Source organism: Anas acuta, chromosome 1 (assembly GCF_963932015.1).
Source record: "Anas acuta chromosome 1, bAnaAcu1.1, whole genome shotgun sequence".
Lineage (NCBI taxonomy): Eukaryota > Metazoa > Chordata > Aves > Anseriformes > Anatidae > Anas > Anas acuta.
Genome location: NC_088979.1, coordinates 106,712,994 through 106,785,082, shown reverse-complemented (window position 1 = coordinate 106,785,082; position 72,089 = coordinate 106,712,994). Strand labels below are relative to the sequence as shown.

At 34.5% G+C, this 72,089-nt stretch overlaps 1 long non-coding RNA gene across 1 annotated transcript; it reads left to right on the top strand.

The window, feature by feature from the left end:
* Nucleotides 1–26,850: 26,850 nt before the first annotated feature.
* Nucleotides 26,851–69,205, top strand: LOC137860717 (uncharacterized). Its single transcript, XR_011099149.1, has 6 exons — nt 26,851–26,956; nt 27,244–27,317; nt 59,154–59,264; nt 66,057–66,221; nt 66,329–67,483; nt 68,475–69,205. It is a non-coding gene; the product is annotated as an uncharacterized lncRNA (long non-coding RNA).
* The last annotated feature ends 2,884 nt before the right edge of the window (nt 69,206–72,089 follow it).

Below are 72,089 nucleotides of genomic sequence, written 5' to 3'. Positions count from 1 at the left end.
AAATAAATAAATCTTGAATATGTATGTGGCAGGATTTCTCTCTTCAAAAAGGAAAAGTTGATGTGAACATCTCATGATCCAACAAATGCATGTAAAACTAAATTCTCATTTTACTGGAGATCTGTAGAAGCATTGCTAAAGAAAGGTACTTTCATGGTATCAAGGAAAAATTAAATATTGGTAGCTATATTACAACCCTGTGAGCAGCTTAGCCAAAAGGTTCTTGAACATACCTTACTATCTTTAAATGTACATTATATTTATGTGTTTAATTTTTGTCAGTCAAGAAGAAAGTATATTATTAATTGGAATTCAGTTTCTAAATAATACTTATTTAATCCTGAATCTCCCTTATTGTAATTTTGAATTAGTTTACTTTTTAGACTTCACATTTCTCTAACTTACTTGCAAGTATCTTGGACCAAAATGGAGTGAGTTCAATGTAGGCCTTCAGAGTCTTTACTTTTGGAAAAAAATCTCCTTAAATAATCCTGGCAAATATTTGCTAGTAATTTAACAGTGACCATACAGCTTACAATTTGTTTCTGTCATCTGGCAAGGGAACTGTTTGAGGAAAAGCAATTAAAATATCACTGCCCTCAAACTGCTCATAAATGTAAACAGTTGCACTGTGCAATATCTCGACCTCTATTAAGTGCCAACTTTAAATTATTACTAATATGAAGATACCATCACTAGGTGCTTACTGACCCATACAGAGCAGGGCTGCAGCTTCGTTATCATCCACAAGACCAGACTGGACTTATAATTGCATGCTAGGACCTGACTTAGACTTAAACAGACTAAAAGAGAAAATATCTATGGATTGAGTTACTGATTTTTCAGGAAATGTTACTGGGATGTATAATCAGTGCTGTTTTATTGATTGTCTTGTTCCCCACCTCCATACTGATTCACCCGATTTTATAAACCCGTAGTTCTCTGATTAACACTTTTTACACCTGTGTATGTATTGTTTTAATTAAAACTATTTTCTTGAATGCCAAAATGCAAAGTGCTTTTACATATTTGTGTAGAAGAGATGTATGAAAGATGAAGGAAAGGGAAGAGTAAAAATTGTCTCAGAACTTTTAGATTAGGCAGTGGGTTTTTTGTTTGTTTTGTTTTGTTTTGAGAATCCAATTTCTGATTGTTAGGAGTGGTAGTATTTACTATTGATTCAGGGACCTGTGCTTTGAGATATTTATTCTGTTAATATCAAGAACAGAAAACATGTTGTAGCATAAATATAGAATACAGAATGAGAATAGGAGAGGAAGCAAGAGAGTTAAAAACAGAGGAAAGAGAGGAAAGCCGAGGTAAGGTCATCCAAGAGAAAATCAGCATTTAAAATATAAAGACAGAGTTAAAACCAGGTCCTCCAGCTCCCAGTCCACTGTATCACAGATGCCAAAATCCCTGTTTTAACTCTTGTTGAGTTTATCAGTAATCAGAAGAAAAAGGGTTTTTAGAGGGAAGGCAGCCCATTAATAACTGACAAGGTGGTAAGATCAGCTATGTTTAAAAATTGGTGAATTACTAAACCTCTTCTAAATTTGATCATCTGAGTAGATAGATGAGAAGTTTTGAGCAGAGTCTAAATAATGAACTGGAAGGTATCTGTGCTGGCAAAATGCAATAACCAATAGTCTGAAAAAAAAAAAAAAAAAAGATTGTATATAATATACAGATCTATGACTTTGGACACAACTAAGCAGGGAAATAGGTAACATACTTAACAATAGTAACTAATTTTGAAAAAGAAGAGAAATGAGTGTTAAGACTATCAGAAGACTTTCCCTTCCCAGGAGATAACGTGCTGAGAAATTAAAGAAATTCTCATTTACCACTTTCAGTGTTTAATCCCTGTAGAAATGGAGAAGAAAAAATCCTACAATGAGAAAAAAGATGATAAAAAATACCATAAGTAATATATTATGCTGACAGTCATGAAGAAAAGATGATAAAATATAGTCTAAATTGATAAGAAATCCTATTCTATAATATCCTTAAAACTTATATATAGGAAAATTTACTCATACTTGCCCCTTCCTTCCTGTTGCCCTGTGGCATGGGTGGCTGCCCCAGGCAGCCAAGGACACGATGCTTTCTCTGTGGGAAGGGGTGGGTGTCCTTTGGGGAGCTCTCCTCTGGCCCGGGGCTTGAAGGGCCGTGGTGTGGATGCAGACCTGCATGGCAGTCCAGTAGGAAGCCGATGACCTGCTGCCACCAGCGACAGAAAATGCTTAGTCTGGGCTGAAATGGGAATGTAAACTCTGTCTTCAACTATCTTGTCCATCATCTCAGATAATAAAATACAGAGAATGGTTCTTCTGAGCCAACGTGGAAGTTGGTCTGGGTGCCTGGAAAGCAGATTTCCCCCAGCTAATGTAAGTGTTTTGCCTGTAATGCATTGGTACTGAGCTTTAGAAGTGTGGAGAGGCAGCTCCTTGTCCCCTAAAACAATCGGTAATACTGAGGCAAAAATAGTAAGAGGTTTTCGTTATGCTCAGTGAAACAGGTTTCAGCATAGCATGCCACTTCAGCATTTATTATTTATGTGATTTTTATCTTGTCAGGCTTAATCTGCAGAGTGGTTAATCTTTAATGGATTTAGTGCTGCCTGTGAGGTACTGAGAATGCTACGTAAAAATGGTGCTGCTGTTGTTACTTCCCATAACAGCAACCTATCCACAGGATGACATGTAACTATTCTAGTGAAGGCTATGGAGCTCAGGGAGGGAGTTAAAGTCAGGTGCAAGAGTGACTAGTTGAACTGTTCCTAATGTCAGTCTGCTGCCCTGGATGTGTGGCCAGTCTTCTATCCTTGTTTCTTCCTCTCCTCCCTCAAACCAAACTACACCTGATCTTACAGAGAAGAGGCACAGTTTTAGACCTTTGCTCATGTGCAGGGATTTCTCCACACTGTTGCCCTTTAAGTGGTCTCAGCAGAAGAAGAGACAGGTCAGGTCTACCTGGGCCTTTTCTGTCTGTCTGCTGGCAGCTTTGGCAATGGAATTGGCAAGCCAGAAGTCACGGGAGCACTGGAAATGCTTTGTTTGCATGTGATGGTGCATGAAAGCACGGACTCCAACTGTTAAGCTTTCCCCAAAGTAAAAAAAAAAAAAAAAAAAAAAAAAAAAAAAGTGGCTCGATTTTAAAAAGCTGAACATGTTTCTGTGCAGCTTTCTTATTTGGATAGAATTTACAAAGATTGAATAGATGTGTCTGCTGCATTTGGCCAGAAAGAAAAAAATAAACTGTTTTAATTGGTGCTAGAATACAAGCATGATTGAAAAAAATGCAGAAAAATCATTTGTCGTAAATATGCCAAGCTACAAACTATGCCTAAGTAAATATCCAGACCTTTTTATAATGTCTTCCAGTATTTTTGACGTGTGAGATATCTGCATATGAAACTGCACTTAATTTTACATTTATGTGACAAAATCTTTTGGAGAGGATTAAGAAGTTCTGGTCTAACTTCAAGTATTAACACGTGTATTCCATTACATTGTCCTCCACTGTCACTATCTCTGTTCTACTTTTATTTTTATCTGAAGCATAACAGGTTTTGCAAATCATCATTTAGCTTGAAATCACTTCACTTCATTTAGCTTGAAATCTTGTATGGAATTGTTATCTCTACTGTGTGCTTCTGGCATTTTTTTCTGACTGTGCAAGAGAGGAGGGGCTGGATATGTTCTCTAAAACTCTTAATTTGCATCTGTTTTGGAATATGGTCTGGTACTAAATGTTTTACTTGCAGGCAAGAGTTAAAACTACCCAGTGAAAGTTCATTATGTAAGTATTTAGGCTAAAGGAAATAAAATCTTTTTTCCTTCTACTTGGAAAATATCAACTGTTTTGCTAAGTAGCAATTGTTAACATAACTTCTGTAGATAGTAACTTGGGATTTACTTTTTTATAAATACAGTTTTTCTGTGGCCATTAGTTGCAATGATTATATGAGAGGATTTGTCAGAAATGGTTGATTTCAATTCAGACTTCACATTACTTGTCTGAGTTGCGTAATTTTAACCATTAAACTAACAATGCCTGACTTCACTAAGCCTGTACTCAAACAAGCAGCAAGATTTCTTGAATAATTTTGTTTACCTTTTTTTTTTTAACAACTAAATACATAATGCTGAAACGTAGACTACTGAGTGTCCTGACACTGTGCAGAGCAATCTTTCTCTCTAATTGGGACCATATTCCCACAGTTCAGGTTGATTTTTTTTTTTTAATGTTATGTTTTGTGTTATACTTTGGTTTCTATGAACTGCTTGTAACTTATTCTAAATACTTGCATTTTTCATGTGGGAACAATTTTCATGAGAGGAAAAAAAAAGAGAGAGAGACTTTAAATAATGAAAGTCTCTGAAATTTAATTGAGTCATATGTAGATACATTCCTTTTATTTAAGAAGTAATAAAGAATACGTAAACAGGGAGGAAGATAGCTACCTGCCTGATGCTTTATCTTACTTGATGGCTGAGGAATACAGATTTTTGTGTCTATAAGAGCTGAAGTATAACTTGCATCGTTTATGTACCAGCTTTGTTCTGCTTTTATCTTAAAGATAAATGTCTTTACATGCTATACTTAGAACCAGGGAGAAGGAAAGAGGGGAGAAGGATTGAATATGATTATGAACAGAAAACATTATTTAGAAAGTCATTATTCTGAAGCTTAGCCCTCAAATGCCTCACTGAAAATCACATCCTATATAAAATTTGTCTGATTGACTTGGTCATTCCTGTAACCCATTCTAAGAGCACCAAGTTAGCATTCAGATACCTGTAATATTGCTGCTTTTATTTTATTTTTTTTGTTTTGTTTTGTTTTATTTTATGTTTTTAAATCTGCTACTTGTTAGGTGCACTGCTATACTGCTACTAAGAAAAAGCCTTGTTAGCTGAAAAAAAAAACATTCTCTGCCAAGACCATATCCCAGAGAGAGTCAGACAGGTTATTCCCATAAAAATATTGTGTCTTAGTTTATGAACTAGCTACCCGATAAAAACTTGTACTGGATCAGTCCAAAAGTGCACTTAGCTCAGTATCATGCCTCCAGGAATGTTCCTAGGCAAATGCCAAGGCAAGAATACAAACTTGACAAGCAGTAAGTACTGCTTCCTGCATTTTTTTTCTCAAACGTATATTTTTAATGTCAGAAAAGCGTTTATAAGATATATACACTTCAGTCAATTAATAAATCTCAGAAGCATTTTCTTAGTTTATTGATTCCTTGAATTCATACATTCTTTAGTAGGCATAATATCAATCAAAATAGTTCTTCAAGTCTAAAGCGCTTTGCACAAGGGAAAAACAAACAAAATAACAAACAAACAAAAAACAACCTATCCCAGAAATACCTTTTTTGTTTATTTGTTTGTTTTTTTTGTTTGTTTGTATGGCTTCTTTCATTTATAATCTTGCTTGTATAAGCTTCAATTTGTATCTTTTCCTCTTTTGACTCTTGGTTTCTCGTTGAAGGCACAGTGAACACGGTCAGTCCATAGCTAGTGTATACTGTAGACCAGTTGTTACATATACTTTGCAGTAGCCTAATTTGATACCTTTATCAATGATGTCTGGAGGGTGAAATAGCATATTGTGCAAAAACCAACTTGCACTTCAAACTACCCAGCATTTTTGCTTAAGCAATTGGTAGATTATATACAGAAATGGAATGGAAACTTCAGGGTGAAAATCTGAGCTACTGAAATCAGTGGGGAAAAGTTTACCTCGTTAGAGCCAGGATTCCTTAGAGGATTAGGTGTGATACATAGATGTGTATGGATCAGATTGAAAGTGAGAGATCTTCCTTTGACAGTTTGTGAGATCAAGTACAAGAATAATCTGAACACATTTTTTTCTAACTGTTTTTGCAGTTAGAAGGTAGCAAATAGTACTTCTGCCTTACACTTCCTTGGCCACATTAATGTAATATAGGTGAATTAGCTAAACTGATTGATCTAATGAAGTGCTATACAATGCATAGAGGAACTTTTTTCTGTTTGCCTAATGAAGTGTCAATATGTCTCAAATGGTCCCTCAAATGTTTTGAAGAAATTGTCAGATTTAGCCAAAGACGCCTCTGATGATCTACACTAATAATAAAACTCTTAATCATTTAACCATAGGAGTGCTTCAAATCTCTCATAATTTTTTCATCTTCTTATCCTGATGCATATACTAATGACTAATTTGCTAGTTCAAGGAAGAAGATTGCAGTGCTTTGACAGAAAAGACCCAAAATAGATTTTGTCCGTAAAAGATGATACAGAGGTAACAAAGACTGTTGTAAAGAGGAAACAAGACATAAATCAGACAATTAGCTGCAAGTGGAAATTTACTATTAGTCATAATTTACTGTAAAAGATTAAAATGAATGCAGAACCATGGTAAATGTATGTAAATCTTTTTGAGGTATGAGGAAACTTTCTACAGCAGTTTTAATATGTCCCCATGTTAAATAATCCTCTTCAAAAATATCCTCATTATATAACATAATTTCTTAAGAAAAAATAATAAGAATTAATTCATTACTCATCACTTAAGAGAGAAGTGAAGGCCAGGACACCAGAGGAACTTTTAGTAAAGCAGAACTTAAAGAGAGACATATCTTAAGGAAAATGAAGAATCAGAGAAATAACTCATTAAATGGAGAACATGTGACTATATGAACTTTAAAAAACTTCACAAGCTATGAAAAACTTTCATAATTGTAGAAACAACCACAGTTTTTCTTTTGTCACATATTGTATGACCAAAAATAAAACTCATAGTGTAAACAGCATAGATAGAGACATAGATAAATTGCAGCTGCATTTTGAGAAAATAAGAAAGTATTAGTAACAGTAGTATTTGTTCTGTGAGATTAACTTCAAAATAAGTTCAAACATCCTAGTGTAATAAAACTTAATTTACAATGAATTACAATATAGATAGTATACCACATTAATTTTAATACATTAAAATTGTAATCAGAAATAATTGGACTTTCAATACTGAACTAAATGAAGTTGCTGAACCAAAAGGAAATTAACATTGATTGCAAGTTGAATACACTTTGCAGATTTGGAAAGCCCTGATTTATTGAGGTGGGAACTGCTTCTAAGCCCATTAACATAAAGATTTAATTAATGTGTCATGATTTTTACCAGCCAGTGAAAAGAAAATAAGCAACCATAAAAAAATATCATTTTACTTAGATAATGAAAATCAATATGAAAATTGCAAGAGAAGCAATCCCAAATTACAAGACTGGACACTAATAAATGTAGTTCATGAAATCAAGAAACTAAACAAAAGCTACTAATGGGCATCACAATTGTTACTATTTTAGAGATGTAAAACTTCCAAATGATCAAATCTCTGCCTCTTGGAGAAAGTAGCATATCAAAGAAATATTTTTCTTTTTTTTTTCTTTTTGTCTGAAAGCCATGTTTGTGTTTCTCTGCTTCCCAGTGAACAAACTCTTACACCTGTCCTTTGAGTAGAAACTGAAAACCTTTGAGACTATTATTTCCATGTTTGATCCTGTATCTGCACTCTATCCAGTTCATGCCATGATTCAGAGGGAGCTTAATAAACTTATTACATCTGTGCATAATATGATACTATTTTAAAAGGACACCAATGCTTTTGTGAAACTGACTATAGATGGATGATATATTGGGATGACTTTGTTATATTACTACACCAATAGGGAATAATGTTTGGTGTAGTAAGTGAGGATGGGAAAAGAGGTGCACTGGATAACATTTGTGAAATATAAGTTAATTCCTTGTTTGGCAAATCTCCTTACATTATAACTTAGTAAAAAGTGAGTATTTCCTGCTTTGGTTCAAGAGAGTAAAGATAAAACCTATTCATGATTCTGTAGCTTTCAAACTGTTTGTAAGCATCAAGATAAAATACGTAGAGATGGATTGATTTTCATCTACTTTCATTCAATAGACAAAAACTGAAAACATTCTTACCCTCCCTGCTTTCCTGTAGCCTTAGAAATGACAGACATTTTGTAAGCTATACTGTTGCTTGCTTTGAATGGGCAAGTTTGAGTTGCAAACTGATCACGTCCTAGTAAATTTTGCATGTTTTATTTACCATTTGTGCATCTTATGTAGGATAAATAAGTCCTGTAATATACCCCTTCTGTGGTAAGTAGCAATCTTTTAATTCTATCAATATAGAAAGCTAAAATATATGTGGCAGGACTCCCTCTTACTCATTATGCTTGTGTCCCAGGCATGTTAGCAGTCTCTTTTGTCTACCTTCACCAGTAGCACGGGAGAGTAGCTTTTCTGTGTGGGTTCAAGTGTAGGATTTAGAAGTTGGAGCACTCCATCCTGTTGTACACTGGATTGCCCATATATCTGAAAGGTGCACACATATTTGCAAATTTCTTTGTCAGGTCATAAGAAATTTTGTCTTAAGTATGCCTCTTTGCTTGGGTTCTCTACACTTCTAGGAGCTATCATTTTGGATTGTTCATTGTCATCATCATTGCTATTCAACAGACAATTCAAGACAGCTAAACAGAAAACCATGGCTCCTTAAGAGTACACAAATCACTATATTGTTAGATCCTCTTTTTGTGAATAATGTTATCAGGAAAAAGCTGCTGAGTATATTCAGGTCATTGCTAACAGTGAGGTCTTGTGGACATATTTTATCAGATGCTCTCAGTCTTAGGGTACAAAGAATATGTTAGGTTTACTGAAGATACTTCCTCTGACCCTTTCTCACCCAAACTAAGGAAATAAGTAAATAGACCAAGTGAATAAAAGATGCCCCTGATTTGCCAACCAGGCAAAAAACTTCTAGTATTCTTTCTCTACCAGTCAGTTTTCTGCACATAGATGGCTTCCACAAATCTTCAGACAATGCCTAAGCTAGTTAGATATCTCCTGTCTTCCTTTTTTTATTTTTATTTTTATTTTTATTTTTATTTTTATTTTTATTTTTATTTTTATTTTTATTTTTATTTTTATTTTTATTTTTATTTTTATTTTTATTTTTATTTTTATTTTTATTTTTATTTTTATTTTTTTATTAGCTAAAAGCAATTCTTCTAAAAAAAAAGCTACTTGAAAACAAGTTCAAATGTAAATCACAGAACTTAAAACTCACCTAATTTAAAAAAAAAAAAAAGTCTTTTGAATTGTGGTTTGCATTTATTTCCAAGTTTCATCTTTACTTTCTGCACTGTAAGGCCGTGATTGCACTCCTTTAGTATAATGAAATCCATGGTGAAATAGAGGAATAGTGGATTATGATATAATAAGTCTGAAATATGAACAATTTGAAACTGGTAGAATATATTTTCTTAATTAAATTAATAAATTTATCCTTAATTATAGGATTCTTAACGTAGCTTACTGAGTCTCAGGGAGAAAGTACAGTCTATTGTTAGTTTCCAATATAAAGGATCAAAATGTTAACAATTCACTATTGAATTCTGTAGGCTTTTCTCTAAGAGTAATATTAACTTATATAACTTACAAAAGTTATAATTAACTTTTGCCTCACAATCAGCCAGAGATGAGAGGAAGATCTATGAGAGATTTGAAGACAGCAATAAAAATGATAGAATACTTTGACCTGACATTTGTAGAAAGTGGAGCTTTACCTCTTAGAATGTGTCCTGTGGTTACAGAACTGGAAATGCACTAGGTCTGCTTTTACCAAGTTCTTTTACAGTGGGCCTGAATGGGTTACACGGGATATTTCAGGCAAAATTCATGCCTTTTTCCCCAGTGTATAGCTGAGGTGGAGACACCAATGTCTGAAGGTAATTGCTCAGCTACAGCAGCCAAATGCCACAGACATACAAAAATGTTGATTTATGTCACACAAAGGAAGCATGGAAAGCAAGCACCTGGGTCAAGTGTTCTTTTTCATTTTTTTCCTTTACTTTCTTTCTGGGTTCAGTCACAAGAAATGATACAGAGCCAGCCTGAAGAGTGGAACTGAATGTTTGTGGGAAGACTGTCAATTTTAAAGCAGACTCAGGTGTGGATCTAACAGTCTTGTCAGAAAAGGCTTTCACTCCCTTCACAGCTGAACCAGCTGTTGCTACTCCAAATATTCCTTGAGGCTGCATAAACACAAATGGCAAAAGCTTTAACTTTAATACCTGTGCACGGGAGGCTCTAGACTGGCATTTTCCTTCAATATGCACTTCCCTGATGAAAAGAATGAGAGAGAAAAAATGGAAGAGGGCATGTTGGACTCTTGTTCTGTATATACATTTTCTTTGTTTATAACATTGGAAATATAAAATTCATAACAGTTCCTTTCTCAGACTTCTTAAATAGTTTCCAGTGTGATATGGGTTTGGACTGGTTACATTCAATATGGTATATGACAAGATCCTGATATGTCAAAAAACTTGAAAACTGTAATAGAGACGTTTAATATTAAAAATATAGTATGCTCTGTTATCATGCTGAGAAGAAGAATGAGGAAAACCAAGTACGTAAGAATCTCAAAAAAAAAAAAAAAAAAAAAAAAGAAAAAAGAAAAATCACTGAGAGGGAAAAATATTACACCTTTCTAACTGGAAGGCTTTTCTTAGTCTTGTTTTATAATGAAGTTACGTATTCTGCATGCTCCTCCTTAGTCAATTTTAAACCAAAGGCCAAATTTAGCACATTTGCAGAAGAAGCAGAGGTCCTCAAAATAATTCAACTATTTATAAGTTTCATGAAAATCATCAATTAGTTGAGACAAATCTCTGTATATACTACAGTAAAAAGGAAAAATATGGTGAATATCAGACAATCACTGTAGGACAAAGTGTGAAATCAAGAATCTTGGGCTACTGAAGGACATGGAAGGACAATGTCATAGAAACTATATTTGATTTATTTTGGAGCAAACAGAACAATTTGTCCTTATAATTGTCTAGTTATTCCTCTTTTTTTTTTCCCCCCTCTTTGGTAATTTCATGTGACTTCCAAAATTTCTAACCAGTCAAAGGCTTCAAAATGTTGTACATAGAGAAGAAGACTAGAGGAAGATGAATCACGGTGAAATATTAGAAATATCCATATTGAAAGAGCATACCTCAGTGTTTCTCAACCTTTTTGTCCAGAAATTCTACGTGTTTCACCAAGTAACAGGAAGTTTTATAAATACCAAAGCCTTAGAAACTGAATCTGCAAGTAGTTCAGCATGCAGTCTTCTTCAGGTAAACTCTTATATTTGCCAAATGTAACAGACATCCCCCCCCCCCAAAAAAAATAAATAAAAAAAAAAGCAAATGAAGAAGATAAAAACAAACAAAAAATTAATTTCATAGAATTCCTATAAAGGACATTTTCCCATTAAATTGAGTATTTTCCAAATAGAACATGGTATAGAGTTATTTTACCAATTAAATTATAAATAGGACGCTGAAGGTTTGTGGAATATTGCATCATGGAAAACAGCTGTGTTGTATATAAAATATTACTTCGTAAATATTCTGTGGTCAGAATTAATGTACTTTAATTAACTAATGCAAACTAGATGCTCCTGTTTCTTCTAGTTCTATCTAAGTATCTCTACATCACTTGAAGGTCATAAAAGAATTACATCTCATTAAAAGTTCAGAATAGGTCTAAGAACTGAAATTATCTTTTGATTCTGGAGGGCTGAAAAACTACACATATTGGCAGCTGTCCTGAGTATCTGTATCCTCAAGCTGCAAGATGTTCTGTTGATAGTAGGGCACAGTCTCAAGAGGGGATGATTCTTCATTCCCTTCAACTAGTAGGAATGGCTTTTTCTAAAGTTTGCTTGTTTTTTTTTTCTCTGATCTCCCCTGGTCAATTCTGTACCTTTATTACTGTTCATATTTTCTATCTATTTCCCCAGTTTTCTTCTAGTTGTAGCCTCAAGAAAGCTGAAACGCTCCTGAAGTGTGTCAAAGCAACATTTTAGTCTCCGTAGCACTGCTATTGGATTCTGAAGAAATGAGAGCCACAAAAGAAATGACCAAACCATATAAAACAAATGTACCACCAAATGATGTATGGAAAATAAGTAGGTTAGTGCGTATGGTAGTGGATATGGTTTAGTGGGGACTGTTAGCATTAGGTCAGAGGTTGGACTCGATGATCTTGAGGTCTCTTCCAACCTAGAAATTCTGTGAAATTCTATATTTGAGTATCTATGACTTCATCAGGATTTTAGTTGCATATAGCCTCATCATAAAGCTTTTCTCATAAAGGTAGGAAAACAACATACACAGCAAGAGAAGGAATTACAAGTGACCATCTGGATATATGGGAAATCTTCTGGTGTAGTGTAGATTTGAATTGTGAATTATTAAGAGACATTGAGTTTGTGATGCTCATCACCAAGGTGTTTTCCATCAGATCACTTTGAAATGCCAATAAATTGTTAGAGTAGCTTGGTTGAAATCATTAGCAGAATATATCTTCCAGTCTGTAATAGATGTGTAATTACACTACCAAAAACTTAGAGAAACTGTAGGAAAAAAATACGTTAATTTCTTCAAAGGTAGTTGTTTTTATTAATATGTGTATGTGTGTGTTTGTGTCTCTCTCTCTCTCTCTCTCTCTCTCTCTCTCTATATATATATATATAAGCACAAAACCACCAAAGTGATGCCTAAAAGGGTAATTTGCATTGTGATCAAGTATGAGAACTAAATGAACTTTTTGGATAAATGGGATTCCCATCACCAGTGTCCATCACCTCCTCAGGAAATGTGTTTTATCCTTAGAAAAAGATCTAAGACATGGGATAAATCAGTTCTTTGATGTACCTATCTCTCTTCATTGATTAACACAGAAGCTCACATAACACTTTTAGAGTGTTTTTTTTTTTTATCAGCAAAAGTTAACTGAGATGATTCTTGCAATGACTAATATTTTAATAGCCAAAAGCTGAGAAAAGGCATTCTTGACCAATATCTCATGAACAATAACAAGACCTAACACAGTGTTCAGACTGGTTAATGTCACTGTCTGGAGTCTACTGCGAGTAGAAAAACAAGTGTAGATTATGGATAGTCATAAAACTGCATGCTAACAGTCTTTGCTGTCTCCACTTATTCCAGACGATACCTCTGGTCTGGATGATTATATTGACTGTACATTTCAGAATTTGTTGTTATTTTCCTGTAGTATATGCATTTAAAGACTTACTGTGTGCACCAACCGTATTGACAAATAGTATATATGCATCACCCATGCCATGGCTTCTATGCCTAGAAAAATGCTCTTTAAGGATTATTTCAACTGCAGTTTGCTGCATCCTAGTTTCCATTTTTTCCATTCAATGGAAAATTATATCCCAGTTATATAGGAATTTAATAATTTTATAATATTGACAGTATTTATACTGAGTTGTCAAGCAGGAAGTGAAGAAACCAAACGTAAAGGATGGAGGGTTTAAATGATGGTAATCTTTATTGAAATAAGCTTTCCACCTGTTTGTATGGTTGAGAATAATTGTATGTCATATTGGTTGAATGATAAGACTGACATTAGAAATTAAACGCATACTATGATCTGTTTAGCGCTTCTTAACGACACTGGTCAATTGAGAGTTTTAAGACTCCAGATATAAAATGAAGAGAGCCCTTTTAAAATGAAATAGTTTTGGTTTCAGTAACAGAACCTTATACATGTAGTTCCTGTGATTTGTGAGAGACATTTCTTGAATTTGAAGAAATATTCATGTTGCAGGATATATTCTAGGCCTTTTTAAGACTCTTTTTAAGATCTAGTATATATAGTCCAGGACAGATACTGCGATGGTTTTGGTGGAAATCTAAGAAATTAGAAGCAAAAGGCAAAAGTACTTAATGTATCTTTCTCCATAAAGATGGAAAAAAAAAAAAAACTAGCTATGTTACAAGCAAATCAGTGCCCGTGTCATTCTTTTGGAAGGTTGAGACATGGCCATTTAAACATTGACTTCCTTAGCATGTCCCAGGGAATGAGTTGATTACTAAATAAATCTAACAATGACTTGGTATTGGACTGTTCTGCTCATCAAAGCTGTTAAGGAAAGTTATCAAAGTTAAGTGTAAATAAAATTTGCTGGTTTTTTTTTTTTTTGTTTTTGTTTTTTTTTTTTTCTGAAGCATTCATTTATCAAAATCAGTATTTTAAAGTTGACCAAGTTGCAATTTTTCCTTTTTGTAAAATGTAATTTTCAATGTGTTAAAGATCTAAAAGGTAGATATCTGTAGTAGGTGCTTTGTATTTTGCTTATGTGTAAATGTTTTTGTTTGTTTGTTTGTTTTTCTACATGGTGAACATGGAGGTATATGTTTTAACTTTACCGTCAATTATTTTCTTACCATTCCCTAAGGACAGAGTACTCATCTGATTAATGTCTGTAGCACTGAAGAACATAAATACATGTTTCCAGCTTTCAGACAGTGTTGATGTCTTCCATTCATATATGGAATATTAACCACTCTACTTCCCAGTATTTCTTCGACTATGGGGTGCATAGTCTGAATGAGGTATTCTACTTCTAATTAAAACAACATATCTTGGATAAAACGGAGGGTATTTCACTCCGAATTAAAAACTTGAAATCATAAATCAAATATTACAAATCAGCAATGTTTAAGTTAAATATTAACAAATGTGTAATATGTGTGATGTTTCTAATTAGTTGTAATACTAAGATAGGTTGAGAAGTGTTTAAAATTCTAGTATAATTTAATAGATTTAATGAACTTCTTCCAGTGGTTTATTGCTCATTCTGAGCTTCAGCATTCTCTTTATTATTAATATTTGCATTATCATACACTTTAGAGAACGCCCATATGTAGGCTTCATTGTGGTAGCTATGGTGGGTACAACTTGTGCAGCTGTGGGGAAGGTCTCAACACCAGTGGGGTTCTGCTTGCTTGACAAAGCTGCTCTGTGTGATTCTCCATGAAAGAATGAAACTAATCTGACAAGTCAGACAAATGACAAGGAGCGGAGCACACTGTCCTCTCCACTGTGCCACTGATGCTCAAGGAGAATAAATGACTTAGCCAAGACTGGAAAGAAAAAAGATGGCAAAGTTGATTACTGGCATGATTCTGGTGCAGTACATCAACTGCAAAAACAGCTGTTCTGTAAGGTCTGTGGCCTTCACCTTTAACTGGAAACTATTTACCTCTCTTTTGTTAACGCTGAAAGATAGGATTCTTGCCTTCCAAAGAAATTAGTGTAAGCTGAATGCAGAGCAATGGCTGGCAATGCCTTCTGTCTGGGCTGTCAGAGCATTTGCTGGAGAACTGACTTATCACCACCATGAAAAACATTGCTGATCAAAACACTGTACAACTGAAGTCCTGTTTCAGAGTTTCGTGTTTGGTAGATAAAGAGCTGACACTATGCCACTAGCTTGACTGGGCGAGGACTCATTAAAGTGATTATTGTCATGTAATGACTAGGGTCAATTATGTATGCGGGCACTGTGAGATGTCTAGCTGAAGCTTGGATATAGAAAAAAATATATGTAAGGAAGAGTTATTTAATGAAAAAGAAGAGTTCAAAATACACAGAGTAGCAAAAAGGGCATTTATGCAAAAGCAAATAAATTAAAAGTGTGTAGAGTTGAAAAAGATTTGAAGATGGATGAAAATAAATATTTAAATTGCTGAGAAAATGTTAAGGTACAGTAGCACCTATATCAACTGTAACAACACAGCTTATCTTTTAAGAGTTTAATTTGTATTTATTTGCATCTAGCTTTATGTCATTTTATAGTATAAAATATTGCATGTTGTTTTCTCAGCTGTTACCTGTAACAAAGCTGTAACTTCCCTGAAAAAAAAAAGAGAAATACATCTGTGTTTTCAATGGTATTACTAGATGATAAAGATGATAATAATATTACTTGCCAATGTGTGTTTTTCACTCCTCTCTGTTTTCTGAATGGTTTTTTCTCCTTTAATATTTTTGACAGGTGGGTTGAGCTCAGAATACCAAATTTGCATAATTCAAATTAGAAGGTCATGTAGAGAGGGATTCTCTTGTTTGAAATGCATACAGATTTGAGAGATGTTTTTGTATTTTTTAAGTCCTGATACCATTTCACTCTCTTAAAGGTGAATCCTGATTGAGCTCTTTGAACTGAAAAATAGTCCCATCAAGTTGGTATATGAACTATAGGATTTGAACAAGAAACAGTCACTTTTTTTTTTCCTTCTCCTGTCCTGTAAGGAAAACTTTTGAACATAATACAACACAACAGCATGTTATGCTCTATTCATGGGTGTAGGGATGGCAAATTAGCAGAGGGAGGAGAAAGCCAAAGCTTGGATCTGAAAGAAATAGGAAAAATGTTGTTACCAAGTCTTCCTGACTATTTAAATGTGTTATTATTATGGGGAAAAAGTCATAACCATTTCCTTCATTTTATTTAGCTCTTCCAACTGTTGTAAATAGTTAATATGGTGGAGTTCATGACAGGCTGAGTCCTCATCACAAACAGGCCAACTACAACAACAGCATCAGATACAGCCAGGGCATATACACTACATATTGAGCTCAGGTTCATTCTCTAGCTTGCTTATATTTCACATTATTTATCTGCTATATCTGTGTTGTATTAGCTGTTTCTTAGGGTCTTGACACCCCCCATAGCTGCTGCTGGATGGGAAAAGCAAACATAAAATGTGGATGGCTTTGAAGAGGAATTGCTACTGTTACTGCTACTCTTAAATCCACCAGGTGTTTACATTGGATGTATGAATGCTTTCTTTTGTGTTCAAAGTCAGATAGGGCTTTCTACAATTCAAATAACTTGAGATCATTACAAGTTACTTTAAATAAGTGTTTGAAACCACTGACTTTCAATTGGGGGTCCAATTCAATGTTCAACTTGTTCAGCTGTTTTAATAGGGCAGGTTTACTCTGTTACCCTGAGCAGAGGAATTAAGACTGAGTTGCATTGTACAGGGAATAGTAAAATATTGGTAAGTTCAGGCAAAAAAGGTTTTTAAGATATTGTCTCTCTTTAAAGTCTACTTTTTTTTTTCCTACAAGAGTACTTTTTCACTTTGGAGCTTTTGGAATATAAGCATCACTAATTTATAAATTAGCAGGAGTTAACAAAAAAAAGTAAGTGTAAATGATGGATTTTGATGTAACCCAGAGGGTAAAAAGTGAGTCTATTCAAATCAATGGCAGAAGTCTAATAATGTCCAATAGAAACAGTTTCATACAGAGTATTTCATTATCTGAACTAAGCATTAAACTAACATTGAATTAAGATTCCTCTCACTGAATTGAGTTGGAATTAATATGAGTGGCAACAGGAAAAAAAAATACTGTTGAGAAAAAAGATTGCTTCAATGGGAAATTAATAATCTCACACATTTTATTGGTTATGCTTACATAACAAATTATTGCCTATAGAAATAAGGATGGCCACCAAAGTTACTAGGCTGTTACTAGCCTGCTTTATTACTATAAGTTGTTTGACTCCAAAATATCCAAAGTTAATGGGGCTGCTAGCGTAAGTAGAGAGAGCACGATTTAGTCCTTTAGGCATACATATTTATGTATTGTTATTTTGTAAAGCACTAGTTCAAGACGTGATTATTCTATTAAGCCCTTGCATTCATTCAAATTTTTCACATGCTGCTTCTATTTACAAAATCTTATTCAGGCCTTGTAAGACCTAATGAATTTTTAATTGTGAGCCAATGGTGTGGGTTTTCATGAACACTCAGAAGTCATCCATCATTAAATAAGTTTTACAAAATGTCATCTTTTCACTTGGCTTCCTAAAAATATAAGAAATAAGTTACTCAGCTTTTGAATGCCCTCTTTATTTTGAAAGTTTTGAGAGTGAACGATCATTTACATACAGTAAGAGCTTAACTGCATTGTTGTTTTTTTCTTACTCTGGGGAAAACCCTAGTACTTCTGAATCTTACTATTTGGAGATAATTTGTTTTGATATTATTTATTTGGAAAATATACATACATGTTCTGTGAATAAGTGGACTTGTTTTTTTGCATTGCCTGATTTATGGTGATAATTCAATCACGAGTGCATATATATATATGTATTATGTTTTGTTGTTGTTTGTTTGTTTTGTTTTGGGGGATGGGAATTGTTTGGTTGGTTTGTTTTTTGTCTTTGAAATAACTTTGTGTGAAGAAATATTTTTGTGAATTGTGAGTTGTTATAGAAATTACACTGTTTAATTCTATAGCTTTCTCTATTTATGCCCTTTTCAATTAGGGTAAAATTGTATTGCATTTTATACCCTAGATACTAGGCAATCAGTGTAAATATCAGAAGATCCTTCTTCTTTTTTGAAACTATAATTGAACTAGGCAAATTTAATGGTTGGAATTAGAAAGTCATTTATCATAACAGAGAAATTACTTTTGAAATTTTGGCAAAATATAATGACAATCTCTTGGGTAGTTAAGTAAATCTAGAGGGTAGTTCTGAATAGTTCAGTAAATCTAGCATTTTTGAGGGATCTAAGTATTTTTCTGATAGATAAATAAAATCAACAAGTTATCTCCATACATAGTGTGAGGATCCCTAGAGTAATCAAGAAATTATTGTTGATTACAATCTGAAGAATTGTATATTAAAAGCAGTTAAGAACAGCAAAAAGTATTAAAAAAAAAATAATTTTAAATGTTGTCTATTCTACAAAAATTCATAGTCATGTCATTCTAAACATGCGTTAGCAATTTGCGTTAACGGGTATAATTTTTCCAGTGCAGCTCCTTATCCCCAGAATCTTTAGTTGTAGTTTATATTTGGGCTTCATGTGTAGCTACTCATAAGTGCCAATATAACATTACAGGGAAAAAAACAAACAAACAAAAAACTGGGTAAGTTAAATAAAAGAAATAAAAGAAAAAATAAAAAGAAAAAAAATAAAGTTAAATAAAAGAAAAAAAATAAATGTTTTTGTTCACAATCCATGATGTAGTGAAAAGTGATACTATTACTGTGTAAGACAGAAGGGAGCTTTCGATTTCAGTGGAAAATTATAGCCTGTCTGTAGATGTAGTTGTAGTATGTGTATATGTAGCGAATCACAGAATTTCTAGGTTGGAAGAGATCTCAAGATCATCGAGTCCAACCTCTGACCTAACACTAACAGTCCTCACTAAACTATATTCCTAAACTCCACATCTAAATGTCTTTTAAAGACTTCCAGGGATGGTGACTCCACCACTTCCCTGGGCAGCCCATTCCAGTGTCTAACAACCCTTTCAGTAAAGAAGTTCTTCCTAACATCCAACCTAAAACTCCCCTGGCGCAACTTAAGCCCATTCCCCCTCATCCTGTCACCAGGCACGTGGGAGAACAGACCAACCCCCACCTCACTACAGCCTCCTTTAAGGTATCTGTAGAGAGCGATAAGGTCGCCCCTGAGCCTCCTTTTCTCCAGGCTGAACAAGCCCAGCTCCCTCAGCTGCTCCTCATAGGACTTGTTCTCTAGGCCCCTCACCAGCTTCGTCACCCTTCTCTGGACTCGCTCGAGCACCTTGATGTCCTTTTTGTAGCGAGGGGCCCAAAACTGACCATAGTACTCGAGGTGCAGCCTCACCAGAGCCGAGTACAGGGGGACGATCTAGCCCTGCTGGTCACACTACTTCTTATGCAAGCCAGGATGCTGTTGGCCTTCTTGGCCACCTGAGCACACTGCTGGCTCATATTCAGCCGACTATCAACCATCACTCCCAGGTCCTTCTCTGCCTGGCAGCTCTCCAACCACTCATCTCCCAGCCTGTAGCTCTGCTTGGGGTTATTGCACCCCAGGTGCACCTGGCACTTGGCCTTATTGAACTTCATATGTAGTATATGTATAGTATATGTGTAGTTTTTTTAACACATCTCAGAATCTGTGCTCAAATGTCTGTTGCATTCCTTAAGCCCTTTTTGAACGGGCAAGTTTGAGAAGATGAGTTAACTACGTTCATCAGCTTTTTCAAATATAAGTGTAAGCCTTCTTGGTGTTGACAGAACTCAAAACTTAGTAATTTTGTTTGTTCAAGATTACCAGAAACTTCCATAACTAAAGAAGCATTAGAATTAGTATCACTGTTGGGTTTTTGTTTGTTTTGTTTAAAACAAAAACAAACAAACAAACAAAAAAACCACTACTTGATATTTTAGAGTAAATTGGTATATACGAAGCATTATCTGATGAAGCCTATAATTCACATATTTTCAGAACAATTAAGTAAGGATAAAGGAACAAACTCCATTATTTCAGCTGCATTTTCTGCGTTATGGTATTGTTTCTAATCCATTGGTATGACAGTACAGTAGCCTCTTTACAAGCTAAAGTTGACAACCTAATGCTCGTAATATTGACTAACATCGCATAGTTCAAGGTACCTATAAAACATGTTAGCAGTTTTGATTTCTTTGATTTTTAAAAACGTGTGAAATAATTCATTGATATTTTGGGTAGTGAAGGTTAAGTTCTATGAGAATATGTTGTGGTACATAAACATTTGGGCAAATACTTTTTATAGCCCATAGGCCCCTTTCTGATATGTCTGATGCCTGACTACAACAAGCAGGTACAATCCCATTGCAATATAGTAGGGATATGCTGGAGAAAACAATAAGGTAGTTCAGCAAATAAATTGGACTGGACTGTACCCTAGCAAATGTACAGTGGGAATAATACAGTACTACATTGAGAAGACCCTCTATTATGCTCTCTAACATTTAAAGCCAGTTTTAGAAGGTATAAAGATGTAGCTAGCATTCAGTTAAGGTTTAAATCTCCTGTCCTTTGAAATGTCTTTTCAGCATTTTTGACCAGCTGAAGCTTTTTTGATATGTTTGTTTATTTTTACTAAAGACTGTAAATGGATAATATTTTTCAAATGTCTAAAGTGTAGGCAAATAAAAAGGTTGTCTTTTCTGAAAACTTTCTTCCACTTTTTCTTTTAGATAGCCTTTAAGAAAGGGCAGGGTTATGCAAATTCAAGCCAGAAATACCAAAGAAAAATAGGAATATTATTCTAGAAAATAAAAAGAGAAATACACTGTATTCCACACTTTTTTACTTAATGAGGAGATCATTTGTGTGGAATGGAAAAATCTTTTATTAGGAAAAACTAGTTTTTAATATGGTAGGTAGAAATTTATTAAATTGGCTGACACTGTTAAATGAAGGGAACAATAGATAAAAATATAAATGACATCTCTTTGCTCTAGGAAGGTTTTACTACTACATTACTAAAAAAACTCAATGTTTAAATTGTAACTATTAAAATATTTATATAAATGATTTGGGTGAAGGTTGGGAAATGAAAAAAAAAAATGCATAATGACTTCCTCTAGTAAGTATCTCAAGTAATGTTATGCAAATATGGTTTCCTGTAGATGACTACAGAATAATGAATCATGTGCTAAAATTGGTTAGGACAACTGTATTTTCTCAGAAATCTGACTTTAAACCTTGGCCCTTCAGAATGGCAAAAAAAAAAGGCCTATTGAGCCAAACTCACCAGCAGGTAAATGTTCTGGTGTAAGAGAATCTGTCAGGGTTTGAATCCTGCCGACACTTATCCATGTAAGTGATTCTAATAGATAATATGACTAGTTCTGTAATTTAACAACATGGATAAACGTCCATCTGTGGAAAGGTCATGAAAATAATTGCAGTATAAGTAAAATGTGATAAACAAGAAGTATAGCACAAGTAAACTCCAGTAGGATCCAGTCTTAAATGTAAAAAAGGCAAAACCATTTTGTTGCAGAAAAGCATGTCTTATAGGTTCTGATACCGAGAGAAATTAAGCTATAGTGGACCCGTGGAAATTCAGCAATGCAAACTAGAAAATACCAAGTGGCATTCTTGTTTTCAGAACTCCTGGTAATTGATGTTAATGTTACATTCCTGCATGCACAGTAATAGTTACCTTCAAAAGGAGTCTCTAAAAATTCAAATTTTAGCATTTCTGTCTTTTCCAATAACACTTACTTGTTATGTTTCTACAATAAATAGTATTTGTGACAGAATTTGAATATTTCAATGCACTAATGTACAATAATGTCCCAATGAAGGTAATGGTTTGATGTCTCCATGTAATTAAACTTCAATTTAATTTTTCAAAGCTATAAAATACTAAAAGTGTCAACATATTTGTAAGCTACAACAGTTAAAAAAATAACTTATTGCTGAAGAGCATTTGTGTATTAAGTTCTTCAAATCAATGGAATTTGAAGAACTTGGAATGATTAATTTTCTTGCATTTTAAATTACCCATATAATTTGTTATTTTTCGTATATTGTGGATTCAGCATTTATTTTTTATAACAGCAGTCTTGATAAATTTCTTAAACTAAATTGTGATTTTTTTTTTGCTTGATAATCTGTACCATCTAGCAAAAATCTGTAAAATGTCAGTACCTTTCTCTTTTGTTAGTGTTAAATATTTGTGTAATTTACTCTGACTTGGATTACAGTATGTTAGTAAACACCCACTTCTTTCAACAGTTCTGCAGCTTTTAAGATTGCACTCCTGACATGTAGGTCCTCTTGAGTTTCGGTTTGTGATATGTAGGGGCACTCTTTGGGGATAGAGTTCCAGCTATACCTTTTTCTTTGCTGTTGCAAATTCAGTATGAATTTTCATTTCATTGCAAAGAGCAGACAAACTCCAAGGTAACTCATAAAATTATGGACAAGGGAAGAAAAAACAAAGTAGTCCAGAGGTCATGTGACTTGTGTGTAACAGTCAAGTCAAAAGTACAAAAGAAAAATACAGTTTTACAGATACCACTAGATTTTCTCCAGCTGGGTAAGATGTTAAAGTTCCTTGTAGCCAATTCTATTGTTTCTGCTTAACACTGTATATCAGTAGAGATAAACTATGCTTTTCCTTCCTTACAGAAGTGATTACACTTCCATAAGCTATTCCCTTAAAATTAAAGTTTAAAGTGTGATATACTTTTCCAATAAAAAGACAATCCATTATGGATGCTTAATATTATATTTATTTTTGTCTGTATTGTATTAAAACAGAATAAACATCTGAAATTTTTCAGCAATAACTTAAAACATAAAAAGATTTATTTATCACAGCAACCACTGGAGAGCTACAAGGACTTTCACGAATCTGCTTAGTTTTCTGAGGCAAATTTAACTTCTTGTTTCCCTAAACGTGTTTTGTGTACTAGGTGCATGCTATGTGCATGAAGTCCGGAAGTGGAGAAGAGCTATTTTTCTTATGGTTAATTTTAGAGCCCTGGGAGGGAGGGATTTTTGTTGTTTATTCATTTTCCAAATGTCTGAAAAACTTTATGTAGTTAGTCTGGGTACAAGACTGGTAATCATGGGACTGAAAATGAGTTTTTGTTATATAGTCGTAGTATTGTCATGATACAGGACTGGCCATTGTTTTCATTATTATAGTGTAGGAAAGGATCAACCTCAGTAGTGAACCAATGAGCAGAATAATTCAAGAAAGAATTGACATTGCTTGAGGCCAACTTGCTGAAATATTCTTCAACAGAACTGCAAGAACATGAGAGAATTTTGGAGAATGAATAAAGGTCATTTGGTCCATTAAGACATATTCTTTTTAACAGTCTGTTTCCCCAAGGATGATATATAATTGTTTCTTGAATGACACTGGCACTTTTTGCCTCAACAGTTTTGCCCGCAGGCTATTCTAGGCATTTATTATTCTCTACATGAAAAGGTGATTTCTGATATATGTGCTGAATTTATTTTTTAATTTTCAATTTTGTTCTCTTGTTCTATAATCTGTGTTGGAATGGAAATAATAATTTGAGTTGATACTATCTGTAGCAGTTAAGACTTCATAAGCTTCAAAAAAAAGACAGTTCTAGCCTGTCCTTAAAATTAGATGCCCAGATGTATAATGTAAGTAACCATGACTGCATATCAAATGGAGGCAGGGGTCTCCCTGAGAAGATTTCACAACACAATCATTTTTACTACCTTAAATGTGTTTTGCTGATGTTGCTAATGTTCTGTCCCCCATTGACCAAAAACCTGTTCAATATAGAACATCTGATGACATTTGATGTCTTTTTTATCATCAGCTGAATGGAAAACAAAAGCAAAAGATGTACTTCAAACTTTTTGCAACAGACAGAAAACTGAGAGGCAATAGCTAGGGACATATCAGTAAAAGGAAAAAAGTTCACTAACTCTTCCTTTGTACTTTTTTTTTTTTCACTTAACTCATTGGTCCAACTTCAGCTCTGTGTGATTTTAAAAAAATAAATAATTAAAAAACTAAATCTGCCTACACTGCCTAACCTTTATCAGCATCAGGTCAGGGCATTGTCCATTGCCCTTAAAGGAGGAGTGCCTAACCTTCGTGACTCTTTGCAGCTTTTACCCAGGACTGGCCAGACAGCCTTTAGGCAAGTCTGTCACAAGCCTGTTTGTTCCTCTTCTGTCTTTATCAGGCTCTAGGAAACTAGTGAAGTCAGGGTTTGGGTCTGTGTACCAGCACCTACTGTTGAAGCAGCAGCATAGTCACCATAGCCACATTTTCTTTTCACCTTGGGTCAGAGGAATCAAAGGTTCTTCTCTCACTGTTCCCCTTCCAGACAGCCTGTCCTAGTTCCATCCATATCTGTTCTGTAACCACAAAGCCTTACATGGACTGAGGTAGCCCAAGCCTCCCATCCCAGGGCAAAGTAGAAAACCAAAAACAAACAGACAAACAAAAAATACCATAACTTTCTTCACAATGCTGAGAAGCCTCTTGAAACTTCACTTTACACCGAAATCTTCATAATTAAAATATGTAGGACACATCATCTTGGGTGGATGACCTTCAGCAGACCTTGCTAGCGCTCTTCCTCCACTAGCCAGGATTTCAGATTACTTGACAGTATTGACAGTTCCACAAACATGAGTTTAATACATTATGAGCTGTATGTGGTTTAAGAACAAAAAAGTTGACCATTTCAGTTAAGCACTTAGGTATTACTGTATACAGGTATGTGCACGTTTATGGAAATGCTAAAGGGCCTCCTGAATTTGCTTCTATAGATTCATACCTTCCATGGAACATTTATAAATCAATTTATATTACACATGGACACAGGTGTGTAAAGGAGCAAACAGGTGTCAAAATAGCAATAAATGTCATAATTATGTATAGAATAATAAAATACCAGGTTTTAGGGAAGACTTTGACATTTTGAGAAGTTATTCTTCAGAACAGAAGGAATATTATAACTCCTCACCTTGTGCTAGAAGAACAGCAGTTGAATCCAGCTCTCCAATTAAATTGGTAAATAAATAAATAAAAATTACCACCAACTTCCAGTCATGAAGGAGCTTTCCTTCCTAAGAATGTTTGTATTAACCAGCTCTCCAATATGCTTTTGAGACAGAATTTCAAGCTACCTCTGAATAAAAAAGTGGTTTCATAAGTAGTCCCAACTGTGGACTCTGTTGAACAACAAAAATTGCATCATGATAATTGTTCCAAATCAGTGTTACGTGAGGAAAGAACATGAAGGTAGATTTTCTTCTGCCTGAAGTACCTAAATCATCGATTTAACCTGGAACCCTCCCCAGTATCACAAAGTATCCTCATAATACACCTGGCACAAAATACTTAACAGTTCAAGGTTTGCATACCAGTACCTATTTCTGATTGTGCAAATGTGGTCTTGGTTCATTTCCCAGAACTGGATATGAACCCAGGCCATAGTAGATAAAAAAATATGCATAGTCTTGCATGCTACATGATAAGTATTTACTACTATCAACTCCTGTGTAAAGAGAGTGAATTGTGGGTGGCCTTATGCATGTTGAAGTCTTAGGTAAAATAAAATAATAAAATAAAATAAAATACTGGCCATTTGAGCTGAAAGAGAGGAAAACATTATACCGGTTGAGCTGAATACACTCAGTTAAGTCTCTTGTTTACTGAAGATTCTTTAGATTCTTCATTGCAATTCTAATGGTCTGGATTTCCCTGTTACAGTTTATAGCAAGGAACTTTTTGTAATCACTTCTGACAATGCTCTGGTAGAAAGGGTCAATTTTCAGCCACCACCTTTTGGGAGCCCTCCAAATTTGTCTTCATGGATTCGGGTCTTGTCAGGGATGACAATTTTCAGTGCACTGGTGAAGATAGATCATTGTTGGTCAGAACTGGTCTTTATAATACGCTAGTTAAAATGGCATCAACTCTTTAGTTTGTGCTGGTATCATAGTAAGCCTGATGATAAAACATTTTCTACTGTGAATATTCTTTTTTTTTTTTTTTTTTTTTTTCCCCAATTGGAACATAATGTGAAATAAAAACTAAATTCTTGAGTTATTTCCTAGTGTTCTCCTATCAACTAGTAAAACTGTGAAACTGACTTTATAGAAATTTCATTAGTTTTATAGAAAACTAATTTATTTTATAATTTGTTTTATAGAAATTTCATGGGAATAAGAAAGGAAATAAATATTTTTAATATGGAATGGATAAAACTGTGAGGGGAACTACAGCAGAGATATAATATACAGTATGACTTCTAACCTTCCAATTTTTAAAAAAAGAATTCAACTTAGCAAAGACTTAAAAAGAATCCATGTAGTTGATTTTGTCACAGCTCTAAATTAATGTCTTAGCATGAGAGACCAGGTTTTAGCTCACATCTGTGTTTCAAAGGATCTGTATATCTCACCTAAGAGCAACTGCATTTGAGTAAATTAGTGTTTTACAAACATCCAGAGGCCTGATTTTACATGAATATAAATTCTGTTTAACTATATTAACAAGACTTGCTTTCATAGGTGTAAAATGAAGTCAGCTGTGCTAATCAGACCATAAATTACTCCCCTGTGAAGGTTAAAATGTAGCTGAAAGCAAAGAAATTGATATGGTTTAGCCAGAAACTGAATCTGGCATGTGTTGCAATCTGAAATGATGTGCTTACCCTGCTTGGTCTTACAGAAGACTATTTTTTTTTAGAGGTCCTTAATTCACTTAAATGAAATTCTTTTTTTTTTTTTTTTTTTTTTTTTTAATTTAAGAGTTTAATATTAAATCTTTTGAGTTAAAATGAGTTAAGCTTTAGAAAACTAGAGCTGTTGTCTCAAAATAAGGTTCTTTAAATTTATTCAGGAGTGTAAACTGTGATTTTAATTTTTAATCACTGTTTTGTTCCATGAAATACATGTATGCCCAGTACTTCACGAGTATTTGTAACAAGTTATGTAACTTTACGTTATTATTTAATTTTGTATTCCTTTACTTTCAGGTAAATTGGAACTATTGCAGATTTCAGTTTGCCTAAAATAATTTTCTCTGCTGGATGGAACAGATTATTACAAGGTAATTTAAAACATATATAGAAAATGAGGAAAAGTTGTTTACAGCAAATGTATTTGTTAACCCTGTGATAATTGCCCACAGTGTTTTGAAGATACAAACATAAATATGCCATATGAATTTATGCATGAATTTCATCTAAGAATATCTCAGACTTGTCCTAATAGCTAGCAATACATTTTCTAAAGAAAATTGTTATCTGGGAGTAAATTGCATGTTGGCTTCATATTTCTTTCTGCAGTCAGTAGTATATCTCTAGCTGCTCTTTCTTCTTTCTGCTTTTTCCTTTCTGAGCAAACACATTTAACAGCTGTGGAAACAAACAGGGCATACTTGGCAAAAGTAGGGACCAGATGCCAAACTCTGAAATGCTTGTTCTAGCAGCAGCATGTGGGTCTGTTGCTAACTCCTTGGTGTCACCTCTGCTGGCTCCTTTTCCAGTTTTGCTACTGGCAAGCAACAGAGGTGCATCTGGAGATGTTGTTAGGGTCATGCAGCTGTGGGGCTGTCTTGGCTCCTGTGCCCATATTTCTCTTTTAATTTAAATGTGATTTTTGCGTGCAATAACATTAATAAGTTGAACATAACTAACACAGTTTTCATGGATGGAGGGTGGGAATTGTTCAACTATTATTCAAATAAGTTTTTGTTTTGTTTTGTTTAAGTAAGTAGGTGTTGTCTGTGATTAATTACTGCCTCCAATTTGGGGGAGATTTGGTCCCTATTCAATAGGGTGCTAAAATGCCAGTAGACACTATCTGGCACTAGTAGACCTATCTGGCACTGCCAACATGCTCTGAGAATCAGAAGCACTTAGGTTAAATTGCTTCTGGCCATGAGATAGGATTGCATCAGCATATGGGGGAGGAAGAAAATGGGTGGGTTACATGAGTTCTGCTGTGACCAGGTTTGCCATTGTTTTTGCTTGAAATCACCCTAAGTCACCCTAAACAGAAATGGAAAGCAACTAAGTCCAAATGCTGTTAATAGCCTGTAAACTAAATCTGGTGTCCCAGGGAGAAAGAGAAAAGAGGAAGGTGAATGGAGGAGAAAAGGTTATACAAGCTGAATCATGCTGGGGATCATAGCCTTGGCAAAGGCAGGAGTCTAAATTCAGATCATGCTGCTCTATATTTATAATCACATATAAATGGAAATTCAGACCTTTATGGCTTCAGTATCTTGCTGTCATTTACTACTGCTATGTGAATAATACTATACCTGATTTGGATTTTAATAATCCTTCTCTGTCCAGTGCTTATTTTCTGATTGCAATTTTATTCTTGTTCCAGAAGTTTCTTTCTGTATTTCTTTAGGTTCAAAGTTCATTGAGTATTACTCTTTCATTTGTAGGGCAGCTTTTTATAGTTAGTCCATGCTGTTCAATAGGCCACACAGCAACTTCCATGCTGTGTGATTGCGCATGCCACCAACCCTAAGTGGCAGTCCAGACTTCACCAAAACTTCAAGCTATTGAAGCTATTGCATAAACAGAACATTGAGTAGGGGCAGTAGAGTAAGGATCTACCTCTATACTGGAAAGGGGTATAAGCTGAGTTGCATATGCTACTTAATGGTGAAGCCTGAAAGCATGCCTTCCCTTGTGGTTTAGGATAAAGTCCTGAACAAACCATGGGTAAGAGAGTGAATATACAGCGTATGTGCTTCATGTGGGTGAGAAGTTGAATGTATTTGCTGGGATTTAAGAGGACAGTGAAAGGAGTCAGCAGAAGAGAACCGTGTAGTGCTGGGTTAGGGTAGGTTGAGTACGCAATGGTCATGTGGCAATGTAGAGGCTGTCATTAGAGAGGAAGTTAAATTAAGACCACCAGCCTTCCCTTACAGTTCACACAGCAAGCAATCACCAGAAATTGTTGTAATAGGTGATCCGTACCTGTCAGAAAGGTTTGTCAGCAGCCAAAAGTTTTTCCATATTTGTTTCCACTATGCCAAATTTTCAGAACATTGTAATGTTCTTTTCGTTGTTGTTAGTGGAAATGTGATTTTTTTTTTTTTTTTCCAGATGCAATTGTTTGAAATGTCAATTTTATTAAAAAACTAGTACTCCTTAAAATCAAAAATGAAAAAACAGTTGCCTCACAGTTAACTTTGATGTATGTTAATATTATAATAGAATTCTAGTAATTCTTGTAGAGCAGGCAGAGTTAACATTGTTCTTTTCAGTAGATATTTGTAGTCATTTCAATGAATTATTATGCCTAACGTTTTTTTTCTTATGGCCAGATAGTATAATACAATTTTACTTAAGCAGCACAGTTTTGTAATGCATTATTGAATGTTTTAGCCCATTCTGCATATTTTCCCTATAAAAGGAAGGCACATGATTCTCATATATTGTTTATGACATGCATCAGCAAGCTACTAAAAAGCAAAGAAGTGAGATGCTGTAGGACTTAATATGTCCATTTGCTGTCATTATAGTACTATTAAAGTAAGTGTTGATTTACAGTGCATATGGAACCAAGTTACATCTATAACTTTTTCCCTGCACTGGAGTAATGAATACAGGGACTGAGTCATCTGAGACATACCAGCTTATTCAGGACTGAGTGACTGAAAACAAACAAGCAAAAACAAATGACAACAAAAGCCCCCATGCTACTGTTTTTCTGAACTCTGAAACTGTGATGGATAATCAACGCATTATTCAAAATATATTTATTTGTAACTTTTCCTTAATATTATTTCAGTTACAAAGCCTTATACTTTTCTAAGGCTTCATTACAGAAAAGAGCGTGACCTATATTTAAATGAGAAAATCCCCTGCCTAAAATAATAGAAAATGTAGCTGGTAGGCATCTCAAGAGATTCTGTCATCCATTCTCCCCTACAAACACACTGTCAGCTTCACCCAGATAATTTAGATATCAGAATCCTGGGGAAACTTTGTCATTCATTTATTTTCCTCACCAACTTGCCCCATTCAAAAGAAATGTCTTGATTTTATATGTAATACATATACAAATATATATAAAATCAGACTTGCGTGTGTGTGTGAAAGTTGGAAGATCTCTTTCATGTGTTTTTAGAGAAATTATTTATCAAGTTCAGTTCTGTTTAGGTATGGGGACTGATCGACAAAGGGAACACTCTTGAAAAAACAAACAAACAAACAAAAAAACAGACACAGATAGTATCCACCCTGAAAATTTTATAATGAAAACAGACAGGGCATATATAATGTAGGGGAAAAGGATGTACTGCATACATAGTACAGTACACTACGTATAGCTTAGAAATTCAGTGAGCAGAAAATAGAAAAGCGAGGAAAATGGAAATTAAACAGGTGAAATGATAATAAGAAATGGACAAAAAGGAAAGTAGGCAGGGTAAGATGCTGCGTAGGCAGTAGAATTTTAAACAAGATTGAAGCCAGTCAGGGAAGGACTGAATCAAATCAGAACTGCTGAAAAAAATGTAGACACTCTTTGAAAATTAATTAGTGGGCATGGTGCTATATAACATGCTGTATAACTTCTAAATTATAGAGAACACTCTTCAAAGTAATGCTATTTTCACAGGACTTCTAAGTATGTTCTGATTGCCCATATTAGGAATATTTCTGTTGTGATGATACACTTTGATTTCAGATAAATATATTTTAAGAAAAAATATAGAAGGAAGGAAATACTTTTTCAGGAAAAAAAAATAAGTATTGTATTACTAGAAAATAGATAGTTCTTACTCAAGTTGCGGAGCTGTTCAGAATGAAGCAACTATGTATATGATGTGAGTTAATTAACATTGTTCAAGTTGCCATAACTTCAACACAGATTTATGTGAAAGTAAATAGAAAATAGTTCAGTCATCACTGAAAGACATACATCAATGATAAGCCAGTACACAGTTAGGTAATTTGTATATCTTGGTTTTGTTTGTATGATCTGGCACATTCTTTTTTTTTTAAAAAAAATAATAAAATATTATTCATCTCAGTGAATAATATTGCTTGGTTTCATAAATAATATATTCTTTATGAAATTAATTTTGTTTTCTTCATAAGACTCGGAATAAAGAACTGTTTCTGTTTGATTGCCAGTCAGTTAAATGAACTGTTCTCTGAGTGGGCTGAAGAACCAGCATGTACGATTGGGTCTTCACACTGCTGTGACAAATGCACTGGAAAAAGTCATTGCAGTTATAAAGATTTTATTATTCATAAAGGCACACACATTTTAATTTGGCTTTGAAAATACCTTTTAATTTTTGAGAGTTCTAGACTTGTGTTCACCTTTTTATAATCACAGTTGTAACAGAGTGAACCTTGACATTTATGCAGTAGATTTTTTTCAGAATTCAAAAAGGTACACAATGAATGAAGGAATGATGAACACATATTCACAAGGAATACAGTCTACAAGCGTTTTAAGAATTGTGTTTCAAATACAAAATGTGCTGAAAGTGCACAGTGGGGTCCTCAATGCACAAATGGATCATTTGTATACAGACTTATCAATTCTCATATAGCCAATGAATTGTGTAGTCAGCAAACATTTTGAAGATATAGATGAGAATAAAGAGATATTGTAAAGTTCTCAGCATTTGTCATTATCATGACAATAAACCTGTACACCATGGCAAATAGGCATATAGCAATTTGCAAATAGGAGTGATTGAAATTACTGAATGGTTAGGAATCATACACTAAGGAATGCAGACAGCAAGAGCAGATGGGGTGGATGTGAAGCCAATTGTATTTAAGAACAGAGAGCAGTTAGAAAGATATCTTAGAAACTGTCTAACAACAATACAGAAATAAAGAGCAAAACTCATAACAAAATGTTAGATCTGGCAACATCCTTGCCTATGAATGGAAAGAAGCAAAAGTGTGCAACATAATGCCATATGTTACTTAAGGCTAACAGTTTGGGACCAGGGTGCATCACATGCCAGTGTCACGTTCTTCCAGCTAGTCACATCCTCTTGTGATATATTTTGTGCCTTGGAGGAAGAATGTGGCAGCTTACCCTTCCTTTCTAACATTCCTAGTAGCCTTTCTTCCATATGATTACTGTAGGAACCAGAAATAATGCATATGCATACAAATATAGTTTTCAAATTGCAAAGCAGAATTATTTTGATGCCCATGTGAAGGTAATCTGTGTGAAAAGAGAGGGATAAAAATATGTTTTTATTTACATCACTTATCTTTTTGGCAATAACCTTTATTTGTTTTGTTTTGTGTTGTTTTTAAAATAAGTCCTATTAGTGATCTCACAGTATCATCTATGTAAACATATAGAACAAATTAAGCTAATGCTTGTTTCTCTTCTACCTGGAAAAGTGAGAATTTTCATGTGCCAAAGACAAGGCATTCTTAATGTTTCATTCAGGTCTCGATTCTTCAAAGCCAAATCAGAAACAGGCATATTCTGCAGTCTTTTTCTCGTCAGGAGGCACTAATTAAGTCTTTTTCCTTCACTGTTTTAATGAAACAAGCAGATCTGGGAGATCGGTCCTACTCTGTCAAACTTGGTTAAAATTAGCCAACAAGCTCAAAGTTAGACTGAGGGATTGAAGGACAAACAGACACTTGTATATCCCAGAGGTGAAAGAGATAAATGCAAACATCTTCATCAGAGAAATCTTGTTTTCCTAGGAAACCAAGCTAAAAAGACTGTTCACTCAGTGGTGTAAGACACTATTCATCTCTGTGGAGATTTTTAAAATTTCATTTTGCCCAATATGAAGTCAATCATGCCACACAGTCCTTCAGTTTTATGAAGTGAGGACAATTAACTATTGAAGAAATCAGTGTGGCTTCTAGTTGTCATTACTGGTGAGATGCAGGCAGAAGCTATCCAGAAGGGGCAGAAGACTAGACAATACAGTTAAATCAGACACCACTTCTAGAAAATAATACAAGCTGTGCTATCCAAGAAGCTCAGCTTTGTGATCACATTAGCCTGTACTGGCTGTTACAGTGAACACCTGGCTCTAACCCAGCTTGTTTACCATTTAGGGCCATAGATTTTCTTTTAAGAATATGATATGACATGGGTAATGCGCAAAATGTTATTTCTCTTTCAGAGTCCTTCAGTGAAAGTATATTCTGCATGCTTTGGTAGAAAATGTTGAGGAAAATTTTAGTCCGGATATGCAAATACTATCCAGTGCTAGAACATTTAATGGAAGAACCCTGAATATATTTAATGGGAGTATTCTAATTTTCTATTTTCCATACTCCTTTTATTCACCACAGTGAGGCAGGTGGGTGGTAAGACACAGGCTCCATCCACTCTGCATGACCTAGAGGTAATGTGGTCCATAGTCCCGTGTCTGTCTTCTGCCTTACATTTATTAAAACTGTTCAAATTAATTACCGACTGGAAATTCAGATGGGTGCAACAACTGCTGCTCATAGAAAAGTACACAAGGGAAACAGAAGCTCTAAGGTGATGAACTGGCATTTAGATAATTGTAGGGCAGTGTGGACAACCACTCAAAGGGTCTGAGGGCTGGCTCATGACTATTCCCAGCACCTACCTGTAGACCCCTACTCTTCTTTTTGATTGCTAATGCTGCCCCCTCCTTTTCAAGCTTTTTTGGTACTTCCACAAGCTTTTCCCAACCCCTCCATGATCAATTGCTCCATGATAAGAGGAGAATAATCCCTTTTCCTCCAAAAGCTTCCACCTTCTTGCAAGAACTTGCTTCCCTGCTTTCAACATTTCAGTTTTATCCAAATAACAAGGTAGCAGGGTATGCCAGGAGCAAACAAAACCTTGGCCTTGCTTGTTGCGGTAACAAGAATGAGCAGCCTCTTGGCTCAGGAGAAGGGCACTTGTGCCTGGCCTCACTGCTGGTGAGCAAAGGACAAGGACATCTCTCCCTGGACAAAGCTATGTAATATTCAGGCCCTGGCCACTTATAAGCTAACAGGTTTTCCTCTAAATGTCATGCTCCAAAACAAGGAAAGTAGCTAAGTCTTACAGTGCTAGAAACAATAAGAACACTGTCAGGTGATCACAGTAAGAAATCACACCTGCTTTATGTGTTTTACAAAAACATTCAAGTTTAGTTTATATGTATATAAGGAAAAAAAAGAAAAGCCCTTGACAACTGATTAGTACAAAATCACTTGTTCTTTCCTTTCTCACACTTTATTAAAAATGACTTTTACGTGCAAAAGAATAGGAAACAATCAAGACACTGACAACTGATTGTTGCTAAGTGTTTCCATCACAAAAAGAGAAGAAAAAAAGTAGTTACATGACTTTGTACTGTGTTCCTGATTTTATAGATCATGCAAATAAAATAGGACAACCTCCTTCTAAAGATCCATTATTGCAGTGTCTTAGGAGTCATGAACTGGAAGTAAAAATTAAATGTACATTTCAAGAAACTGTGATCTAATCTGCACTCCTTGCATAGCATTAATGGTTGCCTGAATTAGTTTGAAAGTAAGCTTGGAGTTCTACTAGATAGATACTACATTACCAAATTTTGTTTTAAGTGTGTGCACTGAATGTTACTTGGAATTAATATGACAGAAGAAGAGAGAAAGGGAAAATATGTGTAGCAGAAATTTCAAGTACGTCTAGGTTCCATTTTGAGAAATTACTTGCACACAAGCAATATTCATGAAACTTTATGTGTCTTAATTATAGGTAATGAGAAAAACTCGTAATAATTCTCCATCTTTATGGTAATTTCTAATTCAGCCCTGTTTTCATCCCAGATTATTCTTATAATTTCCTGTTACAGTTGGCAAATTTTTGAATAGATTAATGCAAGTGAAATCTTTTTTTTTTTTTTTTCTGTATTACTCAGTATCTCAGTTCTGTGTGCTTTACATAATGATGTAAAAACGGTTTACAACTTCAGAGCTGTCACTAAATCACAGTAAGTAAACAATGTTGAATAAGAAATATGGGGAAAATTGGAATTTTAAGTAGTTTTTATAGACAAAAAATTGAAAAATAAAAGTTGTGATCATTTTCTATTGCAATGGTAAAGGAATGACATGGAGAATACAAATATTGTATTATGAATACACTTCTTTTAAAAATTCTGGTCAGCAACACCAGGTCCTAAGTGTTTGGTAAAACTAAAGTTAAACACATGCCAACAAACCAGAAAACACAGCTACACCTAGATCACACACATTTCTAGATCAAAATATGGACTGTATCCTCAGATTCCTTGGAAATGAAATGTTGCCATCTATTAAGGGTTCTTTGCAACCCTTAAAAAGACCTGTAGTCCTTCAAAGCACTTGTATCCTTGGATACCTTCCACTTTCTTTTCATTTGCTATATGCTGTTCTTCTGAACACCTCAAAGTACCTTATAAATAATGAATTAAGCTTTAAAAAAAAATCTATCTTGTATAGACAGTATTGCAACCAATTTACCAGGGAGTGAAGTGAAACATAAAGAGCTACTTTTCAAAGAATCAGAACAAAGTAGAAGATGAAATTAGAAGTATAACCATGAGCACATGACAGCAAGTAACAGTTTTAGCTACCTTTTAGCAATCAAATAAAATACCCCCCCCAAAAAAAAAAATAAAAAAAAAATCTCAATCCCTATTCTAATCTGTAAATTAAAAAATAAATTTAAAAAAAGTACATGAATATTTGAACATCTATTTATATCCTTAAATGCTGTAATGGTCTATCATGCTCATGTGGGAATGGATTGATTGGAGTGCAATATGTATGCATTTGGGAATAAACAAAAGCTTTCTTTAATCTTAATTTTAATCTTAATTTTCCAAAACGAGTGCTGAAATTGCAGCATATGAGCATATAAACAATTGATATGACTAGTCTGGAAAAAAATAATGTCAAAACTTTCAAGTGTTTTATGAACTAGAATGTATCTTATGTTAAAGAGTTTTAAAATAACTTGATGATTTCTCTCCACTTTCTTAATACTATTGGTCATGTTTGACTGCTGTTTAATTATGAAAATATTTAAATTGCTTATGGACAGTTCTGTAATTTTATTAACCATATAATAATTATTCATAGGTGATGACACATACCTGTCATTCTTGTTCTGAGTAAATACATGTAATATTCCTTTGTGATTTTATTTTTTTTCATCTAGAGTTTATTTAGATAATGGACTATCCATTATCTAAAATGTTTGGTTGTTTTTATTGAAGTATCTTAAAGAGTCCTTGAAAGAGGACTCTTGAAAACAAATGGCTAGGATGAACTCCACCTATTCAATGATTAATATGTTACATCCTGTATTTTTCTGAAATGATAGATTTTGATAAGGTAGGCACCATGATTGTTACTCTGGTCTGTGATTTTTGTTTTGTTAAAATAGTCTTGTGCAGCACTCTTAAAATGTTTTATTTGCATTTCAATCTAAACCCTAGACTCTTTATCCTAGATGTAAACTTTTGCTGCTACGGTAAAGGAGGGAACAAAATAGCTCTTACTTACACATAGCTTCTGGTCAAAGGTGTTGAGCTAGATGCAAACAGTATTCCACTTCGTAGATTAACTAATATTCAGTGTTTCTAAGCCTCTGTTTTGCTCTTTTGCATAAACACTTAAACCATAAAATTTTCTGTACCATGCCCCACTTAGGTTTGTGTTTGTTCACCCTAAGGAAAGAGTTAAATCCTCAGAGTGCACAGTGAGGAGTGAGTTATGTGTGTCATTGCAAGCAGGAGCCAACAAACCTTTTTCTATATCTTTCTGTGTCACACTTGTGAAAGGCAAATAAATAAAGTAAATCCTCAGTTAGTGTATCACTATTCCAGTGTTTTTTTCAGCACTATGAGTGAAGTTCATGCTGTTAAGTTTTGTAAATGCAGGGCTAATCTCTAAGAATTTATAAGATATTCTTGGTTTTGGTTTTGGTTTGTTTTGTCTTTCATTGTTTTGCTTTTTTGTTTTGTTTTGATTTGTTTGTTTTGGTATGTTTTTGTTTGTTTTTGGTGTGTGTTTGCTTTAATCAATCTGTTCTTTGTAGGTTCTGAATGTTCTGAATAATGATGTCTAAGAGAAAAAAAAATTACTACGTGTACAACACCCTGCCCCCCCCCAGTACCATTAAACACTAGTATTTTGAACAGATAGAATGAGGCTGTTTCTATTAGAAAGCTCTTGATCTTCTTTTTCTAATCATTATAGGCTTCCATTTCTCTTCTGACAGGTCAAAAGACATCAGTCTTAGACTTGTCACAAGTGCCGGATTGCATTTTGCCATTTCTGGGCTTCAAGCCAGTGTAAATTTAAAAGTAGAGAGAAAAGTGAATGTTTTTTCAGGCTGCTTGGATGTTACGATTCTTCTTTTGTTTGTTCTCTAATTTTATTAATTCTTGGCTGTTTGAGTAACATGCCTATTATTGGTGGAGGAAATTCTAGGAGACTTCAGGTAAAATAGGCAAGCATATGTAATAAAATTCTGTTTACCTCTTGGCAGTGGTTTGTGAATCATTGATACCAATAACCCATATTTAATGTATGGATATCTGCATGCACTGAGCTGAATCAGAAAAAAACATGTTTTAGTTGTTTGTTTAATTTATTTCCTTCCTAACCTATGCCAATAGTCCTTAACTTGTTTTTATTTCCTCTGTGTGGTACCTAAAGATGATAAGAGAGAAAATGCTGATGTTTTCTCTTCTTCCTCTGCCACCTGTATGATTCAAATGCGCTGTCTTCCACTAGTATTTAGCTTCTACAATAGGAGACTTTTTTTTTTTAATATGATTTGACTTCATCAAATAGTTTGAGTGAATAAATAGAGAATTGAAAAGAAATTATTATTCCTTGTGTGTGTGTTTGTACCTTTGTTATAGTAAGGTGAAAATTTGTTTTTCTTTCTAGATTATTTTTATCAGAATATCTGACTTGTAGCCCTAATATCATATAATTGAAAAAATATGTCACAGTGTGCACTCATATCACTCATATTTACAGATTTCACTTTTTTTTTTTTATAACTAATTAAACAGTAGATATTTGAAAGCTGGAAATACAGATCAGTGTAGTACACATTATTCTTGCTTTAGAGGAAAGTAGTTTTGACTAGAAAATTTTCAGAATTTGAAAAATCTCATAAATACCATTCACTGAGTAGATTATTCTGTAAAATATGTACTGTTATATCTAAATATTCTATCCTTAGATAGATTCCATTTGTGTCTAGATATATCTAATCTGTAATAGCTGGACAATGTAATAAAGCTGTCCTACTTTGGGCCAAACCAATAGTGCACTTTCTAAAACTTATATTTTCTTCAAAATGTACCTGCACAACTTTTGTCATGTTTTGGGAAACAGAGGACTCTTTCAGTGACTTAAGTTGCATTTTTTTTACCCACTAAGATGTTGAATAATGAACCCCATGAGACAGATTCTTTTTGTTAGACTTGTGTGTATATATAAATTATGTTTGTGACTGTCAAAATTGCATGTATGACTGAACATAAACATGTTTTAGAATTGTTTTGATGTAAATCTTTCCTTTGAAAAAAAGCATAATATTTTGTGATCACATAGTTTCTTCATCAGTTTTTGAACACTGCAAGCACAGGATACTGTATGTTCTCATTCCATATGGAGTCTGGCAATTTTAGGTACAAAAGGTGCATAAAATTATGGAAATTGGACCGCATTTGACCTCGAAGAAAATAAACCCTAAGTAAGTTCTGATTTTTGACATTGCAATGATCTGAAATCCAAAATTAGATTTTCTGTTTCCTGTAAGGCAAAACTTTCATAACTTTAATTTCAGTTGTCAATTTAATCTCCCTGGCAAAAGTTATACAGAAGATAGGATGTAAGATGAATAAAAAAAAAAATTTTTTGCTAACTTTTATTCATTTTATAATTTCATTCTCAAAACCCCTCTGCATTGTTTGTCTCAGATAGATTTCTGATATGCTTATGGTAGGTATTTCAACAAGACCAAAATATTTTTGGTTCATTTATTCAAGACAATTCAACTACTCAATAGGTTCAGTCATAGCAGGGAGGAGTGGCTTGAGGATCCTTACCTGTAGCTGTCTTTATATGTGAGTTATTCTCACTTCTCACGTCTATGTAAGGAAATCAATGTCCCATTTTCTCTGCCGAGACCAGCAGTTTCTGATGTTGGATTAAAAATGGCCTGCATTGGAGTAAGGTGTTAGACAAATATCATTATCTCCTCTTCTTCCCTTTGAAGTCATTCACATTGAAATATGACAGCAATAGAAGGGCAATTTGTCAGAGGCCAATTAAAACATACATTTTCATGTATGTTGTTTTCCTGTATTTCTAGTATTTGTTCATGTAACTTGAATTTATATCACTTCATATTTTTATCACAGTTTACATTTAATTTGGCATACATATTTGCCAGACTACAAAGGGAATACCTCTCTGGTTCCCTTGAGAGCTCAAAATTTAGTCAAGTCTTTGGTGTAGATATCTTTTGGTTATATGAGAGAATTCCACTTTCTCCCTTGGGTTCATTCAAGGGAAAAATTTACCCAGTGCAAGAGATAATCAGCAATTTACTTACATTTCTAACTTAGAGTTTCAACACTATCCTGAGGCTTTCGCCACTCCTTAATGTTCTGGTTCTTCCACTTAGAATATTTTATTTTAGAGAAATAAAAAGTGTTTTGAGAATGTTAGGTACCAGGTCATGTTCACTGTTTGTGCTGCTTCAAGGTGAGACGAAACACTTGTTCTAACTCTCCAGCTGAGATACCCACTGGTGTGAAGAAAACTCCTGAGTGACATGAAAACCGGCTGAGCTTTTGTCAGGTTATTTAAGATAGGTGAAGAAGTGCATGACAAGAGCACCATAACTTGCTGGTGGCTCCCAATTAGCACACCTGTACTAAGGCTGCAGCATGTCAACTAGGTGTAGAGTTGGTGAGTGGCCAAAAGCTTGCTGTAGTTTAATTTTTTATCTCTACCCTCCCAGAACTGTACATTTGAGATCCTTTTTTTTTTTTCTGATTTTATTTATTAATGAGAAGGCTCTTTAAAGGAAATCCCAGAATTGTGATCCATAATTTCTCTTGATGTCACTGGCAGTTAGAGACATTAGTTGGAGCAGACAGTTTTAGGCTGACTGCACACCAGGATTTGCTGGCTGGAAGAGTACTTCTGAAACGGTAGGATCAGTGCTTAATTTGTATCTTATCCTTCTGCAAGCCTTAAGAATAGAAATAAGACAGAAGAAATCAGAAATAGTGTTTTATGTCTAATTGTTAGTTTACTTAATTCCACATTCAATTTTACTGTATGTGCATTTGCATGCACATTCACAGGTGCACATCTATGCACAGGAGTGCATGGGTATTTCTGTTTCTTCCTGTAAGAAAGCCTACCAGCTCAGGCTAGTAACCCATTAGTACCTTATCCTCCATTGTGGTGGGAGTACCTGAAGGTCCATTGCATCTTCAAGCACGTGTGTATGCATGCCTGTATGCTTCTGTTTCTCCAGGACTGGTTAGGGATAGGCAAGGAGAAGCTGCCTCAGTACATCCAAAAGCGACCTCATTCCCACTGCTTAGCAGCTATCGTTCTGCTGCACTTGACCTCCTTGTTGTAAAGACTACATTGTGTTACCCTTTGCACTTCTTTGGCTAGGACTGTAATCTTGCAGAGTTAGTCTCTCAGAAACTGGTCATTCCATGCTGAGCCATCCTTTGCCTTATTTAATAAACTATGTTTTGCCATTAATATATATATTTTTTTCCTTTTCCTTTTCTTTTCTTTTCTCAATCGACAAACAGCTCTTGAGAGAACACCTAATCTAGAGCCTCCAGTGGGGACTGCTTATCAAGTGCGAGCCTCCTGGCTGTGTAAAGGATTCACCTCTAAGTCCTTGTCTCAGAAGGAACCTCAACTCCTTTTATTCCTTTAAATTACCATAATTGTGTGTCTTGCACTTGTAGTATTTTCATGTTAATGCTGTAATTTTCTCCTTTCTCTTTTTGGTTGAATTGGTTTCAAGGCCTTTTGAAGTGTTTCCTATTAAATAAGCTAGGAGGATTTTTCTATTTTTTTTTTCCTTGAGGTACTAGTATTAGGTGATGGCTGAAGCATTTCTGGTGATAAATCTTTTCTGGTGTCACCTCTGAAATGTTGATAGTGGAAACTTGGTGTTTAAATGACCATTACAAGATAAGAATCTAGAGGAAAGACTTTCGGTTTATAATATTTAAAATAAATCCATTTCTTGTTAACACTCACAATTAACACAATTGTGCTTTCCAGTTTTATTGACTTTTCTGAGACCTTAGTGAATTTATTTAGGGAATTTTAATGAAAAAAAATATTTAAGATTTAGCCTCTTGCATGAATCTTGGCTAGTAAAAAGTACGTAAATATGTTGAATTATTATCTGATTTTAAAAAAAATAACGTGATGTTTTCAAATGTGGCCCAAGTACAGCAGAAATATTTCCATTTAGTATCCAACTGCTTAGAGGGATTATTTAACTCAAATTCAGCAGTGCTAAAATCTCTCATCATAATTCATTATATAATAGGATTACTTTGAAAGAGAGCTAGATGGCACAGTTGGTCAATACAGTAGGATACATTTGTAGAGGTCTAGGCTTAAATCTGACCCTGGGACACAAATGTATCATGTTTGCTGGTCTAAATATAAATCCAAGTAGATGTTTATTTGTATTCCATACACTTTGGCATTACTTCATGCAGCTGGCAGCCTGTTCAGCAAAGACCTAAAACTCTACTAGCAGTTTTGGACAGAGGTACATTGGCACAGCTGTTTGGAGAACCTGATTTAGTGCATCTAAACTGTTCTTGGCTTTAACCAATGGAGGTAGTTTTTCACTTCTCTGACTGCTAAAATTTATCAAATTCACACAACAAATTAGTAGAAAACAAAGAAGAATTGTGTCACTGGAATTCATCAGAGATACTGGGTCTAGCTGTTATTCCTAATTATAATTGGGATAGAAAAACTGGCTTAAATAAAATTTAGTAATAATACCCAGTGTTGCAATATTCCAGTAGCCCAATTATCTCTCAAAATTAGTAAGTATGAAAGAATAAAGTTCCAAAAATATCATTAACTTTGCAGTGTTTGGTATTACAGGCCTGTTTTTTATTTCTTTACTCTGCAAAGTAGTGGAAAACGTTCTGGAATGAAGATGGCAGATTTCACACGGGTATAAAGAAATGCATAACAAATAAAGAAATCATACTTATGCTATTTTGTATTCTGTGAGAAGGGCAATATATTAATTTATGTATTTAACTAAGAAAAGAAGGGAAAAGGTTCTCTTTGGCTGGATGTTACAACAAAGTCACATTTTTTTTAGCGGAAGAGTATGAAAAGCAAGTAGGTAGCATGCTGCTTAGGGCGGCAGAAAGCCTGTTGTCACCTGGCAGTGTCCATACCATTTTGCCTTCTTGCTTCATGTTGTCTGAACTGGCCTCTCTTTCTTGAGTGCAATTGGTGTTGTATAGCTGTGAGGACCTGGCTGCCTCTCTTTATTGTTTATTTCCAGCATTTCCAAAATCTGTCTTATTTTAAGACATTTGAACTGAAGGAATGACTGTGCACATTGATTTCAGAAGACTTGGTTCTGAGTTTTTAGGATGCAATCTATAATTACAGCAATTAGTCATGAAAGTCTATGTAACTGTATTAGACATAGTCTAATTATATTTTACTTATCTGCTGTTTCATTTAGTAGTTATTTCTGAATTGAATTGTGTATATTAAAACAAGGTACATCATCTAGAATAAAACAATCATATAAGCAACGAGAACATTTATGAGAAATAATAACAATACCATATTTATATTTCTGCTAAATGTAAAATGTTTTTTTTTTTTCCATGCTTCCATACAAATTAAGTTTGCTATGTGGTAGCAGAATTTGTACAACCAAATTTCAGTGCTTTATTCTGAAGCTGTTTTTCATCTTCTATAGACTGATGTGTGAGCACCATTTTTACTAGATGTAGATTTAATGTTAAACTGACTCAAAATTTTTGTTTCTTTGTGTTATATGTTTGAATTTCTTACCTTTAATTTTTAAGACAAAGGTTGTGTTGACATTTCCTACAGAGAAGAAATTACACTTTGCATGTCCTACCCAAAAGCAAAGGCAGCATATAATTGTAAAAGGGAGCAAAGCAAACTCAAGCTACATAGAAATCTTAAGTTCTTAGTACTTTGGGAAATCAATTATTAGCAGAGTTTGCCAAGTAAAACATTAGATCTTTCATCACTTCAGAGTTTTCAGGCAACATGGAGAAAAGGACTTAGTGGACTTAGGTATATATTTATCTGTTTTTAGAGTCTCTAAAAAAAATAATAATCAGAAATTCTCACAGCATAGAATAATAAATATTTATTGTGCTAGAGGAAGAGCCCCAGACTGAATGTTACCTTATGGTAAGAGCAGTTACTGAGGAGCAAGAGAAACCTGGACACCAACTCCCCGATCTGTCAAGTCAGAACGCAGAGCTCTTCTTTGGCAAGGCCGGACCTGAGCCCTGCCCAGTTGTTGAGCTGTCTTGTTCTCTCCGTGACCGTGAGAAGGAGCCATGAGTTCTGCTTGGTACTTCCTAGCTATTCAGAAAAGAAAAGCACCCAAATGCTATTAACCCGTTCACATTACTTTCTGCTGTCTGGATTAGGAGGCTTTCTTCTAGTCTACTGGTGTATGTGGCTCCTGTTCTGAAACTATCATTTGTTTTTAAATGTCCATTGATGTTTAACTTAGATGCTGTGACTAAGCCATTACTACATGGAAAAATAAATGTTAAATACTTTAACATTTCCACCATAGACCTTTTCTAAAGTATTTGAGTGAGCTCAGGCAGGAGGCCTGTGTTTTCATAAAGTTTGTTGAGTAAGTTGTGTGGGTGGGATGACAGAGCCTTTTATCTTACAAACAGACAAACACTACAAATATTGAGATATATGGTGCATAATGATGTATATGTCACATGTATGGCATACTGCAGAAGAAAAATTAATATTGCTTTATAAAATTTGAAAACGCAAGTAATAAGCTCTAGAGTATTATTAACTCATATTCTGAAGTTTCAGCTACAGTTACATAGAAAACTCAAGCTGAACAAATCAAATACTCTTAGATTTAAAACATGGAGTAGAGTCTCTGTTGTTGAAAAAGACTCAGGTATTAATATTTCACATTGCTTTAAGTGCAAAATTTGAGCTATTTCTGACATCTCTTGTACCCTTATTTCTAATGCTTCCTATAATGTAAGTTATCAAAGAGTGTATTTCAAAATGTTATGCATTGTGTCTGATTATGTATTTATTCTATAACCTAATACAGTGTATCCTGTAATGACCTTAGCTGCTCTGAATAAAAAACTCATTATCTGTGCCTAGGTGCCATTCTAACATATCGATGCCCTAGGAAATCTTGAAATTCTCCAGTATCAGTGAGAGTAAATTTGTAAAGCAACATGTTGTCTAAGATGAAAACCAAATCATTTGAAATGACTGTCACCACTGAAAAAGGAAATAATGCAAAATCAAATATTATTATTATATTGTAGAGTATTACAAAATTAATTTAATTTTCTAAAAATTTCAAAACCTGACATTAATGGAAGCAGATATATTCTTGCCATTAAGGTTCTTAGAACTAGAGCAAATATTTCAGGAAAAAGTCTTCCCTAGCAATGCTCTTCTCTGTAAACTTCATAATGGAAAAAGATTCTGGAGAGAAATGGGACATCCACTGTTACTAAAGAGTGCACCATACAAAATCACTGGGTAAAGTTCCCATATAATTTGAAAATGCTCTTAAATCTATGTGACATGAAATACAAATTAAAAATGGAAATGTTCCTGAAATCCTATAAATTAGTTCAGCTAATAGAAAAATATAGTCAGCAAACACACCTGTTGCTCTTCTGTTAACATTATCTGTATATTCAGTAAAGACATACATATTTATTGCTGACCTTTGAGAGCTGGTTAACAAATCTTTGCATTTTCTCTACCTCTTTACGTATCCTGAGTGTGTGAATTCCTGGCCTGATGGATGCTCCTGACCATTGCTTAAAAAACAAACAAACAAACAAACAAACAAAAATGAAAACATAAAAAAAAAAAATCTTTTTGGAAAATACAAGATAAAAAACTTCATATCATAAAAAGCAGTATTGATGTTCTAAATTTAAATCAACAGAAATCTGAAAATACGAAATGGTTTGTAAAACAGCTTGCTTGTTACTCTAGATTATACCATAAATCACTGAAGCATAACTAGGTTTGCATTCTGTTTTCTTTACCTGAACACCTCATGTTACAGGCAATGTCGTTTTTGGAAGCCACATAAATACTATTATTTTCTGTAGTGTATAAAGTCTCACAGAGTGTCTGGAAAGGTACAAACACATGCAAAAATAGTCATCCTCAAAAATTCATGCATTTGATTTCAGATGAAAGCTGTACAAGTAGAAAAAAATTCAACTCCTTTCCCCCACTTGCACACTTTGTATTACTGTATGAAAATCTGTGAACATTTAGGCTTTGACTAAGAGCAACCCTACTTTTAAGTGCTGCTAACTTTGAACTTTTGCTGGAATAAACACTTATTATTTCCCAAGTGTTTGTGTTTCACACGTCCAATATATATGCAACACAGGAACATTGGAAAAGTTACTATGTTCTATGTTAGAAAGTCATAATATTTAGTAAACAATTGGGGCTGCTTTTTTATTATGATGATTTCTTGGGAAAAAAAAAAGGATATATTTAATATTTTAGATGGAATTTGATATGTAGGAGATCCAGATTGATCTGGTTATTGAAATGTTCCTTAGACCCTATACAATTCATGATGTATAAGCACTGTGAAGTATCAATGATTAAAAATATTTCAAATACCAGTTTACAGTAACGGGAATTATGCAGATTTTTAGCAAATGTAGTCCTTGGTTATTATAAATTTAATTTTACAGATTCTGAATGTTGAACCCTTGCATTTTTTGCAAAATAACAGTTAAGTGTTAGCAAATCCGTGGCTTACATAGAAAGTGGTTCATCTGCGAACATGGGAAAATGAGGATATGATGTTGATCAGACTGCATGTCTGTGAGGTGTCTTCGTGTGGCAGAGAGTATGTACTGCATTAGAAAATGCTAATAGACAGACCATGACATTCCCTCATCCCATTAAGACTGAAGCAGCATCAGGATTTGCCATCTGGCTCTCCATGTGCACCACTTTTGTCAAATTCACTCTTTTCCCTCTGTTTTTTCATCCTCCTTTTTTTTATTGGTTTTGTTGCTACCACCACCAGCCCTTTATTCTTCCTCCCTTTGGAACAGAAATCTTCAATTTAGCTAGAGATGCTTTTCTCCCGTCTGCTTCTGCCTGCCCACAGATGCTAATAACAGCTCCTTCTTAGGCTGATGACTGGTCTCTATAGCAATCAGGCAGCAGAAGCACTCAGTGCTAAAAAACGAGCAGATCTTGGTAGCAGCCTCACAATTTTTTGTCTTCCACCTCTCTGCAGTAGTTACCACCTGTCTTCACCTCTGCAGAAGTGTGTAAATGTGCTGATACTCATCTGGTAGAACAGGCCAAGTAGTGGGAAACAGCTGGATGTGGATTAGTTACCTAAATGAGTAAACTGAATTAAAATTTACATACTTTTACTACATTTTATGGAACTAACAAAGCTTATGAAATATAAGTAAGTATTCTGCCACTGTTCAATATAGCTAAATAGCTAAAACACCTAATGAAAATGATATACATATGAAGTTTGACTGCTTTCATGTTAAGTGTAGATTACTGAAATAATGAATAGAATTCTTCCCTATGTATTTTGGGTGAAAATGCAATAAATATTCTAATTCTTAAAGGAACATATTCTCAGACTGGTTGAAGATGGAAATATTTAATTTTCTATGCAAGAATGTCTATGTAATACCACAGAGAAAAGGTGAATGAGTAGAGTTTGTTTTTATTGCAAAGGCAAGATTTAGATACTGTATGCTCTGCAGGAAAATCAAATAAGATGTTCTGTCAGGAAGATAAAAAATAAATAGCATTAGTTCTCTAGGCTGATTCTAAGCTATCAAAAATATGTCCAGTCCAACATAGATGGCATTTAGTTACAGCACAGATGAATATTTGGCAATATTCTGCAGAGACTGAAAGGATGGCTTTTGTTTTACCAGACACTTGAAGACATGGTATTCTAAATGTTTCCTTTGTTTGGCATCAAAAAGTATTATGATCATTTTGCTAAATAGCATGCAACCAAAACTATCAGGGGATGTACTGTACTGACAGCCTTTGAGTTAGAAGATTAGTTTTGAATGAACAAAACTTCAAGTAATTCTCTAGGTCTTTCAATCAAATATAGGACAGATGTGTTATAAATAGTGTTATACATAGCATAGTAAGTGGCTTTGAAGGTTTTCAATAAGGTCAGAGCAAACCTTGTTCTGGGGGCAATTGGCAGGTGGCAGCAAGTAGAGTATAAGTTAAACCCCAAAGTAATTTTTCAAGGCAGAAACAAATGTGATTTAGATTTAGTACTTTAAGACTTTAGTACAGTCTTATTGAGGCAGTTGAATTAAAAAGCAGCAGCAAGTGAGAATTTTCATAAACCAGAGAGAGATTCGCTTTGATTGTTTCTTCACAGTGCCTTCATTGGACTTGTCAATGGGTGCCAGAAAAGGAGATACTGTCCTTTATGAATTGATATTCACTATATTGGCATGACCCACTTGTAGGGACCCTTGCGTAAAGGTACCAGAATAATTTATTCCTCATCATTTTGGGAATAACTTTATCTATTTGACAAGGACCTGTGCAGATTCCATTTGCATCTCTTCTGGGAGAGTTGTTTGCTGTGGAGAAGCTCGTTTGGTGTAGTGGTGATCAGGTGTAAGAGAAATACTGAGTGAAGCAGACTTCTGTCAGACTCTGGGGTATGAGAGATTAATAAACAAGGCAGGTTTTGCTATATATTATTTTCACCAACTTACATAAAGCAAGGTGACTTTTCAACATAGACAAGAACTCCAAGTATTCTGGCTGTGCAGCTGATAGTGCAGTGGTGTCTTCTGCCTGGCTAGCTTAACCCTGTGCATATTCTCAGCACTGACTCCAGGTCAGCAAAGAGTTGGAACATATGAGAAATAGACTGTCTGTATTCTTAAGTTTAAAAGCATATGACTAAAATGTCTGTTGAATAAGGGCTTACCTGACAGAACCGAGCCTGGTACAGAAAGTTACCTGACTTTGCAAATGAATGCAGAATAGTAATGTTGTATAAGCTGCATGAAACACAACATCAGCGAAACAATGAAAGATATGGTTCTTGAAAAATACCAGCAGGGCATGAATGGGAGACAATATGCAGTTGGAAGGAAAATATTAAGTCAGACAAATTGTGCACAAGAATCTCAACATTCATTTAATGAGAAAGTAACTTTCTGGTTGATAAGGATGAAAAGAATATCTGGTCAGTATGGACAGATAATGACTGGTGCACTTGGTTAAGCAGTAAAGTCTGAAACCACAACCTTTGTATATATTAGCAAATCATTCATTTCCATGCTGTGCTCATCTCAGTATCAAATGTTTGCACCTAAAAATGTACATCGTTCTTTTATTCTAACTAAACAACAGCTAGAAGTGAAGAAAGGACTTATTATAATAGAAAGGATCTTTTCTATCTTCAGGGAGTATCTTTTTTTGCACACAGGAAATACCAGGAGATCTGTGAAAGAAAGATCACTGATTTTCTTCTGTAATAGGGAGAAGCCAGGCACCAGATTCTCAATAGAACAAAAGTTGGTGTTCTGTTCCAATAAACCCAGGGAAATAAAGGAATGAACAGAAAAGCTAACATTCCAGTATTCTAAGCTAAATCTGTCAGAATATACCAATGATACTATTTTTGACATACATGTATATATGCATAAATTCTACTGACTAGAGCTACGGTTTGGTTTTCAAAGTCAGCAGCATTGGAAGAGCATCCTTAATATTTTTTCATTCCGTGCCTCATGATAGATATTCAGTAATATTTCTTTTGGAAAATACTCTTCTCTTATCTCCCTTTATAATACCTGTTGTTTACAAACTATTAAAAGATCTATTGAAATTTTCTCTTCTGTGTCTATGATCCAAAGCTACAGTTATCTGTAGATAGATTATTTTTTTAGCTGTACATTTGCACAGACAGTCCAAAATACGGAGTTGCAGGCATGTTGCTGAATGATTAATCTCTTTTTGCTTTTTCCACAGAAGCAAAGTCAGTCTAGTTTAATAAACCACCTCTGGATAGCCATCTTTAGAAGCTTAAGAGTAGAACCAGAAAGTTTATAACATGCAGTACTTAGTTTTCCACCATGATCTTCTAACTTTAATTATAATTAAATTTAATAATGTTTGGTTTAGCTTGTGACTCTCAGACTTACTTGTTTTGATCTCCACTATTGTTTTTCTACTTGGAAACAGAAGTGGAAACCAGAGAACACATCTCAGACTTTGGGGTCTAATGTTTTACGCTCTAAAGCTGATTTTGTAAGACTGCCAGAAGGATTTGTTGTCATTAGTTGTTGCTGTTCAATATACACTATTTCTGAATGTGCAAAATTATTTTTTTAATATCTTCCAGTAATACATTATATCTGATATGTATATGTATATCTCAGATAGCAAATCTTAAATTATTCACTTTATCAGTAAGCATTCCTGAATTGTAAATCAGTGATAACAGAATTCCAGTCTTCTCACTTTAATCAGTATTAAAGTTTGCTTTTATTATGTGTTCACCTCTTTTTCTCATTCTTGACAGTGATGAAGTGCATCTCAGTATATTCTAGAGAGACATTTTCATGCCTCTTCATATTTCTCTCACCTTTCTGTGACCTCCTTGTGCTTCAAGTTTTCTTTGCACCTCTTTGTTAGTACTTTCAAAGCTTTTGACTGTTGAGTTGGGCAACTTGGTACTTCTGCCTTGGGGAATAGCACATGGGTTTCACAGTATAGTTACAATAATTCATCTTTTCTCAGTTCAAAAGCCCACCTGAAGAGGAATCCATTTGGGTCAGTCTGAAGACAATATTTTTCAGGATTTTTTAAATTCCTTCTGGATGTTTAAGGGAAGTGTAAAATTACATGCATGAGAGGAGTTAGGTGACTCTCACAAAGTCTATTAAGTGTTGGACCTGATTTTTGTCCTCTACCATCTAATTACATGATTGAAGCATTCTTCTGGAAGGTGGCACAGTGGTTCCATCCAGTTTTTGCTGTAGTATATTCTTAAGCATTTTATACAAAATGAAATTTCTTCAAGGGACAGTGTGCTATCTCAGGTATTTAGGACATCTTTTGAATAAGTAAAAGATTACTTGTGTACCATAATTGTGAAGAAACCAAAGAAGAGCAAGACTAGAACTCACATGAGTGTCCTAGCCACAACACTCATATAAAGTGAGGAACAGGAAAACAAGCATGAAGGAGATGCAAGTGACAGAAGGTTGTCATCTAAATATTTCCTCGGTACTTAAAAATTTGATTTTTTTCTTCAAAAAAAATAAACCAACTATTTCTACCCTTCCTAACATTTGTTTTCTGCTGAAAATACTTGGATTTGGCATAGTTTTGCTAAACCATTTTCCAGCAAAAGTTATTAACCAAGTATGTTTCATCAATCTTTTCTGGATTACTGTAAATTGCCTGATCTGTTTATATGTGTTTATTCATATATAAACGTGCTCAAAAAGAAGCTATGAAGTTCTCAGAAGTTTAACCCAAGTTGTACATTTTATCAGTATTTCATAATAAAATAAATCAAGTGTCCATACAGGTGTACAGGGGAGATAACTGCATATCCTCTTGCTATGTCACACTCAGATGGCAAATACTGTATGCCATAAAAATGTTCTTGTACATCTGCAATATTTTCTTTATAACAAAGAAAATAAATGAATGGTTTTGAGTGTAGTTGAAAGAACAAGTGTGTTGTTGTATTGCTTTATGATCTGTCCTCTATGTAATACACTCTTGACCTTTCAAGGAACTGCTTTCTTCTTTCAAATGTATTTTCTTTTTTATAAGTCTAGATATCTGTGGGTCAGGGAGGAGAGCAATGGAGTATTGTAGTAAATTGACCAGTATACAATAATGCTACTGTCCCTGCAATTGAATCAGAGTTGTGCAACGTACGCCCTGTACTAAAATAGCTGAAGAAGACTCAGTTATTCTTCAGGTGGCAGAGACCTGTATTTCCACAGCTGTATTGTTCCAAGGTTAAGTTCTAGCTGCTCTTTTTCCAAGTGTACATTGTGATAACAATAAATATTAAAGCACACAAATGACCAAATTTATCACTGTACTTTTTCTGCTGTTTGTAAAGCCAACACATTCTTTTCATTCTTTTTCACTCCTGTCTTTAATTTGTGATGGTTTGTTTGACTTCTGTTCATATATACCAAGTTATTCATATTTAACTTCTATTATGGGACTGTCATTCTGCATAGAAAGACTCCACTAACACAAAAAGAGAAAAAAAAAAAAAAGGAAAAAATAAAACAACACACTGAATCATCTGCCTGAGTGTACCTCTCTTCTTAAAACAATTTTCATGAGAATGCAAAAAGATCAAAATACAATACTGTTTTAGTAGATTTTTTCCATGTTTTCTTCTCCTATTTTCCTAGAAAACTGAAAGTTTTGCAATAGAAATGTAACATAGAAGTGGTGATGACTTCTACTGAAATAACTCACAGCCTTCAGAAAGAAAGAGTGGCATTACTTTGGTAGCCTTTGGAAACTTCTGCTACCTAGGATTCTGTTGGTTCATTGCCATATTAGTATTGATATCAGTGTTTTATTTGTCAGTCTGTAGACTTTTCTAAATGATAATCTGGAAAAAAATCTCAAAGTAGATTATCCTTGGATTTATGAGCTGAGAATTAGAGGGAACTTTTGCATTAATATTAGAGGAAACAGTTATTCTGGATAGGAAAATACAGCTGTTGCATTTGAAGGCTTCCGTTTTTCTTATTCAGCAGCACTGGAAGATAGGTGTTGTTTCTGATGTTGAGTTACACTAACTGATGGAAGCTAATTTCCTTTAAGTAAACATTAGAAAAGTTGGTTGGATAAGCATTTATTATTTGCCTTGAGTGCTAAGCATGATTTATAGACTTTTTTTTTTTTTTTTTTTTAATGTGGTAGCTTGTTGCCCTTAAGTTGCATAAAGTTGCAAATGAGAATATTGATTGTGATATTGATCAGCTCACTGATGGTGCTGAGACATCACTATATTAATTAGAAGGTCCTACACTTAGTTAATAAACTTTCATTTCTTTCTGTTGTTTTACTGCTTTCTCAGAGTTGTATGCTATACATGAATAAAAGCATGTTGTGCTTAGTGGTATCCATGTCTGGGCATAAGCACTAAGGACAAATGAAAGACTGTGAGTCTTCATCCAGTAGCCATTTAAGTGAAGAGTTTTTTATTTTCTTTTTCCTTCCATAAATTTCAAATGCAGTTTGCTTTGTAAAAAATGAAAGATACAGAAACAGAGAGAATAAGAAGATAAAGTTGTTACACTGAGTCTTTAATTTTTACAAATTAATTGTTTTGATTTTTATATCTATTGCATTTAAATACCTAGTCCTTATGGGTCTGTAATATTTGGGCAGTACTAGCAAAGAAGGCCACTGGTTAGGTGGTAGATAATGCCAACACCAAGAAAAAGAAAGAAAGAAAAGAAAGAAAAGAAAGAAAAGAAAGAAAAGAAAGAAAAGAAAGAAAAGAAAGAAAAGAAAGAAAAGAAAAGAAAGAAAGAAAGAAAGAAAGAAAGAAAGAAAGAAAGAAAGAAAGAAAGAAAGAAAGAAAGAAAGAAAGAAAGAAAGAAAGAAAGAAAGAAAGAAAGAAAGAAAGAAAGAAAGAAAGAAAGAAAGAAAGAAAGAAAGAAAGATGGATGTTGCAGGAAGCACGGCCGAAAGCACGACAGACACCAGCAGAGTCAGATCATGCTCCATTTTATTGCCCGAATAGCCTAACTTTTATAGAGAACTTAACAGGGGTGGACAGTGTTTCACACAAGATTATTGGTCAAAAGCACTCAGACAAACAACTGCAAGAAAACAACCCCACCTGCAAGAAAACAACCCCCTTGTGATTAGCAGTCACATAGACCTTGTCCTTGAAGCCAGCTACTGGTAACAATATTTTTCTGAGTTCCTCAATTGGGCGATGTGGGAACACTGTCATGGGAACTTCTCATAGTTGCCCTGGTAGCTTGGTTTGCTCAGCTACAGCAAGCCATGGGATTTTTGCTGTTTCAAGAAATCCCTCAACAGAAAGGAAGGAAGGAAGGAAGGAAGGAAGGAAGGAAGGAAGGAAGGAAGGAAGGAAGGAAGGAAGGAAGGAAGGAAGGAAGGAAGGAAGGAAGGAAGGAAGGAAGGAAGGAAGGAAGGAAGGAAGGAAGGAAGGAAGGAAGGAAGGAAGGAAGGAAGGAAGGAAGGAAGGAAGGAAGGAAGGAAGGAAGGAAGGAAGGAAGGAAGGAAGGAAGGAAGGAAGGAAGGAAGGAAGGAAGGAAGGAAGGAAGGAAGGAAGGAAGGAAGGAAGGAAGGAAGGAAGGAAGGAAGGAAGGAAGAAAAATGTTGCATCAGTAAGTCAATCAAGAAAACATTTTTTTCTTGTTAATGTAGTTGTTACTGGTATAGCATCAGGCATTGGAGCCATTATCAGTATAAAAACCATACCTTAGCAGAATCTATGCTATCCAAAAAGTTTTTTTGTTGCTGTAACCTAAGGTTTCCTATGTCCATAAACATTACCACCGTAGCTGGTATAGTTAAATTTGCACATCTTTACTCTGCCTAGTTGGGGTACACATACACAGTCATTTTAAAAGTTTGCACTGCTCTATCCCATACAGGAGGACATATAGGCTGTATTGCTATGGGGTACCTTTGCAAAACTTAGCTAAATTCAGGTTAGCAGTTGTGCTAGCATAGTTATTTTAGAGAACAGTTGTATTCTGTGTACAATTTTAAGTGACAAAAAGATTACACAGAGTTGTGTGGATCAGTGCAGTCATTGGAATGTAACAGTGTTTTCTTACCTGTATTAGCTGAACATGAAATCGAGGTTTTTCTTTCTGCCTTCCTAGGAACATTTACCCCACTCAGAGTGGTGATGCCATCCCCCAGCATGCCGTGAAATAGTCTAATAACCTGGCACACAAAAGAAAGGGGAACAAAGTTTTTATTTCATGAAAATGTGGTAAGTGACTGAATTACAAATAGGAGCTGTCATAAGAGAAGGAAGATAGCTTCTGAAATATTTTTAAATCACATGTAGAAAAACACTATGCTCTGGAACTGAATGTCACTTTCATTTTGGCTATTTTGATGGCTCCTCTACTTTAGAAAGTTCAGAATTCCTGTCATGTCGGTGAACTGATTTTTCCTGTTTTCTTTTAGGTTCACTTGTCCCAGTGTGTCCAGTTGAATCATTCAAATTTGTGTTGAAACCTAACAGACAAGCGACAGGAAGTTTATGAGCCTCAGGGAGACTTGTCCTAGCAATTCTTAGGCAGTGTGAGCAGCTCACTGTACCTTCAGGTCACATTATTTATTGATTTTATTTAAAATGTTGTTTCATAGAAATAACCTTACAAGGTGCACAATAGATTTTCTTAGGGCTTGAATAGGCATCAATATGATGCAAATCAAAATGATACAACAGCGGTATGTTGTATACACAGCAAAGTTATTAATATAAACAAATCATTTTAAAGTAACCTAAGTGTGTGGTGTTTGAAAGCCAAACTGTGAATGAATTACTGTTTCTATTTCTGCTTAAGAGAAAGACAAAGTACCACTAAATATATATATATGTATGTATATACAAAAAAATAAATAAATAAGAAATGCAAATCTAAAACAAATTTAGTTTGTTACTGCTAGACCAATTATTCTGGGTTTTACAAATTTTATCTTTTTTTTTTTTTTTTTTTTTTAATTTTGAGTTCTCTGTAAGAAAGACAGGAGACACTGAGCATAGATGCAAGCTTCCAGAGGCTCTGTGGCTCAGTGATCTCTGACTGATAGATGGTGGTAAATCTTGCTGCAGCCTCTAAGAAGATACCGCTTCCAATCTTTCACCCTCATACTTCGCTGGAAGTTACCCTCTGTGTAGTAAATCTGACAGAAGTGGACATTTGCATGAAATTTTGCTACTTTTTCCCAAGGTCCATTCAGTTCAACACTAGGTGTTGAACTGAAATGGCTGAGGCACAGAAGTGGTCCTTTCCACTAACTCTGCCATGGGTAGTAGCTTCAGGCAAAGAGATGAGAATTAAAAAGCTGGAGAATTACTGGCTTTTGAATTCTTATGATTGTGGGCTTCAGGGATATGAGTCAATGCCTCTGAATGTTATGAACAATAATATTAAATATTTCTCTGATTTAGAATTGACACCTTCATAGGGTCCTTATCCTGACATGATGTCTTGTTATTCAGCTTGAGGAGGGCAAGTTAGTGGAGTTGTAACACTGGATTGGAGTGGTGGTGGATTCATGTGAAGTTTGTATTTCTTATTATTTTTAGAGAGAAGCAATCTCAATTAGAACATTGTCTTTTAAGCACTGATTTTATGCATCAACCCAGCATTTGCAAACAAGTACCGTAACAGTAGGTCAAAGTGTTGATACAACACTAGTGTAAATCTTATCATAAATAAGTTGGGTTTGGGTGGCTGTCCAGTTTTCTTTTGTTATGAATTTTGCAATGCCATGTTTTGGTCCTGGTTGGAAATTCTATTTACTCATGGGTTGTTTTTCGTGTTTGTTTGTTTGTTTGTTTGCTTCATTGTTGTTTGTTTGTTTTTGCAAATTTCCTGTACTGAGAAAAGAAAAAAAAATACAGTGGCTAACATAATAAATACTTCTTTCTTACCGGCTCAAAAAGCAGTTTAGAGCATACAGCTTGTTGCTGTCCAAAGTATGATCAAGCACTGAAAACTGTAGAGTTAGTCTTAGAACTGAGGAAAATTCTCCTTAGAAACTGTTTTTAGTAAGCTGAATACATTATACTTTTAAAAATATGTATATACATGAACATATAATTGAGATGGATGTACAGGTGGTACGCTTCAAGAAAGACGTAGAAAAAGAGATTAAGTTTAAATGTGTATTTAAAAGTGGGGTTTTAGAAATGGTTGCTTTTCTTACATTCAAATTCAGGTGTTTTGTGAAGTTAAATAGGATTCAGTTGTTTGAGGATTACTTTGTGTACTACTTGGATTTAAATCACAGGGCATTTCAGATCAGCTACTGTGTTCAAAACAGCTGCTGTTAAAGGATTTATAGAAGATATTGCTTCCAGGGTATTAGTATAGCAGGTCTTCTTCTAGCTGAATTTGAAGTGCAATGCAAATTTTATATTGTCCTTGTCAAATGTATATCTTTGGTTTTTTGAGCAGTCTTGATCTGCTGTTTAAAGGTATTTACAAGTTCAAGAAAATGGCAGTTAGAATATTTAAAACAGAGGAACATAAGAGTTAAATGGTGTGAAACCACGCTTTCTGTGTAATATCATTGTACAGGAGGAAAAATGTCTCTATAGTGAAAAAAGGATCCAGAATTATGCATTCAGTGCTTTAGATCCGAAGGAAATCCACAGATGATATTTCACTGAGGATATTGTTAATGTCTTGGGCTATCATTATGTAGCATTTTTCCAACGGGATGAAAAGAACATGGAGTATTTTTGAGGGGAGAAAGAGAAGATTTTGTTAAGCTTTTTAAACAAAATCAAATTAAAAAAAAAAAAAAAAAGAGAGAAATATGCGTACAGTATTTCACCCACAAACAGATGGCCAAACATAACAAATCAATAGTATGTAAATAACAATGTTAAGAAGATCTGTTGCAATGCATGAAAAATGACTTGCTTCTCGGCTGCTACATTCATACAGACTAAACCTTCACAGAAGATAGCAGGATATAAGTTTTTGTTTTGTTTTTTTTTCTTTCAGAGACAGATGTAGTGGCTCAAAGTTGCCGCTTTCATTTACAGGTCCATTTTTATAAGCTGCAGAACCAACAGATGCACTTTAAACCTTAAAAACACAGTGGCTAGGAAATACATAGTGCTGGAAGGTCTGAAAGCCAGAAGCAGCAGAAGGAAGTGCTGCTCTGTTTTCACAAGGACTGTGAATTCCCTGCACTTATGTAAGTCCACAGCAGTGAAGTTATGACAATGACTCCTAACAATGTGAGCAGAATTATTTCAGGAACCAGACTGTGGAGTAGTGAACTAATTGTTGTGTGATGGCAAATCATTACAAAATTGGTACAAACATGTGTTTTCCTATTTAAATCCACATGAAAAGCATCAGTCCAGATTGTATCATAGTGTGGCATTCCTGGATGTATAATTAGTTCAGTTCTTTCAAGACCTTCAGTGATTTTTCAGGTGTGTTGCAAGTACTGTAATTAGTATTCTAAGAAATATTTTCCCCCTAAACTATGCTCATTCAAGTGACAGTAATGGAGTATCTGGTCATAATGCTAAAACAGGATTATGCAAGTGACCTGACTTGTGACCTCAGGTTATTAACTCTATACCTCTCTCTGACCAACTTCCCTCTATGGAGTATAAATGTTGATGTTTTACTTATCTCCTTTAGTAAAGTATTTCGAGTTCCTTGGATAAGAGACTGTTTAGCCTAGTTTGTATACAGCATTGGACAAAAAATACAAAATAGAAAATGGGCATAGAAAGCTCAGCTTTAAAGATTCTGCTACCTGTTATTTAAGAGGAATCAGAAGAAAGTACTCCACTCTTCTGAAAATAATAAGATATTATAGAGAGTGTTGATAATTTATACACTTTTAAATTAGGATTTTAGAAATGTTAACTTGTTTTTAGAAAAAAAAAGTTTGAGAAAAAAACAAGATTGAGAAATCTGGTAGTCTAAAAAGATTGCTTTTTGTGCAAATGATATGAAAAAGTTTTTGAATGTTATGTAAAATCAAACTTAGTAAAATAGTAAACATTTCTGATAAAAAGAATGTTTTGATTGTTTTTCCCTATTGTTCTTTGCTACTAACGTAATGTGATTTTCTGGGTGTCTTGACTATTATTCCCGCTCTTTATCAGGATCAGATAAAGTATTTTCTACTTTGAGATTTCTGTAAAGAACTACTTGTAGTTCTCTTTTCCCAAAGCTGAGTAAAATAGCCCAATATCTGTGCATCTCACCATTTTTAAAGTATATTTTTTCTGACCTCATACTTCTTAAAATCATGTGAAACAATGTGTGGGAATATGCTTTTGGGGATTTTCATTAAATATTGCCATGTCTCTTAAAAGGCAAATTTCTGGCTTAATTTGCAGTTACGTGGTTATGTCAATGATGTAAGAGCAAAATCATGTCAGGAATATTGTAAGCAACCCAAACACTTCTAAACTTGAATGTTCAGAAAACGGGTCTAAAACTGAAATGTTAAGGTGTTTAAACAGTCTTTATCTTATTCTGTGGTTTTAGGATGGGGAGGAGGAAAGATAGAAAATTGCATTGTATTAAATATCTTTAATACAAAGTAAGAGAAAAACATAATTTTCATGCATTTCATACAGTTATATCATTCATACTTTTTATTGCATAGATTAAGTTTGTTTAGATGCTATAAATTTATTAAGCTGGACCAATATTTTAAAAAGTCACAGAAAAAAGAAAATGGGCACTTTTGGACAGATCACAGAAAAAATGATCATCTCTAAGCATGTTAAGGTGGCTGCTTTCTGTGTGGAATGTTGGCTCCTGAAATTGCAACAAAATTTTCCTCATGTTTCCTTCCTTCTCCTTTTCCTTAAGGATCACGCTGTCTTTCACAGGATGTAAAGCCTCCTGAAATTGCTGTTCTGTCAGTGTTGCCTCTCTTAATCCTAAAACATTTCATCATGGAAGTACTGTGGAAGTACATGGGTAAGTAGCAATTAAAAGGTGTACCTGAGTTTCCAATGTAAAGAGAAGAGTAATACAATGAGTACATTGTTTTGAAATAGGCAGTGAAATACTCTTTCAAATTTGTCAACTTAATATTTCAGAACAAATCATGAAGCCATAGCAAATACATTTATACTGTTTTCTCAGTTGCGATACCACATAGCTTCATTGCTAAATCTGATTCAATTTCTTTACTTAGTTCCTTCAACTCTGATCTGTCTTTGGGTGAGACTTTCCCTTGTTTACATTATCTTTTCACACTTTACCAGTCTTCCTCAACTCAAAGAGGTGAAAATGTGTTACAGGTCATTAGTATGGTTAATCTCAAAGTACTTGTGCAAGTACAAAGGTACATTGCAAGCTCTATCAGAATGAACTATTTTCCCCTGTACATTATGAAATCATAGTAGCAAACTCAGAATTCTGGTGCTAGCAGATTCTTTCGTATTGCCTGTTTGACTTCACCGTGTAAAACTTAAATTAACTCCACAGTGCCATAGCAGAAATTGTTTTGCCCAAAAGAGTGCAGTCATCTGGGTTCATGAGAAGGGTGTTGGCTGTTTGCTTAAAAAGAACAAAGCTGGTGGAGGAAAATTGAATTAACAGTATATGCATCAGTACAACAGTTTCATAATGAAAATAACTGATAATATTTACATTTAAAGTGCAGAGTGTGGCAAATACAATAGCAGTCTGGATACATTAATTTTATATGAAGAAAAACAGAAACATTTTATTACTTGGACAACTTAATAAGGAACATTTTCTGGTGACAAGCTGGTTAATAAGAGCAGGCAGTCAGAACTGAATGTGCTTAGAGAGCAAATAGTAGTTTTTAATCCTATATGTTCAATTATAAATTCTGTTTTTCTGCACCTTGGAAAATGAGAAAGCGTCCAGTTGCTACTGTGAAGTATTCCCTCTCCTTTCTTTTCCCCTTCTCCCTTTCTTTTAACACCACTTGATCACATTCCTATTGCAGGATCAATTTACAGTTTTCTCAGCTCTAAATTAGGGGAGCAATTCAGGATTTTGTTTTGTTTTGTTTTGTTTTGTTTTTCTTACCAGATTTGTACATCTGGATTGTCTTCTTGTGGTTCTGACTCTTTATTCATTCTTGTCCTTTTTTTTTTTTTAAACTTAATATTGTTCCCGTTGCTGTACACTTGCTTCACATCCTCCCTCTTTGGTGGCCTGATACATGACTTCTCATGATTATCATCTCTAATAAGGAAATACCTACACTAACAAATAGTTGACCTCTGTAAACATGGCTTAATATCAAATTTTGCATGTTAAGAAAAGTAATTTATTATGTTAGTTATAGGGAAAATGTCATAGGAAGATCTTAGTACTGAACTTGCTAAAAATGCTGCTTACTCTAAATGAATAATGGTTCTTACATATCAATACTGATATTGTTATCGCAATAATCTATAAGATTAATTTTCACGATGAGTTACTATTTGGAGTTTTCCTTACTTAGAAGCTGATTTAATGTTTTTCTGGAAAAGCATGTTTTTCAGCTATTAGTAGATCTCTTCTATCTGAATTACAATAACATCCACAATGCGAGTGGCACATTCCAAGCATAAAATGATACATCGTTTGCTCAGAGAGTTTATGATCCGTATTACTGAATCAGTGGAGTTATGCCAGGTTATGCCATCTGAAGATTTGGCCCCCAGTAGTACACAATATTCTGTTTTCAAGGACCATTACTCAAATAGAGTAACCTCATCATGCTGAAGGCCAAATGTATGCTGCACCAAACCTCAGCACAATAATTTCTTTTTTGTAATTGTTGTGATAGAAAACAAACATGCAGCAGGTAGGTGAGTAGTATAAATTTTATTTGAAATTTCTTCTTCTCACTTCTAGAAGATATGCCTGAGGGTCCTGTGAAAGTAAGACAAGTGACTTTCAAAGTGAAAGATGATTTTGTTTGTTTGGAATGCTTACGTTAATATTTCTAATTTTACTGATGACAATTTTGATGCCATCGTTAAATAACACTAATTGCCAAGTTTTGATTGACCAGAATTTAAATACTGACATAGAAGCACCTAAGTACCTCTGGCTGTCTATGGCATCCTAATGCCTGCTGTGTGATGGCTTTGGGATTAAGATTGTGTCATTTGTTTCACTATATTACCAGAAAAAAATCATAAATGAGGGAATGGAGGAGTGCTTAAAATTAAAATAGAGATTGTATGAACAATACTTGGCATTGCTAAGTCTAAACAATGCAGAAAGATTTCTTCAGTTTTCTTTATATTTCTTTGATATTAACACACACAGTGGCAGTAAAAGCGATAACAAGTACATTTTTGGTGACTTAGCACTCAAAAATAGTCCAATGAGCAAAGATTTTGTGGATAAAAAAGATTTTCTCGGGCTTTACAAAGAATGAAAAGCGTTACACTTGATAATGACATGGGCTAGCTGAAAGTAGTATAATACAGAGTAAATTCTACTGCTTTGTATCTATGGATAAAAATAGATTTGAATTTAAAAAGTTATTACTTATATAGAGCTTATTATTACCTATATACATTCACAAGGTTAGACATGACCTAAAATCCCAGTTTTAGGGATGACCTAAAAAATCCCGCGGTTTCTGAAACATAGGGCAGTCATTTGCAGTCAGGGGAGGGCTCAGGTGATCAGCTGTGCTTGGTGCCTGCCCTTTCCATCCACTCCAACAGTACTCATGCCTTGCTCAAGAAACTTGCTTAAATCTTGCAGGCATTCAGCCTGTGCACTAAAGTCATTTCATTGCCTCATGCCAGGCCACGTTATTGCAACTTAAAAAGTTAATTAAAACTAATCCATGGAGTTGCAATCTGCCTTTCTGTGGATGCTACTTAAACACTACAGCCATCATTTAACAGATAGACAGTCAAATATGTTGAGCCCAGGAGAATGTGCGTGTAAGAATGTGCGTGTGTTCAGGCTGTGCATGTGAAAAGCTTCGTGGAAAAAAAATGCATTATTTTATTGGGAGACTGATGTTCTTTGAGATCATTAAAGTAATAGTAAATCAAATATAGACAAATACTTTGGGGGTATTTAAGGTGAATTAATGAATGGTTTCTAAGATTTTCAAATTTATTTCAATTTAGTCTTCATTTTACTTATCTGTACTAGATGTTTACTTTACTGTTCTAGATGTTTTTGTGACTGTGTTACCTAAATAAGTAGTTAAGAATATAGTGAATATTGTAAGTTTATTTTAAAACTATCTGATACTCCAATAACAGAATTCCTAGGATGGCTTTGGAAGATACAAGATGAGAAAATAAAATGGATATTTTTAGGGGAGCTTAACCCAACTGGCAGTAACTTGAGATGGAGTAAGTTGTTCATCTGTATCTCCTATCACACTTACTCTGTTGCCAGGATGTCAGCTGGTTAAAGTGCAAAGAGAAAATCTAGTTCCCTGATACTGCAATGACAGTATAAGTAGTTTCTTTCTGTGACTGTATCTTCCATTGCTGAGCCCCTGAAAATTGCTTGTGAGGTGTGAAGTGCATCAAATCAGATCAGGGAAGTGATTTAGATTTAAAAATAAATAAATAAATAAGTTGAGGAGGGAAAAGTTGTATTTTTAATCTTGTTTTGTTCCCTGGCCTGGTCCTACAGCCCTGACAATGGCTGTGTGCATGCAGCATAGTGCAGAACAGGGTGAGAAAGGAGCGAGCATTGGAGAGGGGCAGGAACAGGAGGCATTGAACACATCGTGTATTGAACTGTTCTCTGGACACTGAGCATCTGAGGTCAGGAGTACCATCAGAAAAGCGATACAAGGTTTGGGAGACAATAGGTTGGCAGGTGCAATTAGAAAAGCCAGTAAGGTCTAGGGACCAGTCATATGAACTACCTTGTCAAAGTATCTGAAACCTGTTGTATGAATGTGATTTAAACTAATCCTCATAGGAAATTTAAAACTTGTTTGAAGTAGACACAGTTGGAACTAAATTTTCCAGTCTTTATTTCAGAGCTAATTAAGTGTTATAAAGTTCTTTCTCTTGTTGCAAGAGCCCCCAAACAATTAGACTAGAGCTCCAGTGAGCTAGAGCTTCTGTTTTTTGAGTGACTTTTTCCCTGAAGTTGCAACTTCCATTGATTTGATAGAGTTGACCCAATTGATACAGATTTTGTATCACTATTAAGACACCTTTACAGTGCCTTGTATTTTTTTTTTTCATATAAATTTGCGTGGACTTGTTAATTTGTGAATTGCTTACAAACCTGTTGCTGACTACTTCAGAAGTACTAGCAAATGTCTCATAGTTCAGATAAGATAGCTGGAGATCAGTGCAGATACTGTCCTATTCATAAATGTTAGCATTGTTAACTACAGCATGTGATCTTATCTTTATAATGAATATCATTATTCACATTTAACTGGAGAGTGGTAGTTCTCTTTGTTCACTCACCTGTATTCTTAGGGAAATACACGTCACTTGTAATTTCTTGTAAGTTCCTGTTGGAAGTCAGAATGAATACTTCTTTCCCTAGCATTTCATAACTGCTGCAATCTGTGCTTCAAAGTTATTTGTATGAGATGATTTATCTGTAAATTAGGATACTTGTGTGTCTGCATGTGTTTACATATATGTACTCGTGCATCTTATACATATCTGCCATTATTACATTAGTGCCGGTGAGCAGAAAGAGGATTTTGGAATATGTATGTCAGATTAATGCTTAAACTGCATACATCTTAAAATGTTTGAGCCAAATTAACTGTACCATATTGTTAGCTTGTAGCCATTTTGCACTTTGTTGCTAGTATTCAATTAAAACACTTAACTTGCCTGCTCATTGATCCCATGTATTTATACAGAGCTGTGCTCACTTTTAAATTCAGTTTCCTTAGGGAGAATACAAATATTTTTCAATTTTGTTTTGTGAGCCATATGTTCAAGAGCCGCTACTACTTTGCTGTTTCAAATTTCGCCTTTTCCTGCCTTTACACTACTGCAGAAATTCACTAGTACAGTCTAAATACAGCACCATAAATATAGTAACAAAAAGTTTGTAAAGCAATGTAATTTTATCAACTCATATTTAATTAGTTTTATTGTAATATCCCTTAGAGCTCAGCTCTAAATGTATCCCTTTCTTTATATGTTTTGCGAGTCATCTTTTACAAATGTATTCATTCTTCTTCTCTTAGCTCCAACGTTTTTGTTCTGTTTTGTTTTTAGATGTTTCTGGGCACCAGAAAAGAGTAAAAGACTCTTCATCATATGTTGGCTACTGCTTTCCTTATGTAATATTCAGTTTGGCTCTGTCATGTATTCATATACCCACTTTCATGACTGCTCCCCATTCTTCCATTTAATCTTGACTGTGAAGTCTCTAGGGATCAGAGAAAGAGCAAGTAAGACCCGAGGAGCAATTGGGCAAGAGAGGCCAGTAACTTAAATGATGCAGTCAAACTAGATGACAGTTTAAGCCTGCTAGCAGTGGGGGAAGTCTGCAGTGTTTGCTTCAAGGAAAGCAAAGTGAGGAAGTAAAAGTGTCTTCATTTCATAAAAGAGAGGAAAAGTAGAACTAAGCCTGTGGGAGAAGAAAGAAGTGACAGAATCTGACCTTGTCTTGGCTTTACCTTGATTATATTTGTCTTGAAAGACATAAGTGTTAAAATTCAGTAAATTTAGCCTGGAAAATAACCAAAATTACATAACTGCAACTTCAAGCTTTTTGTCATCTGCAGCTTTTAATTGATGCTTAGCTATCATAGTGACATCTCCAGTGGAAAATTTGAATGCTAAGGAACATAAATCCAGTCTCTTAAGACTCATGAGATGCTAGTCCCGTTTGCCATTAACACATTGTTCAGCAAAACACTTGCTTAACTCAAAACACAGTTTAAATTTTGGTGATGGGGATCCTTTGCAGGCTCAAGTTTTAATACCTCTGGATATCTGTCTGTAAACCTGGCATTTTGGCATTCCCAATCCTCTGCTATCTAAATTATGTTTCTGTAACCACTGAATTTCCAATATGACATGTCGGTGATTGTAGAGTCTGAAGCACTTGTTGTGCAGATCACATTTCCTTTCTGTTGAAGTATTTTCCTGGCCTATAAACTTGAGATATAGGATAGATGTTTTTAATTTCTTATTCCACTGGAACACTGTACCCTGAAATCCAAAGAACTGGTTACCTTCCTGTAGTAGATTTATCAGGTGTCAGCTGGGGCAGCATATTTTTAGTTCCAAACAATACTGTGCTCTGCCTTATTATTTTTGGCATCTTGTTCAATATAATTCCCTTCTCTCTTGTTGCCATTACTTGATATTTTAAATCTTGTAAATGTTTTACATACACTCTCATTTACTTTACATATTACTCTCAAGGTTCATTTCAAACTTCTGTGATATATGGCGTATAAGTAAATGACAATAATGGTTTGACATATTTTGGCAAACATTTGTTGGAGCATGGTGAAGGGGAATGCACTATCAAAAATCTCAGTCTTGGTATTACAGAATCCCTGTGGAACAGCTGTATCAAATTCTTCACATTATTTATAACTGAAGCAAAAGTAAATCTCTGCTTGCTCTCATTTTTGTGTTTTGTCCCCTACTCAATCACATTCCAGTTTCCCTCTAGACAAAAAATTTTGTAATCATTAATCAGATGGAAGATCACATACCTTTTTGTAATTAATTTAGATGGTTTTGTAGCTTTTGATAAAACTGTATTTTGCTGAATGTGTGTTCTTGAAGTTAAAATGTTTTACAATTCTCCTAGGTATATAATCTTGGAATTACTGAACTTTGTTTTGCTTCAAACTAAACTTGATCCTCAAAATTTTTGAATGATAAATGAATGTCTTATCCTTGGAAAAATGGTTGCCTGGTTCACAACTGGTATCAAATTTTGTCTTTGGTTTTTCTTCAGCAATATCTCCTCTGGGTAAGATAAGTATTCTTCATCTTTACAAGTATGTAAAGTCTGTTTTTTGATTCCTGAATTCAGCAACACTTCTCAGTTCACTTTTTTTTTTTTTTTTTTTCCTCCAGGTAATACATATTTAGAAGAAATGGATAAAACTTTAAAAATGACAGTGTTTTTGTTATCTTGCATTTTGAGATTTTATTATTGTTATTTCTGAATAATAAGTTAAAATTGTCTTGGCTTCTTCATGAGCAATTAGGTTGTATATTCTGAGGTAATTAAATATAAAGTGTCCTAAAAATCACCACCCACAGCTTCACCAAAAAATCACCACCTACATTTTATCTGCTGCTGCTGTGAAATGATGTGATCATTTAGTGTTAAAATTAATTTTGAATTGTTATCTTCCTTCTACACTTTCCACTGTGGAGTCTTTTCTTCTTTGGTTGTGATTGTTTCTCTTTCTAAATGTATGATAAACAATTTTCAATGCAGTCTGAGAGGAAGGCAGAGTCTGGGTCTGCTGGTCAATGAGTGAAACTTGGTCCATTCTTCTTATTGTTCTTTAAAGTTTACTGTGAATAGATGCATTCACTTCAGTATGACCACTCACAACAAAATGTACTTTGTCGTAAAGACTTGTTCCTTCTGGTCAAATATGCTATTTATTGAACATATTGATTTCTAATAGTAGAGGATTCCCAAGTAGTAATTTCAGGTGGTAAATTTTACGCCTGAATAATACCAAAGAAACCAAAAAACATGTCCCTTTTCCTAGGTCAAGGATTTAATTCCAGAACTTATTTTGAAGAAAGTATGGTCCATAAAGACTTCAATATCTATTCATGTTAGTGCTGAAGGAAAAATAAGTACAGCGGTATGCAATGAGTAACATACATGTATTTTCTATGCTATTTCCCACTGGAAAAAAGTGCCTAACACTCTGACTTAAAAAAAAAAAAAAAAAAAAAAAGGCAAACAAATCACCACCACCAAAGAAAAAACTCTCTTCCACCTTTTGTTTTTCCCTTTAATTTTAGTTTGGGTGGTATCTCTGATTCTTCTCTCTCAGAGGCCACACAAAGATATAAAACATTGATAACTCCTGCATCCTCCTCCTGCATCCTCCATCACCCTTTAAGAAAGCATAGATAACTACCAAGGAAATAAATTTCAAAGTATCAGAAAAAAGAATTAATGTTTATGTGGTTTATTTTTCCCTTGAGTTGATCCATTGTTTCCTGGGATACACATTTTACTTCTCTGCTTTTGTGCATCAGGTCAGTGTTTTGACTTCTCTCTTTCTTCTTTCTTAGTTATTTTAAGCATCCTTCCACTCTTATGGCTTGGAAAACAATGAACCTTTGTTAAAATCTGTCTTTTAAACAAAACCATTATTGCTTTTCTAAGTTGTACTTTATTATTGAGTTTTCTAAGCACTTGCCAGCTCTGTACTAAACTCTTCGGAGGCTTAGTAAACACAGAAATAATAATTATATTAAAACTGGAATTACAGCTGGAGCCGTGAACAGGAAATCCATGCTCAATTGCATTCTTATCCTTGTTTAACGAAAATGAGTTTTGGGAAGTTGGTTATTAACATGGTATTTTAGCATAAATATATGTTATTTGAAATATATATTGGTGAAATATTTACAAGCAATGGTTATGACTACTTAAAATGCAATGAATGCACAAGATCATCTTAAACAAATGGGGCATTGGGATGAGAGCCATGAGAAACTGTTGAAGAAATCTGGAAGCTGAATAGCAAAATCCTTTTAAAACAAGACAAAAAGGAGAGTGAAGCTACCTGCCAAATAGAAAACAGCCTCTCATTGTTTTGTTTTAAATCAAATAGTCAGATAATCACATCAATGAACCAAGTAAGGGAAGATTCATTAAAATAATTAGAGGTATAATGGTGACATTAAGAGAGATTCAAATACAGTCCAAACGTGGATAATACAACCCAGAGTCTGAGCAGGGTTGTCACCACTCAATCTAAATAGCACTCTGTGGTGGCCTGCTGCAGTGCAGCCTTCTTGTACCTGCTGCTTTCCTGCAGGTGAATGATGTGGGCTGATGTTCTGTTGTGCTTGTTTTGACTATTTATGTGCATGCTTACTGATTTGGGGATTTGTATTTTTCACTTTATTGGTGGCCTCACATTCACCTGAATTTTTCACATTTATTTATAAACAAACTGTGTGGCTACGGGACTGGTTATACATGGAATAATTTTTAGAGCATGATTTCAATTTTTCACAGATGCAGAGGAGATAACGGAGTCATTTGGAGGCAACGGGCTGCATCGACTCTCAGCCCCTCAGCAAATCAAAATCTTAATGATCCTCAACTCCTTTGTGAACTTAACTGTGTTTAAAAATGGAGTTAGAGTGCTAGTGCCAGCAGAAGAATGCAGACTATATAAACATAAACTGTCAGTTTTAAGAATGGAAAGTTCCTAATTTGTAGCATATATTTTGATTGTTGCTTTAATCTCAAACTTTGGCATTTTTTTAAATTAATTTCTTCATTCAAACTTTGATTTTCATTGTGATATTAATAATTATTAATAACTACATTACAATCCTTTGAATAATGTTTACAGAATAAAATTATAAACGTGAAAAAGAGAAATTACCTCCATAAACAAAGGAAAAGGGAATGTCATTATTTTCCTTAATTTTCCTTCAGAAAATAGGTATTCAAGGAGCTACAGTAAGTATGTTTTGTGTTCCAACAATATAGTTGTTCTAAAATTCTGTATGTAATTTATGAATGAATCAATATATACTTCTTTAGACACTCGCCTTCTTAGCTACTGTACTCCTGAAGTATCAGGCATGCGTTTAATTTGCTGAATATGTGGGACGTACAGTATAATGACATGAAATGTGTCTCTTGCCAGACAAAGTTAATGCCAGACAATTGCACTTATGCTTATGAACCTAATTTTATTGAAAGAATATTCTTTATATTAATTCAATAAAGACTAATGGGCCTGTTAAAATTAGTTACTTTCAAAAGAGTGTATTTATTGCCATAAACATCCGTGCTTTCTCCAGGAGTTGAGGAAAGCTGATGGTCTTACTTTTCTCCACAGAAAGAGTCTTGGCTGCAAAATTGTTCTCATTACACACACAACTCCCTAGACAAGTTTTGTAGAACTGTATGAAATCATTCACGTGATTTCAATTTATGGTGTAACTGTGTGCCAGAGCCTTTGAGCCTTGGCTCAGTGTGAGTACAACACAGGTTATGATAGGGCAGTATAAATGAAAAACACTTGACCATTACACAAAGGATACAGATAGTGTTGTTCTGTATCAAGTTGTATACTGTTCAGTAGTTTGGAAAGTCTATTACACTAGTTACAAATGCTGTTCCGGGACATTCATCACATGGTCTTGAACAAACATGGAGAAATAACCGCTTGTTTATTATACACTGGATTCTCAAGACAACAGCCCTTTCCCTATCTAGGGGAATGCATTTTCAAAGCAATATTGATTTTTCTATCATTCTTTTCTCTCCTCTCTCCTTAAGATCCTGGTTTTAGAATTATCTTTCGTCCTTAAATTGTTTGTCTTCTAAGACACGAATGTGTTTAGTCTCTTTTTTTTAAACAAACTTGAATTCACGGAAGATAATGTATAAGTGATATGATGGCCTATGTACATGGTAAGAAAGTAATTTTACTGGTTCTTGCAAGACACATACCATTTCAGACTTATGTCATAGAGCTGGAGGAATCTGTAAAGAGAGGTGATTTATTTCAAATGTTACTCAAGATCTGTTAATCAGGCAAAAACCTTCTGAATCAAAAGTTCTCTTGAAAATCAAACCTTGGCTTGATTTGCTGTCACTGCTGTGTCTCAGCTCTTAGTAAAAAAATAAAATGGCTGCCAGAATGAAAATGCAAAGCTAATAAGCAATATTAGTTACAGTTTTAAGACGAGGAGGAAGCCTGGTAGGAAAGTAGCTACTCGTCTGTCTATTCATGAAAACTCAGGTAGATGTATTCCCCATGCAGTATATAAGGAAAAATAAAAAATAAAAATAAAAAATTCAAGAGGAGCTTGCAGTCCGCTGCCTTCTGTGCAGAGAGACCTTTGACCAAAGTACTGAAGCTCAGTCCCCTTGAAAATGTTTTGATATAACACTGGCCTTTACCAGATAATCTTAAATGTTTTTTGAACAATATTGCTGTAAATGTGCTTTATAGAGCAAACAGATTTTTAGTAACCTCTTCTGTGGGTAGTGATTCAGTTGAGACTTAACTATTTATATATTTGAAACTTTTTCCTTTATCCCAGCCTCTTTCGAATGCTTCTCCTGTAGTCCCAATATAAACTTATGGACAACACTTCTTTTAAATTCAAAAGATGTCATGCCTATATATTCGTAGTACAAAAAATCTTTTTATTTTCCTCAAAATATATTCACATAAATTTAACTTTTCCATGAGAACTCTCTGTAGACAAAGACAAATATATGTTAAAATATTAGGATAATGTCAACTTCAATCTTAACTTTGTTTCCTTTAGATTCTGATGCTTTTTTTGTTCTTGTCACTAATCTTTTATTTATTTAGCTAGTTAAAATTTTACCTTCCTAACATGTTTACAAAATAGATGCATGGAAACTGAATAGGATTATTTAGCATGTTCCAGTGGTAAGTTTTTTTTTTTGTTTTTTTTTACCAAATATCCTATGTGAAGTTTGTTATACTTGTAGACATGACCTTTCTTATTTGTAAATGCTAATTGCTCTGTAACATATTCTGAAAACCCTGACCACTACATCAGAAGTATAAATAAAAAGAATTGTTCTCTGAACTACATATGTGTATTCATAGAACAACTTATAAATTATGACTTATGTTTGATCATAGCCTTTGTAATTAGAAACATACTGCATCTGTTTAACATTGCTACTGTTTTGTTGCAAAAGATTTTCTGTATCAATTAATCTAGTAATATCCCTAAGCAAGCTGAAATTGTTGAAGAAGATGGAAATTGGCTGATGAATGTATTGGTCACTTTAGAGCCATGTTCAAATCTATCTTCTTGCTGTCCTAATGAATATGGAAGCCTGCCCAGTGTGTGATTGGATTTTAATGACTACAAGGTCAGGGACTTTGCAAGGTGTGAATCTGCTTGCAAGGTCACTAGTGGCAAACAGTGCATGGATCTGAAAATAAACAAGGAGCTGTCAGGGATATTAGCTTTTTGTAGAAAAACCCTTGGGATGAAAAGGTTAACAGGTGATTGCATTGTAACTTGTTTTGAAACTCAAAATGAGCTCTAAAGGTACGTGCATTATCCTTCATTATACGTTGCATAAGAAATAGTAGCAATTTAAAATGCAGGCAATGTTTGATTATAATAGTACCCTAGCTTATCAAAAGCTTGCATTTACCACTCTATATAAACTGGTCCACAAAATCAACACATGTTCCAGAAGCAGGCCTTTTGGAGACGCAGGTGAAATTACCTGGTCTAAACTGCCCATGGTTGCATAAGAATACTTGCTTCCCATAGGGAACCCAGGCTAGCAGTTACCCATAGAAATTCAGGTCACATGTACAGCAGTTATATCCTTTATTAATTTGCTATTCTGGAGGATTGTTCAAGCTGTAGGGAAAAAAAAAAAAAAAAAAAAAAAGGAAATGAGTTTGAAAGTATTAAGAAAGTTTATAAATTACTTGTCATAAGGTACTTGACTTATGATAGAACAGCACTGAAATGACTCCTACATGAGGAAAATACAAAGAAAATCTGCAGTGGTGGAGAACTTCAGAGGTGAAGTTCTTTCCTGACACTGTTTTTACTTCTTTCTCTCTTTCTCTCTTTCAATAAAAAGTTAATTTACTAAGTA